The sequence below is a fragment of the Festucalex cinctus genome, chromosome 1 (genome assembly GCF_051991245.1).
Source record: "Festucalex cinctus isolate MCC-2025b chromosome 1, RoL_Fcin_1.0, whole genome shotgun sequence".
Taxonomy (NCBI): domain Eukaryota; kingdom Metazoa; phylum Chordata; class Actinopteri; order Syngnathiformes; family Syngnathidae; genus Festucalex; species Festucalex cinctus.
In genome coordinates, this window is record NC_135411.1 from 53,449,570 (window position 1) to 53,521,658 (window position 72,089).

At 42.2% G+C, this 72,089-nt stretch overlaps 1 protein-coding gene across 3 annotated transcripts; it reads left to right on the forward strand.

Annotated features, from left to right (window-relative positions):
• Positions 1-10,885: 10,885 nt before the first annotated feature.
• On the forward strand, positions 10,886-36,162 carry LOC144002047 (uncharacterized). 3 transcript variants are annotated; one of them, XR_013278675.1, is made up of 4 exons: positions 10,886-11,113; positions 12,500-12,639; positions 15,222-15,447; positions 35,429-36,162. XR_013278675.1 is itself a non-coding variant. In XM_077496920.1 (3 exons), exons 1-3 carry the CDS (start codon positions 11,058-11,060, stop codon positions 35,562-35,564), a joined length of 321 nt encoding a protein of 106 aa, XP_077353046.1. In that variant the 5' UTR covers positions 10,886-11,057; the 3' UTR covers positions 35,565-36,162. The 3 variants fall into 3 exon arrangements, 1 of the variants encoding a protein (XP_077353046.1); XR_013278672.1 differs by lacking the exon at positions 15,222-15,447; XM_077496920.1 differs by lacking the exon at positions 15,222-15,447 and having other exon boundaries at positions 10,886-11,102.
• The last annotated feature ends 35,927 nt before the right edge of the window (positions 36,163-72,089 follow it).

Consider the following 72,089-nt stretch of genomic DNA (forward strand, 5'->3'; position numbering starts at 1 on the left):
AGGGTGAACAAAATGTAGCGAGAAACTGTGAAAAACACGCCACAATGAAAGCTTCCTAAAGTTACTTTTAGATTCCATTGTCTTTTTGCACCTAACACCCCCAAACAAATAGGACCCCCCGCATCCCACACCTCCCTCATGTCAAGCTCTTGTTTGGTATTCTGACGGCGTGGTTGCACTCCTGCTATCTTGGCCCGACTCGCTGCCAGAGTGAGCGCTGGCGTTTCCGATCCTGAGCTTGATTCTCTGCCGGCAGCGTCGCTTCCTGATCACGCATATGCACACAAATGCACGCAGCATTTACAGTATATTTGCATACCTGTTCATGCATACACATTATACACACACACATTTGTCTTTATATCATCGTGGGGACTTCTCATTGACATTATGCCTTTCCCTAACCTCAAACATCAAAAATGATTGCCTACCCCCATTCCTTACCCTAACCTCAACCATAACCCAATTCAAACCTAAACTCTAAAACCAAGTCTTGACCCTCAAAAAGAGGTCTGAACTTGTGGGAACCACCAAAATGTCCCCACAATTTCAAGTCGGTCCCCACAATGGTAGCTAAATCTGGAAAAACACGAGTGTATAGGCCCCACGATGTAGCAAACACAAAGGCACACATAAACACGCATATGTACACTATAGACATTTGCAGAGGCATGCACACACAATCACATTCGTGCACACACGCACACGCATGCACACGCACGCACACGTATGCACACACACTCGTCAATGTGACAGATGAGTGCTGAGTAAATGACGCGTCCTCCGTCTTGCTGTCAAAGTCCCACCTGAGTCTCCCGTTAGCCTGGCGAAGGCTCCTCATTTTGGCAAGTCTTCTCTTGGCCCGTCGAGTTGCAGTCAACCTCACGTTGGCGCAGCTCGTGTCTCCATCTCTGCCTTTCAAACGCCTTTTTAAAGATGTTTTAAAGCAGGGCTTCTCAAACTTTTTGGCTCCAGGGATCCTTAACTCGGTATTTTTTTTTCCTAACAACCAAGTGACCTCGAAATTCTGAATGAAGAAGCAGCCCGTTTTTTGAGTAATTAAGACAGGATCACAGTTTCACATTTTTTAGAGGGAAAAAAGTTGCAGTGTTATGAGACTTGAGTGCTGTTTTTCCAAGAAAAAAAAAGTTACACATTTTGCCGAATCTTACTTTATGAGAGAGGTGTTCCAGGCATGTCCCACGGGCGGGAGGCCCCGGGGATGACCCAGGACACACTGGAGAGACTATGTCTCTCGGCTGGCCTGGGAACAGCTTGGGATCCCGCCAGTGGAGCTGGTTGAAGTGGCTGGGGAGAGGGAAGTCTGGGCTTCCCTCCAAAAGATGCTGCCCCTGCGACCCGACCTCGGATAAGTGGCAGAAGATGGATGGATTACTTTATGAGATTAATAATTGATAGTCATAATATTGTGATTTTCAAGTTCAAATTTTTAAAGAGGGAAAAAAAGTATATATTTTTTTTACGTATGTGATTGCTATTAGTATGGTCACATGACAAATTAACTAGTATCTCACTATATTCTCCCCAACCCCCTGAAAAAATACAATTGTTTTTCTCAAAATAGAAATGGGTCTTTATTCTTGTACTGTATTTATTCCTCCTTGGATTTTTTTTTTTTTTTTTTACTTTCATAAATATTATTACAACGGATTTCCCTGATCACATCAACATCAATAACATCCGAAAGAAGGGCTGATGGTTTGAAGCCATGGCTTATTGAGGTCTGTCCTCAGAATTCTTTGAGACGCATCAATCATCAAGCATAATTTGTACATTCATGTTGATAGTCGTTGAAGAAGTGCCTCAATGACTTTTATCATTTACTGTTATCATTCAATCCCTGAACGTGTCTGCACACGTTTCCATCAGGCATTTATTTCAAGATCTCACCAAGTGGCTCCATGTCCTTTCTCACCTCCAACACATCCTTAAAGGGACAGCAACATGAAAATCAACTTTTTGGATCTTTTAGCCATGTTAAAATGCTAATTCCTCCTCCATTCGCCCCTCTATGAGAATTTCTAGGTCATTCTGTCTCCAAGCATTCCCCCCCACCTGAGAAAATGAGCTGTTTGCAGTCTTTGACATCATAAGGTGCGGACCCACCCTCACACCGCCTCTGCGGACTCAACAGACACCCACTTTCTCTGAGACCTACCTCCATGGGATAGGGACAAAAGTAGCCTTCATCAGTAAGCATTCTGACCAAATTAATTCAAAGCAATCAATTATCCTTTACATATGCAATGCCAAAATGCAATGACAATTATGGCTGTCACTTATGTAAACTACAAGTAAAACCTTTGCACTATTGAACCTAACTGAATCAATAGTATACTGGTTAGTGTGCTTGCTCTTTAAGCAGAAAGTCCCTGGTTCGAGACTAGCTCAGTTTATTTCCCCCTCCTACTTCTTACATGAGCGAATGCAAGATATCACCTTCCTCGTCAGATGCGTCCTTATGTAATGTTAATGATACATCACAATCATATGAGAGATTTTAATTGTCCCAAAGGTAATGTAAGGAGATGTGTTATGAAAGGGATTTTTTTTTTTGTCATGGATCTACCCATAAAGTATAGGTGTCAGAGTCCAGTGCGAACTGGAGAGGTGGATCCCAAAATCATCGGCAACTGAAAGGATTTTGACAGGGATTTATTACAGTTCAAAGTAGGTGAACAACAAAAAGCGCTGAAAAAAAAAAGAAAAGCACTGCAAACGGCAAGTATGAATACACGAGATAACACTAATACTTACACCAAAGACTATGAAAACGGAAAGCGACGCGACAATACTGTACTTACAGGTATGACAAAACAAGACTATAGGCAGAGGTGGGTAGTAACGAGTTACATTTACTCCGTTACATGTACTTGAGTAACTTAAAAAAAAAAAAAAAAAGTACTTCTAAGAGTAGTTTTACCACACAATACTTTTTACTTTTACTTGAGTAGATGTATGAAAAAGGATCGCTACTCTTAATCCGCTATATTTGGCCACACTAAAGTCGTTACTTTTTTTTTTCCTCTTCTTTTTTCGTTCATTATCTTTACCAGAGACGCCAACAGCGGTTCTGCCACATGACTGCATTTCACCAATCAGACGTAGCAACAATAATCACATGACGACTCCTCCCCTTGACATTCTACCAATCAGACATAACGATGCAGTCACGTGACCACAGGCAGCGGAGACGCTATCGCCATTTGGAACATAGCAGCGGGAGAGGACGAAGCCGAACACCCATGGCCTCAAATAATTAGCATGTTTACATTACAAGCCGTGCGAAATAACAGCTTTATAATGCGGTGTCTTATGTGTTTGCCGAAATAAACGGACATTTTGGCATATAAAAATTCCACATCGAACCCGAGTTAACATGTCGCGGTAAGTTTGACCTAAATTCCCTTTTTGCTGTATTTAGGGAGGTATTTGTCTTAAGTGTTGAAAAGGACCTTTTCACATAGACTCTTTTGCAAACACTTTGTTTACTGTTGCCATAAATGAAACAGATCACCACATGTTATATGGAGGCCTGAATTGGCGGTAGCCACTAAGTGTCAAATTATTCACGGTAAAAATAGTTTTGGTAACAGATAAACACTTGACTCCATGTAATGCCAGAACCTGGTAAGAAAACATATCAACGTCTTATTCAATGTAGCAATGATAGCATATGTAGACAAAAAAGATTTAGGCTAAAAAGTCAAAGTTTCTAATTGTTATGCTGGATGGGTATTTACAGAAATGTAGTGACCACAATATTTTCAGGTGTACACTCAGATTTAATACATTAATCATCAGAAATCCTACTCTAATATAGTTAACTTAATTTACCTTTGCAAATTGAACTGAATGTGTGATTTCAATTGATTACTCGCCTGTAAACTCATAGCCTGATATTTTTTTGTGTCAACAGAGGGTTCACCCCAACAAAATGAATGTTTTTGTCTGTCTGCTTATATTGTTTTTAAAAAATAAATCAGACAATGTTCAAGCAGTTACTCAGTACTTGAGTATTCATTTCAGCGAATACTTTTTTCCTTTTACTTTTTTCATGACTACTTTTTACTTCTACTTGAGTAACGCTACTCTAACTTGAGTACAATGTTTGGCTACTCTACCCACCTCTGACTATAGGCTAGGAGATTGCAAATAGGAATACAGAGAACACATTGAACACCGACAGCAGCAGCACGTGTCCATGCCTTTTTAAAATTCCTTGATTAGGATGTGCCACAGTTGTGGAGGGAACACCCCTCTGTTACTAGAGACTGGGAAAAAATTGCAAGTTTCAATTCTGCTCTGAGAAATGCACTAAAGTGACTGAGAAAAACTGCAAAATGAATCAAAGAGTAGATATTTGGTTTATTTAGCCAGCACCAGCATTTTATTGAACAAGCCACTGGGGGCAGCGGCGCGTTATGACTTTTAAAACCTCCCCGGCTTCTTCTGAGATCCTTTGTTGGAAAATGGTTTATTTTTGCGATTCCCTGCAGTGTCAGTGAATGAACCACTAACAATGAACAAAGCGCGCACGCGAATGTGTAGGTGTGTGCGTGGCGTTTGCTTGTCACCCTGCCAGCGAGGGGATTACACGGAGGACCTCCCGGAGTAAGCACATTTGCACCGCACTCCGCCGTCAATCCTTCCTCTTTGGCCGCCTGTGAGCTCGCAGCCGAGCGGGAGATTTCGATGCTGCTCACACTGCAGATTTCCACGTCGGGATCCTACTGCGTGTGCATGTGCGTGTATATGTGTGTGTAAGTGTGTGAAACCAACAGGAATATTGAATCACTTTTTTATGGTTTAACACTGGTTAGGTTCTTATTTTATTTTTTACACGATGTGACTCACCTTTACATGAATATACTGTGCCATCATGTATTGTGGTTTTTAAGTACCGTACTTTCCGCACTATAAGGCGCACCGCATTATAAGGCGCACCTTCAATGAATGACATATTTTAAAACGTTTTCCATATATATGGCGCTATAGTAGAGGCTGGGGTTACGTTATGCATCCATTAGATGGTGCTGCGCTAAAGGGAATGTCAACAAAAAAGTCAGATAGGTCAGTCAAACTTTATTATTAATAGATTACAAACCAGCTTTCTGACAACTCCATTCACTCCCAAAATGAATAAACAGCCGTTTTATTATTTTCTCTGAGGTAAAGTTTTAGTATTAGCTAGCGATCCAAGATGGCGGGGTCATCGATAGCGTCTTAACAGCGAGACATGTTGCGGCTCAATATTGATCCATATATTAGGCGCACTGGATTATAAGGCGCATGGTCAGCTTTTCAAAAAATTGAAGGCTTTTAGGTGCGCCTTATGGTGCGGAAAATACGGTACACCGCAGTGTATTGTGTTGTAATGTCTAGTGCAGAGGCCACCAAACCTTTTGAAGCTTTGACCAACTTTGATTGATTTGATTTCTCAAAATAATTAGGAAATCTATAAATATCTGCTAATGTTCACATTTTCAAATGGCTACTTCTATTTTAACCTTGCTCTGCAAGATGAATTCTCATGGTATTTCTGAGTTCATCCGTGGCCATGATTGGTCAAATAATCCTGCACAAGATGCTGCATCGTCCAATCAGCTCGAAGTATTGTCAAGAATGTCCCGCCTTTCCCGAACGGGTCTGCCTGGTGAAGCACCAGATTTATAATGTGACAAACTCCCTTGGTTGAATCAAAATATCAGTCTGGCTATTGCCTGGTTATACTTCTATAACATTCCTATAGCAAATCACAGTGTTCCATCACTGGTGACTGATGATGTCATCAATGAATTGACATTATCTACTTTATTGTTGACTACAAATAGTGTGAAGTCGTTCAACAGCCACAATAAAACGATGTATAGTTTACTTTATTGTAATTGTAAAAGTGCATATTATGCAGGCTTTGCTTGCAGGAATGGTCTTGTGCTCCTTCAGTAGAAAATGAAGCACGAGACATTTTTGAATAGTGTGGTCCAATAGTTGCAGTGGACAATGAGTCACATGTATGCAGAATAGCGCTGTCACTGCAACTTGATGGAGCAAATCCAGAAAGCTCAGAGGTCTGCCCATGTGAGGAGAGTAGGTTTTTTCTCCAACCCCATCTCATTAAAAGACACACATGCACACACACAAAACTTGTGAAGACTGAAATTTCTGCAAAGGGAACCAATCCTTCAGATTTTACCCAGTTGCTATCAAATTTGAACCACGTATATGAGACAGACGGACAGGCTCTTTTCAGTTTTCTTTGAAAACCAAGCCCCAATTCACTTGACAACATGAGAATTGGTAATCATGTCTATCATGAGGAGGACCACCAAAAAGTCTCACGAAGTCATGCTCACAAAGATAAAGGAAAGTCCACAATTTTGTTTGGAAGCAGCCATTTTAGGGTACCGGTAATTTTGTCAATCTTCGGTGGTCCTTCAAAGTTGGAATCATCCACAGATTTTGTCCAGTTGCCACCAAATTTCAAAATATTGCACTTTTGGGACATGATATATTATCATCATAAGGGGCATAATAAGCAACTGACAACATCAACATTATAACACGCCCCATGACCCCCCAAAAAACCCTGTCTTACAGATCTGATTGCTACCTAATATTAGCAATGTATACTAGACAGATAAGCAATTTGGTTGGCCTGTCTAACGTGAGTAGTGCGACAAAGACGTTTTGAGAAGCCAAATCTGAAAAGACACAGGAAGTCTGCCATTTTAGAGTCATTTTGCTTATTTCAAAGGGTTCTTCAAAAGATGAACCATCCTAAAGAATTTGTCCGATTGCTACCAAATTTATGAAGTGTGATGACTCATAAAACACAGGACTTGATGAATAACACAGCTCTTCAGATTTCTTAGAAAATTAAACCCCAGAACAAGAAACCACTTTCAATTGGCAGCATGAAAATTGGCATGTCCATCATGAATCAACAACCCACAATATTCTCAAAAACCAACCTCAATAAGAATGTGGATGGCACATGGTGGCAAAGTTTGATGACTTGCAATAAAACAGGGGTCTCCAAGTTGGGTCCTCGAGAGCCCCTATCCAGCCTGTTTTCCATGTTTCTCTCCTCTAACACACCTGATTCGTGATCGGGATCGTTATCAGGCTTCTGCAAAGCTTGCTGATTAGCTGATCATTAGATTCAGCTGTGTTGAAGGACAGAGACATGGAAAACAGGTTGGATAGGGGCTCTCGAGGACTCAACTTGGAGACCCCTGCAATAAAACATGAAACTAATAATTTAACAAGGTCAGAACCAAATAGTTATAGACAGTAACTAGTACCATATAATAGATAACGTTTTTGACACTTGCATAGCATGTTGTTGTGTGCCACTATGTGGGATAATTGGCGCTCCATGAAAGCCTGATAATTGGGCCTGCTTTTATCCCGCCAATTCCTCACTTCTTCCACACTCAGAACGAGAGAGAAAGTGAGAGAGAGAGAGAGAGAGAGAGAGAGAGAGAGAGAGAGAGAGAGAGAGAGAGAGAGAGAGAGAGAGAGAGAGAGAGAGAGAGATTGTGTTTTATTTCCTTCCTGTGAAGTGTTAAAAGCTCCCTGCGGGCTCCACTTCCTGTTTCCACAGCCGTGACTCACAACAAACTTTTTGGGGAAAAGCGTCCTCGCGAGTCACATGATGCCAATTAGTGTTGTAGTCAATATTGATTGATATCAACGCACCAGCACAGTGCACTAGTGGTTCGAATGTCTGCCTCACAGTACTGTACTGAGGTTCTGGGATTTGAGTTTGAATGTGATTTGTTAATTTGGAACACAGCCACATCCCATTTATGAGGGTGTGCACACTTGTGCAACTACACTATATCACTTGCTCCGTGTATATGTGTGTCCCTGTGTGTCTGTGTGTGAATCACTGGATTTCAGTGGTGTATCTAATATGTCCCGCAAGTGTGATTGGATAGCGAAGGTGTACCTAATGTTACGTCCTGTGACTTTCCACCTGCCCTCAGCATGTTCCTCCTCATCATCATCATCATTACTGCCATATTTTAAGTGCCTGATTGGTATTCTGCTCACCTCTGTTTTCTTTCTAATGCTCCTCGTTGGACATTCCCCTGCTGTTTGCCGGCGGTAACACAGGGGGCGGCAGAGGTCAAGCGGCCTCTTTGTCTCATCGCAGAGGTGAGGAGCCGGCAGCCATGTTAATGCCTGGTTCACCATGCGGGCGGCCATTAATGTTTGAAAAGCTGTTTAAAACAATCCTAATGAAGCCGGCGGGAGGAACGTGACTTGAAATTATTCCGTTTTTTTTCTTTCAACTGCTTCCAACGGTGTGTGCATGCGAGTGTGCGTGTGTATGCATATGTGTGTTTGAGTGCATGTGTTTTGCGGAGGCGTGTCTCGTCGGGACGTGGATTTGAGGATGAGCTGGCGGAAATGGGCGGTGGGAGACATGGCAGCTACTCCTGGGGGTACACCCCCTCGCCTGTAAATATCAGTTGTGTTGATGAGAACACTTGGTTGGTTTTTATGCACAAGTAAAGATAGACATCAAAAAGTACAGCAGCATGGCTTTAGTTTAAATCGGACAAGTTTGGCTTTGCAGCCGCATGGCGGTAATTGGACTTCTGCTGAGACGTTGGTCTTTATATAAAACTCACAAGCTGGACATTACAGCCACATTGCAATAGTATGAATTTCAAAAACTATATTTCCCAGCCGCATGACAATGCTATGAATTTATGATGTTTGCTGAAGCTGCATGGCAGGTGTTGGTAATAAGTTGGGATTTGTATGGCTCTGACAAGCTGGACTTTTAAGACAAATGGGTCTAGTTCTGATTAGAAAAAAATCGACTGTCAAGCCACATTGGCTTAGTATGTATTTGAAAAACTGTACTATCCAGCCACATGGCTGGATTATGAATATTCCAGGTTGAACTATGCAGATGCAAATAGAGCTACAGAGTATAAATCTGACAAATGGACTTTTTCTGGACTTTTGCTGTTCCATGGCAATAGTATGACTTTTGGTGAAAAGTTGGTCTTTAAAAAAATTGAACTTTACAGCCAGCCACATGACACAATTGGCAAATTGGACGTTCCAGTCACATGAACCAGTCTGAATGAACATGACATGTTGGGCCAGTATAAATATAGATTTTCAGCCACATGGCACTGACTGATATGAACGGGACAATTTGGACTTTGCAGCCACTTTACACTAGTATAAATATGACCAGTTAGACTTACTAGCCGCATGGCCACATTCTAAATGAACCTTTTTAGACACATAGCTATCATATGAATGTGTCAAGATGGACGTTGCAAAAGTGTGACTCGAAGGACGTTTAGTCGCACGGTACTTATATAAATCCAACAGTCGCATGACTCTATCTGATAAGTTCAAATCAGGCTCTATGTAAAGCTATGTGGTCATCAGTAGTTTGTTAAATTCCTTAAAAATAAATGTATGCAAGGAGGCAAAATGCCAACATTACTGTGGTTAGGTTTTCACTATTAATACATATAATATAATTCACCACAGACGATGCTAACGTAGCCCACGTGGCACCAAGGTTACGCAACACGAGGGTGCAGTGGTGGCCACCACAAAATTGTGTATCCAGTTTGCTGACGCTCTGCTCAGAAAACTCTGATGGAGTCTTTTGGAGACCTAGTGTTTACTGTGGGAGACCTGGCGCCGATCTCGTCCAGATGGTCCCGTCCTGCATCTGAGAGCCCACCGCCCACCCACCCTTTCCCCCTCCCTCCCCGTCCTCCTCCATCCTCTGTCATCTCCTCGACTTCCTCTCTTCTGCCTCCCTTCATCTCCCATTCAAACCCAAATCGCTTTCATCTCCCACTGCCGCCCACTTCTGACTTCAACTGGCTGCTCGCTCAGCTGTCTGCCTGCCTCAGTGCCCTCCAAGTTCCCCCACTTTCTCTGTTACTGCCTCCACTTCAGTCGCACACTACATGAGGACTACGATTATGTCCCCAGATACAGACTCATGACTACATAGCACAGCTTATCAGATCAAAACGAGTGCCATGTGGCCAATAAGTCCAACCTGTGAGATCAAAACTAAAGCCATGTGGCTGCAAAGTCCGGCATGTCACGCACATACTGGTGTCATACATCCGTAATGTTCAGCTTGTCCCAATTACACAGGTGCCAATGGCTGCAGAGTAAAAACTTGTAAGATTCACACTAGTAACCATGGGATTGAAAATGTGTATTCATACTAATGGCATAATATGTCAATTAATCAGATCCATACTAGTGTCATGCTACTAAAAAGAGCTAAAGAGAAAGAATCAAACAAGTGTCATGTGGCTGAAAATTCTACTTGTCGATTCATACTCGGACCATGTCTAACTGGCATATTCTTAATAAGCCTTTAACATTCAATTAGTTTTCTACTATGGCCATGTGGCTGCAAAGCCAAACTTGTTGGATTCAAACCAGTGCTATGCAGCTGTGGATTCATATTTGGGCCATGTGGCTGAAAATTACAACTTGTGAGATTCACACTGGGGCTATGTGGCTGCTGGGTAAAATGATATTGTTGGGCAATATCGGAATTGGCACATAAAATTCACAATGTGGTATATTTTTTCATACACAGCATATTTGATGTTACTGCTGTGTTTTAAAAAAATAAATCAGCTATGTGGTACTTTTTTTTTCACTGAATAATAACATACAGTTACTCATCCGGAGTACTACTTTTTACTTTCATATGAGTCAGATTTTCAAAGTAAGAGTAATCTTACTTGAATAGGAATGAATATATTTGCCTACTCCACCCGCCTGCGGCACCATGCGGCTATAAAATCCAGCTCATCAGACTATTACTCGAGCCACGCGTGCGCAAATGGCTGCACTCGTGTGTTATTGTGCCGGTGCATGTAACGTGCATGTGGGAGCATCTGGAGCATGTGTGATGCTCTCCTGGGTGACAGCCATGCAGCATATGGTGAAGCTCGGTGAAGGATGGCCGCTGTCAGCTTCCAAAGTGCTTACCAGCGAGCGAATGGAGGAAACAGATGAACGCTGGCATCTCCCTGGGAGGCAGCGAGGGTGTGCAAAGGGTGCGTGTTTGGTGAGTGCGTGAAGAAAATCACTGGCGGTTCATTACGTTAAACTGTGCCGATGTTGGGGAGATAAACCAATCAGAAAGACAGTACGAGTCTTCAGCGTGACGGTCACAACAACCCGAAGCACTTTTTCACCACTAGGCCACTTTATGTGCAAATCAGGAAGAGGCAAACTCTCCTTTTAGGATGTTTGCAAGGAAGAGTGTAGAAGAATCAATGCCAATCTGCTCATGATTTGCTGTCCAGGGAGAAACATCAGCTTTATTTGGAAGATTCTCAAAACACAAGCAAGAGACTCCATTTCTACATTTAGAATAAGCATGCATCACCCATAAGAAAATGGGCCATTTGATTAGATTTGTACTCTTGCTATGTGGCTGCAAAGTTCAACTTTTTGGGTATGTACTAATACCATCTGGCTGCAAAGTCCATGTTGTTGGATTACTATAGCCTCATGTCCAACTTGGCAAATTTGGCGAGCCCAACTTGTGAGAACAATGCATGCTATTTCCATGCAGCTTAAAAGTCCAACTTCTTGGAATCCTACTAGTGCCATTCAGCTGTAGAGTCATACTCGAGCCATACGGTTGCATACATCTGGTTGGATTCCTACTTGCACCATGTCCAACTTTGCAGATTCCTACTGGGCCATTCGGCTCCAAATTCTATCTTGTCAGATTTACACTAGTGCCATGTGACTGCCCAGTCCACTTTGTTGACTTTATACTAGTACCATATGTAGCTTTAGATTCATACCAAACTATGCCGCTTCAAAGTTCAGCTTATTGAATCCAAACTAGTCTATGCAGCTGTTGATTTATACAAGTGCAATGTGTTTGCAAAGTCCAATTTGCCCAATTCCTACTATGGCCATGCAGATGCAAAGTCCATTTTGTTGAATTTATACTAGTTCAATGCAGCTTTAGATTCACAACATAGCTATGTGGTTTTCAAAGTCCAACTTGTTAGATTCTTCCTACTTCCATACAGCTTTTGATTCTTACTCTGCCATGTGGCTACAAAGTTCAAATTGATGGACTTGTACCGCTGGCCTTTAGAGTTGAACTTGTCATATTCAAATTAGCACCATGCAGTCCATCTTGTTAACTTCATACTAGTGCTATTAGCTTGAAACTCCTAGTTGATTCAGACTAGTGTCATGCAGTTATAGAAACCTAACTTGTCAGGTTACTTACTACTGACTGAAAATGTCAACTTAAAGGTTTATACTTGTGCCATGCGGCTGAAAAAATAACTTATATTACATATTTCTAATATTGCTACGCAGGTACAATATCCTAATTTTTCTTTCGCTCGTGTACTTTTCATCACTCATTTCCACTGATAACTGACAGATGAGCTTCTTCCTCCTCTCTGCTTCTGTTCCCCAGAGGCCTATGCGACCTCTTCCACGTCTCTCTGCCCGGCAGGCAAAGTGGGGGGACGCAAACTGGCTGAGATTTCCCAAGTTGCAACTGGATCCCTACGGGCCTTCCTGCGGAGATAGCAACACTGTCACCTCACAGAAGAGGTTAGCCGCATGCTGGAAGGCAAACACAAAAAAGATAATTCCACAGACACTTAACTACATTTACGATATGTAGGAAAACATTTCACCCAAATGAAAGTAAAAAACTGAAGTCGGCACCTCGGTTTTGGTGATTAATCCCTTCCGGAAAGTCTGAAAATTGAATCATACAATATCAAGGTAGTATTTACCAATGGAAATAATATAAATCTGGTTAAACTATTTTATAGAGGATGACTAACATTTTACATACAGAACAGTTTGAAAATATAAATGACTAATGAAGTGGATAAATTAACATTTCCTGTATCACTTTTACCTTTCTTTAAAACTCTTGATGGTGTATGGAAGCAGGAGGTTGGAAGAGGGAGGGAGCCATTTTCTGACTTTGTTACAAGTTCTTGAATGTATCGTGTTTCTTACTTTCTTTATTGAAGGGCTGGAACTCAGAACTTTTAGTATTTTGTGTAAAGGGTTTAATTTGAGACAATAACAACCCACCTGGTCTGCTCAGAAACACCCAGGCAAGTTTGGGCAACACTGGCATAACACATCCTGCCATGCTGCCAAAAGTTCACTTCAGTCTATCACAGCGAAATGGGCAAAGTATCAACATTATCGCTGCAAACGCATCGCCCAACACGCAATCGCACCCACTGCATTATCTATATTTGGAAACGTGCTACCATAAACACTATACTTGCGTTCGGTCTGACCGCACCATTCCAGGCTGTTACGTTGAGGTTGTGCTAACATGTGATCTATTGAACCCTTAAATAAACACGATTCTGGAAATGAGTGACCGAGTCACACAAGTCACAAGATACAAATACACATTAAAAACCTTCGTAACTTGTCAAGTGCAAACTAGTCTAATCAAACTTGACAGTGGATAAAACCAACGAAAGTCATTGTTATCAGTACTGAATAAATATAATAATAATAATAATAATAATAATAATAATAATAATAATAATATACGCTGTGTTTAACTCTTTACAAGGTGCAGCACAAAGAAGAGCGCTGTTTGTCAGTAATGAATTAATCTTTTCTTAATGATTATTTATTGTCCTCCAAGGAGTGCGTGTGCTGTGACTATTTTAATATTCATATCTTTTCTCAGCCTTTGGGACTCAGAGTTTGTTTATCTGTGACGGGAAGAAATGAGATTTGACTTTAATTACTCTCAGCTTTTAATCAGTCATCGTTAAATACATCATGGCAGGTTCATACTACTGCCGTACGGCTGTGAAAGCAAACTTGTCGGAGTCCTATGAGCGCTATGCAAAGTCCTATTTATCATAACTATCATATTAGTGCTATGTCCATCATTTTGTATTTATATTGGTTCTATATGGCAGCAAAGCCCATCTTGGCAGTACTGTAACATGCTTGTGCCATGCGACTACAAATTCCAGCTATTCATATTTATACTTAGCCAAGCATCTGCAATCGCCAACTTGCCATGTGGCTGCAAAGTCATCTATCTATTAGGTATCCGTGAGGCATGCCCAACTTGGTTTCCCACTGGTGCAAGGCAGCAGCGAAGTCCAGCTTGGCAGGTCCGTGCTTGTGCCATGCTATTGAAAATTGTAACTTGCGCTTACCTCCTAGTGTTATGGGGCTGCTAAATCCAACAGGTTACATACTATGTCATGTGACATGAAAGTTCAACTTGCCAGATTCACACTAGTGCCATGCAGCTGCAAAGTCCAACATGTCAGATTACAACTACAGCTATGCAGCTGCAATATCGTTAGTGTGTATATTAGTAGAGCCATGCGTCTGCTAAGTCCAACTCAATTCGCACTAGAGCCATGAGGCTACAAAAAACAATTTACTGGATTAATGCCAGTGTCATGCCGCATTTCATTCTTTCAACAGACTAGCATCTCAAAGCTTCACCCAAGAAAGCATGTGGGATCAAAAAGCATGGGGAAAAAAAACAAAAACTTGGGCTTTGGGGCCATCTGCTTTGAGCAAAGAATGTTTGATGATGAGCGAGAGTAACCAAATGCGAAAGCGTTAATAGGAAAGCAAGTGAATAATAGAAGTGAGTCTAGCAGGAGCACCTGCTCCGAGCACAGAAGATGCAGAGTAAGTAACTAAGATGGATGGAGGATGAATGTGAGCAGATGGTGAGTGGTGTGGTGGGGGTCAGGTGCATTATGGGATATCCCCCAGCAGCCTCCTCACCCTGTAGCAGCATGAGGCGAGAAGTCAAAACAAAAGTACCAACTGACGCCACAAACTGAGCTAAAAATGAATAGTGATCTTGCAACAATAGAGATCTGTTGGTATCGTACACAAGTCAAAATCTGTTAGCCATTAGCAGTGAGCTGTTACTATTAATTAGCAATTGCTGGGAAAATAAAAATCAAACTATCATTCTTACTATTGCCGTGTGGCTGCAAATTCCAACTTATCATATGGCTATGAATTCAACTCATCAGATTCAGATGTGGCAGTATTTAGCATTTGCTAATTCGGCTATGGGAATTTCTCCAAGTGCAAGCGAAATATTAGTGTATGTGTGTGTCTGCAGCATGGTAGATTTTTATTTTTATTTTTTTGTACGTTTTCAGCACATGGCAGTGGCACTAGTGTGGATCTGCCAAGGTGGATCTTCCAGCAATAAGGATATGACAGTAGGACTTTGCAGCCGTATGGCCTGGTATCAACGTGACAAGCTGGACTTTGAAGTCCCATGGCGTGAACTGGTATTTGACAGATTGGACTTTGCAACCACATGGCCCAAGTGTGAATGAAGCAAGTTGGATTTTGTAGTTGCATGGCTTTATTATCAAAGTGGTAAGTTTTTTTTGCAGTCACATGGCATAATATGAATATAATACAATAGATTTGGTAGCCACATAGCAATAGTAAAAAACCGGACATGTTGGACTTTGTAGCCACATGGCACAAGTGGGAATCTGACAAATTTGTCTTTGCAGCCACATGGCTCTAGTCAGGCAACTTAATGTGCTTCACACAAGCAAAGACACAACAACCTATAAGCATCAACAAACGCAACAATTAACCAATGGTTAACAACATTCAGAAGCAAAACAAAAGTAACATACAAAAATTAATGAAAGAACATACATTGACAATGTTAAAACACTAACAGAAAACTTTCAAAACATTTCAGAGTAGTGTGAAGAAATAAGAGTCAGGGCATAGGCGGACTAGGCGGTTGCCTAGAGTGCTACTTGCTGGAGGGGGTGCTGCTGCAAGGCCTCATTTAAAAAAAAAAAATTCAAGTATTAAATAAAATAAAAATAAATAATAGTAATGATTTGCACAAGCACCCTGTCCTCGTGCTCTGTCTTGAAGAGGAAAAAAAAAAAAAGGCACGCCGAAAAAACCCAAAAAAAACAAAAAAAAAAACAAAAAAACCAACAGCAACAACCCCGCCACCCTCCAGTTGACACTGAAAAGTGATCATGCAGTGTCGGAAGAGTGAGGGCGGTGTGACAGGTTATCAGTGCTGTAGTGGTGGACAGGTAGCAGTGGACCGTGGCTGTAAGAAAAAGTAAAATGTGCCATATATTGCAATATGAAAAGCCAAAACCTTCTGGTGGTCAGAAAACAAGGGAAAGCAGACATATACAGATATGTTTGTTTTCTGTCATTAAAAAAACAAAAACAAAAACAAAAACTGTTACTTTTTGCTTATAGTATCGAACAGATGAAATTGAAATGAAGCAAAAATAAATAATGAACCAGTTCAGGGTGTACCCTGCCGACTGCACGAAGCGGGCTGAGAGAGGCTCCCTTGTGAGGAGTAATGGATTAAGAAAATGGATGGATGGACAAAGTAAATAATGCTGCTGTATTGTGGGCTACACTAAATGAGGCTGCACTACACTTGGACTCTCCGTCATGAGCAGGTAGCAGCTAACAGGAACGTAAACAATGATCATGAGACGCCAGGTGCGTTCAAATGCAGTCGGACACTTCAAACTCAGGAAGAAATGCAACAATTTATTAAACGTTAAAATTCGCAAATATCTAAACAATGTGGGCTTTTCTATCAATTTATAAAATCTTACATAGCAAGAAGCATGATGGGGTGAAAGATCACTTTGCTATTCTATTAAGTCACTCAGATTAGATGAGATAAATCTTTCTTGTCCCCGGAGAGCGTGTGCAACAGTGCCTCAACAGCTGTTGGTACAAACAATCTCAGGTATCAGTTGGACTTCGTCTTCTTCGAAAAGGCCAACCTCGTTCCCGATGGAAATAGCGAAACGCAGTAAAAAGTTGGTCTGTCAGGATGGCCTTGACCCTTCGACTACAACTAATCTGGTAGACCTGGCTGAGAATAATAAAATCAACCCCACTTATCTTTCAACACTGCTATAGGAGCATCATGTGTGACGTCATTGTTTATGTTTCGCGCGTTTCTTCACGAGAAGAATCGGAAACTGTGTGGCAAGAAACAGCACATGTAGTTCAATGGTTTTGCAAATTTGGAGGAGGATTTAGAGAAGTGGTTGATTCATTCTTGTTGTGCCATCAATTGTACGGCCCATCGGGTGCCAGATAAAATAAATTTAAAAAAAAGTTTTATCGCATTCCCACAGAAAGGGGCCGTGAAAAAAGATAGAAATAGCTGTGAGCAATCTGGTGGGTATAATGTGACGCTCAAAGACAGTTACTGTAAAAACGGCTCAGAGAACGACAATGTTCATATGCAAAGCATTCTATAAATACATAATGACTAACTCTCCGTAGTTAAAAAAGGACAAAAACACCATTCACACAATGGTTAACAAAAAACAAACAAACATGAAAACAAAATCACACAGACCGAGCTCACTGCTGCACATCGCCGCAGGTGCAGCGCCGGAAAAAAGGGTTGGAATTCCCGAATCAAATAACTAGGCTTCCATCCTCCATTCCAGTAGTTGGTATGTCAATCAATCAAAATAAAGAATAAACTTGCCTTTCTTATCTATAATTCTTGTACCATTTACCATAAAAAAACTGGAAGGTCTTGACATTAGTTGCCTTTAAACACATTAAACAAAATACAAAAAAAATATATATATTCAGTTATAGTAGTGTATAGCAGTTTTATTTTATTTTATTCATCATCTGAGCCTTAATGAATCTCCACATACCTGCTATAATGAGCTCACGTACACCTGGTTGAGAAACACTGATTTGATTGGTTATGATGTTAGGCCGGCTGTGAAGCTTTGCGTTTCCAAAGGCGAAGAGCGATGACTTGGGAGGCCTCACTGTAAGAGCTGGGCCCTTTGTCTTGAACAAACTAATGTTCACATGAAATAAAAGCCTTTTTTCTTTCAATTTCTTCTTTTAAAGTTACATAGAATAATTGAGCTGATTTGCCAGCCGCTGCTTGTTGCAGGCAGTTCTTGTTACAGTAAAATACTTTGTAATGTATCTTGAGTCACTGTCAATCTTTTAGCCATATGAAGCTATGTTATGCAAATTGAGATGACTATACACCATAAAAGGTCTGACCAAATCCTGTGCAGTGCAACCGACTGAAAAAGTTAGCAACACCAGTGCTACCAGTGCAAAAGTTAGAGTAGAGAGTAAAGCAAAGCCCTGACCCAGAGGACTTTGTGTCAAAATGACCAAAACTATCCAGAGTACAGGGAAGAAATAAAGAGGAAGGAAGAAAAAAAAGTGAAGGAGAAATGGAGGTCAAGTTGTTGGTCCTTTTGGTTTGTCCAATAAAATGAGGTATCGCAAGAGCAAGTCACTCGCGTGATTTTCTTGACAGTACTGAAACAGTCATGAAAAGAAGAAAATGTTCCATTTTATATTTTAAATTGTATGATGTTATCTTATACGTTATAGACAATGTTAAAAATTCAATTGCTCTTTGAAGCTATATAAATTGCCGATAGCTAGAGCCGGATAAGAGTAGAGAAATATGAGGGCTTTACATTCTAGCCTGTGTAAATGTAACAAGCTTAACTTTGCAGCTGAATGGCACGAGTTGAAATTTGACAGGTTGGTTTTGCAGCAGCATGGCTCTAATAGTAATGTGCATAGTTTTAGCAATTAGTTATTGCTTCTGTGGCACCAGGGAATCCCTCAATTCCGGATATAAGCGGATGCTTATTATTATTTGAGTGTGTTTTGTAAGTAGGATTTTTCCGTAATTAATTTACTTGGACTTGTTTTTCTTTTCCGCTTCCACAAGTAAGCCCACGCGTGGCTAAACACAACGCCATCCATAAACAAACGCACAAACAGATGGAAAAAAGATTGATGCAATACAATAAATCATGCAAAAAAAAAAAAAGAAAAGCCAATCTGCGAGTGCCTGGAGGGACGAGCGGGAGAGCTTTACCGCCGATCCATCTTTCTCTCCCGCCCGGTAACCGGCAGGCTCTGGTCCACACTCATCCCGCTGAATTTAATTAGCACAACAAAAGCGTGATTGCCGTGATAGAGAGACCATAATTCTTCATTATGCTTGTGATTTACTTCAGGTTGGATGTGCTTGTCATCATCAGCATCATCGTGATTATCATCAAACTTCAGCTAATTGGCATTTGTTGAAGGAAAAACATACATCATTAGCACTTTTCTTTCAGTAACATGAGCGCATGAGAAGGCAAGGGTGAGGCTTTGAGGATGTGGGAGCAAAACGAGATGAGTATGTGATGGTGAAGATGCAATTACATCAGGAAGGTTGAGAGAGATGAGAAAATGAGGATGCTATGATGTGATATGAAGATGTAATCACACAAAGATGTGTACAGGGGTGCATTTTAGACATAAGGCAATAGGACAATGCAATGGTTTAAGGGATGACATGAGAATGCGACAATATGAGGTATAATGTATGTGAATTTGAGGCAACAAGGGGAGGAGTAGGTAAGGATTCAATAATATGAGAATGCAGGCTCAACAAACTGTGAGATTAACCCTGAATGAGTTGACATATCCTCAGATAGGAAACTGGGGCCTATTCACTAAAGGTTTGCGTCGCCTTTGCATCGCGCTAACCGGCAAAAATTGAGCAATCTGGGAGCGCCCAATTCACTAAACACGCGCAGATGGGGAAATCCGTCACTAAGTGCGCGGCCAAACAGATCATGGTGCGCCGGTGTTATTTGCACGTATGTAAATTAGGTAATTTGCATACATTTGGCGCAAAATATGCCCACCCCAATGCAAATGAGACTCATTGATATGCAGTGTCTAATGCACTAACGCCAGCGCAAATAGCAACACCGCGTTTGCGTGACGCAAATAACGTTTATGGAAATCATGTATTAACCTGATGCAACCTCGATCCCGGGATCATGACAGCAGTGCATGGCACGGTGCACCGTCGCTCTCTGGCTGTTCACGCAGAGAGGAGAGGAGAGGAGAGGAGAGGAGAGGAGAGGAGAGGAGAGGAGAGAGAGAGAGAGAGAGAGAGAGAGAGAGAGAGAGAGAGAGAGAGAAAAGAAAGAAAAGAAAGGGGACATTCCTCAATGTTGGTTTAGGACACATAACGTAACCCGGGCTGATCGGCAATGGCGGGGAGGCATTTTCCGATCATTCTTACGTGCCAGATGCATACTGTACGCCCACGCCAACCTCTGAGAATATATTTTTAAAAAATGATCGCACCAACAATTTGTACTTTATGAACGAATGACGTCGTTGTCGTCCTCTCTGCTTAATGGCGCTACAACCGCTTACTCTCGGTCCAACCTCGCTTTCTGATAATGTCATCTTTCTCGCAACTGTTACTATAACAACCATGTTGTTGGCGCAAATCCATTGCCATGTGTGGTAAATCAGGTGCAAATTTGCTCCAAGCTGTCAGTTTTGTGGGCGTGTTTGCGCCGGTATATGATTCGAGCAATATCCTTAGTGAATAGGTGGGTAACTGGGCGCAGACTGCAGGTGCAATTGTGGTGCAATATTTCACGCTATGACTGGACGCAGCGCATTCTTAGTGAATATGCCCCTGAGTAGTGTTGGAAGTACTCTACACTAGTCTCAGTGTTAATCATTTAATTCTGCCAAACTACAATTAACTATGGTGTTTCAACACTTATGAGTGCATGGAATTAGAAGAGCATAACCTGAGAATGCAAGAATTTAGGATGCAAAAAAATCCATCCATCCAACCATCCATTTTCTTGACCACTTATTCCTCACAAGGGTCGCGGGGGGTGCTGGAATCTATCCCAGCTGGCTTTAGGCAGTAGGCGGGGTACACCCTGAACTGGTTGCCAGCCAATCGCAGGGCACACAGAGACGAACAACCATCCACACTCACAAGCACACCTGGGGACAATTCAGAGCGCCCAATGAACCTGCCATGCATGTCTTTGGAATGTGGGAGGAGACCAGAGTACCCGGAGAAGACCCACGCAGGCACGGGGAGAACATGCAAACTCCACCAAGGAAGGCCGGAACCTGGACTCGAACCGGAGTCCTCAGAACTGGGAGGCGGACATGCTAACCACTCAATCATCGTGCCGCCCGGATGCAAAAAAATGAGGATAGAAGATGAGATCAATTTCTGATGATATGCTGATGTCAGTATATGATATGAGCATGTGTAATGAGATGCAAGGATGGAATGAGATGAGAATGTGATGCAATGATATGAAGTTATCAGTGTGTGGTGATATATATGGAATCAGTAGGGAATAATTTGAGGTTATCGGGTATGATAACATACAAGGATATGATGATGCAATGCAGTATGTGACCATATGATGATAGAATGAGATGATATAAGAATTGAATGCAACTGCAAGTATGACATTAATGAGGGTCTGAACGTAAGAAGGAGACGAGGACATGAAGATTTAAGATCGCAGCGACTGTGGAATGTGAGAGGTGGACAAAGAGCGAACATGGAAAAAAAAAATGGAGACTAATGAGTGGGCCTCCTCATGTATTTAATTCCTGCATACATGTGTTTGCGTGGTTGTGTGTGCGTGAGGAGATCAGTGTATTGTATGTTCATCCGTCAACCTTGCATCGAGTCCTGCAGTGTGACTAATAGAGCCAGATGTAGATACTACACACATACACACATAAGCAGGCACGCATGCACACACACCCAGAACGAGGTTGATTGAGAATGCTGCTGGCTCGACAAAAGTCAAAATATGACATGAGAATGCGTCTGGTATTCTTCCCATCTGTATTTATTATCCATTCATCTTCCCTCTTTTGCCATTTTTATCATCCTCCCTTTTGTCTGCGCGTCGCCTTCAGGCAAACACTCCCAGCTCCTCCGTCAGGAGCAAACAAGAGTCCTTGACATTCAATTTCCTGCTTGCTTCGCACTTCTCCATTGTGCTTCCCTTCTGTCTTTTTGGGTGCCGAATGGATGGATGCACATTTGAGGGTCTTTGATGTTTCAAGTCTTTCTTTTTTTCTTGTTAGGGCTTTTTTGGCCATCATTTTAGAGGTGTCAAGGTCGAAGCTTAGACACACTTTAAGTGTGTAGTGGTTGCATTGTGCTCTCATCTCATGCCATTCATCCATCCATCCTCATTTCATTCATTCATATCATCTTGAAGACCTTTACATGTGTATCAATCACAAGCTGACGCCTTTCACATGACAAATAAGCACAATTGATCCAAATAAGCCTCACATTAGTCAAAACATCAATGTGTTGTTCTGTGGTAAAGAACAATACAACTACACCCCACTTAGTTAGCCAAGAAAGGTGTGTGCGCATGCATACGTGCGTGTGCGTTCTGTGTGTTTGTGTGTGTCCTGTGGTGAGATAAATGAGTCTAGTTGATATTGTCTGGAGCAGGTGGTGAAGACAGTGGGGAAGATGACGCACACACACGCGCTTTAGCTTTATCAAGTGTCTGTTGTCATAGTGTGTTGGTGTTTTCTGCAGACTCATAACGCACAATGCATGTTTTATATATCATGCCGAGAATGATAAGTGACAAAAACGGATGGAGAGTCTAGAAAATCACGGAAGCACCCCGCTGATGTCCTGTTCCCACTCGCCATGTGGCACGTCGCTAACGTGCTAACACGCTAACGGGAGTGACGCACATGGACAACAACAAACCAGCAAGATTTTGACCTGGTGAAAGCTTTGATTCACTTTGTCGCTACATACAGTAGAAATGATTTTTGCTCAAATAAGAAAACCTTTAAAAAAAAAAAGAAAAAAAAGAAAAGATGTTTCTTGTCTCAGTTTTAGCACTTTACCATCATCAACATTTTGGGATCGTACTACCAGCACTATCAATTTTCAATTGCATCGGTCGCCAAAAATAAATAAATAAATAAATAAATAAATAAATAAAAATCTAATACTTATCACACAAAAGATGCCAGGTTCCCATTATGTGACACATTATTACCGCCACCGAGGCTTTTTTTGCGTTGCTATTTTTTCCCAATTCTCTCCCTTTTAAGACCACCCCCCGCTTTACTCTCCCCACTGCCCCGTCATTTTGTTGCTGCAGTATGAGCTCACCATGTTGGAGCTGCGGCGCAGAGATTTGCTGTTATCATAACATGAGACTTGAGTGAGAGACTAGTTGGTTGAACTTGAATTGGCTATCAATTAGCCATTCATTTGCAGTAATGGGTAAATGCTAACTCATTTGTGACCTTTGGACAAGCAGTTGGGGATCCAACATATTAACGTTCATATAAATAATAATTCAAACTGGGCCATCTTCATCGATGGAATAATATGAATTACAGTAAATAGACAGTATGCAACTGGCATAGTAATAATGATACTAAGCAACAAAGATGAACATGGCAATTATAATGAGTCAAGCTGGACTACTACTACTACTATAATAATCATAATAATAATAATAATGATAATAATAATAATAATAAATGATGATGGCGGCATGTTGGTCAACTTCTTAGCATATATCTACCACACAATTCAACGTTTGTGGGTTCAAATCCATGCTCTGACCTTCCTGTGTGGGCAATAAAGAAAAGAGGATTGCTGTTAAAAAACAGCTTGAGTCACTGTCTTTAGAAACTAAAGACCAAGTTCGAAATCTTGGGGTATTAATAGACTCAGATCTGACCTTCAGCAATCATATTAAATTCATCACTAAAACAGCCTTTTACCAGCTGAAAAACATATCCAGACTGAAGGACTACATGCTTCAAGCAGACCAAGAGAAGCTTATCCATGCTTTTATCTCCAGCAGACTAGATTACTGTAACGGTCTCCTGACTGGACTCTCTCAAAAGAACATGAGACAATTGCAGCTCATTCAGAACGCTGCAGCTCGAGTTCTGACCAAAACAAAAAGATCAGAACATATTACTCCAGTACTTAAGGATTTACAGTGGCTCCCTGTCAGCTGTAGAATCGATTTTAAAGTTCTGCTACTCGTCTATAAATCACTAAATGGTTTGGGTCCTGAATATATCCAAGAAATGCTGATTGAGTACAAACCCAGCAGGGCTCTGAGATCTACAGACTTCGGCCAACTAGTGGAACCCAGAGTTCGAAGCAAACATGGTGAAGCTTCATTTAGCTATTATGCTGCACACAGATGGAATAGGCTGCCAACAGAAGTGAAGTCAGCCCCGAGTGTAAATGCTTTTAAATCCAGGTTAAAAACTTTGCTTTTTTCTTATACCTTTGATTAGGGACTTTTAAACAGCTTTAATTAAGTGTTTTTTTTAATTATTATTTTTATTTTTATTTTTATTTTTATCATTATCATTTTAAACTTCCTTATGTTAAATTTTTTAAAGTTTGTTGAATAATGTTTTAAGATTGTTAGTTTGTAACCTATTTTCACTTATTGTTCTTCCTCTGAATGTTAACTACTGTTTCTTGATGCTTATGTGTTGTCTTTCCTCGTGTAAAGCACATTGAGTTGCCTTGTGTATGAAATGTGCTATACAAATAAACTTGCCTTGCCTTGCCTTGCCTTGCCTTGTATCTTCTCCCCATGCTTGTGTGAGTTTTGCTCTGGTTTCCTCCCATGTTGCAAAAACATGCACGTTAGGTTAATTGGTTAATTTAGGACTCAAAATTGTCCGTAGTGTGAATGGTTGCCCATATGTGCCCTGCGATTGGCTGGCCACCGGTTCAGGGTGTGCCCCGCCTCCCTCTCACCCAGAGTCATCTGGGATCTGTTCAAGCAAACCTGTGACCCGAGTGAAAATAAGTGCTATAGAGAATGGATGGATGGATAATCACAACAATAAGAATTAAAGCTACACATAATTACAATGGCACTGAGCCCTGTGGCTGTGCCCTGTCATTCCTATCAGTGTGAATTAGCTCCCCTCGAGTGTTTTTCCTCACATGGTTTCTCTGTGCCCCACCATATCTTTTTACATAGTTCTCAGGTTGTGTTATATAAATAAAGTTTGATTTGATTTGAACAATAATAATAAGATGAATTTAAAGACATACATAATATTAATTATATGCTGGACATACTAATGGAATGGTCATAAAAATGAGAATGCTACACCTAAGAATTAAAGCTGGACATTATGATATTAACAATAATACAAGTAAAGAAAGATGGACATAATAATAATGATACGTGGCACGGGCACACGAGTGCACACGCACACAGTGTTTTGAATGTGAATAGCTTTTTCTGTATGTGTGCGTGTGCATGCGTGTGGTGTGTACGTGCTATAATTGCATGTGTTCAATAAAGCGGCTGAATTCATTGTCCTGTTAGTGGCTGAAATAACAAGCCTCAAATACTCTCGTCTCTCCTCCCTCCTTACCTCTTTTACCCAGAACCTTCCCCACGGGCAGATAAACAATCTCAGGAAGCAACGGCGAGGGACTCAAAAGACAGTAAATAGAAAGTTCACATAGCTTTGACCATGCTAAATAATCACCATGTTAGACACTTTATTTATTTATTTATTTATTTTTTTTTTAACTCAGCAATGTTACATCATCTTTGCCAAGTCAGGTGTTGCCTTGAGGGACAGTTTGAAATCGTAACTTTCTTTTAAGTCTTATCTCCCATCCATCCATCCATCCATCCATCCATCCATCCATCCATCCATCCATCGTCAATTGTTGTTTTCAGGGACAGTATGCATTTAAGTTTGTTAAGTATGTGTTTGTATGTCCATGTGTGATGCCGAGGGCCTCTTTCCTGCACGCACGCACGCACACACACACACACACCTTCATCTGATGGGAGATTTAGCCGTCACGTCAGCGGAATATTGATACCCGCGCGGCTCAAACGGGGAAATTATAACGCGGCGGGCCCGGGAAATGCATCTTAATTGCTGTTTAAGTGGGCGTCTTCATCAGAAAGACAGACAGCGAGCCCGGCCAGCCGTGTCCCAATATGACGCCGAGGAGGCAGATAGACGGCTGATCGGTCGTCGGCAGCGATCGGTATAAATAATGAGCTCATAAAGCCAGTGTCTAATCGAGGCCTGCTCTGTAGCTACAATGCTCTTTATTGTTGCCTTTTATGAGGCACTATTGCGATGCCATTTCGTAGTGGTGTGACGCCATCTCCTTTATTAATGATTTCAGGCGGACCCTGAAGGCTACAACCGGCATCAAATTTCAGCTTTGGTGTTGTGTAACGCGACCAAACAAAAGGACGTAGTGTGTTCTAGTGGCCCAGGGACCTACTTTTTATGCAACTACAGAGAATAGCAGGCGCTTATTCGAAGGTTTAATTGCGAGGAGGCCTGTGAGTGTCTACATTTGCATGCAGTCAATAACCATGGCAGGCTTACATCCGCAAAATTTTGAAAACCCAATTAGGACCCCTGGGTTGCTGCTTTGTTAACCCAAATATTTGGTCATTTAAACGCGTATCCGAATATCTTCATTGACAGTGACATTCATTTGTGTTCTTCACAGTCTATACTCACAAAGAATCTTGGTCTTTTGAGTACAGGAACTACTTGTATGTTGTGTTTATAACTGTACATTGTTTTCTAATCATTGACAATTTTAGAGTCAAAAACGAACCTATAGGTCCGTGTTTTTGTAAAATTCAAACAATTGCAACTTTAATAATTATCGTAAATAACTGTTTTTTTTAACATCTGAGACAATTTTTCATCTTTAATGACATCAAAGACAGTGTAGTCTTCAGTGAACGTTGTAGGTATTTTTGTGAATATCAAAGACAATGTACGCCTGGTTGGGAAACACTGATTTGATTGGTTATAATTCTTGGAAGGCTAGGGGAAGAGGTTTTGGAGGCCTCACTATTAGAGCTACAAGTAACGTTCACATAAAAGAAAAGCCTTTTTTAATGTCTTCTTTTAAAGTGATATAAAATAATTCACTTATTTTGTCAGACGCTGCTTGTTGGAGACAGTTCTTGTAACAGTAAAATATTTTGCAAATATATCTTGAGTCACTGTTAATCTTTACTTCATATGAACCTACGGTATCCAAATTGAGATAAGCATCCACCCATTTTCTTATCCCCTTACTCCCCACAAGGGTCGCGGGGGGTGCTGAAGCCTATCCCAGCCAGCTTCGGGCAGTAGGCAGGGTACACCCTGAAGTGAATGCCTGGTAATTGACAAGGCGAGGTAAGGTAGGACTCAGACGCAGGCGTAAGGTAGGCCACCAAGGCAACAGGTTTATTTCCGGCCAACAGGTGTCTCCTCTCAAACTGAGAGGAGAACGGGGACTCAAAAAAGTGGAGAACAAAAAGCGCTCCACTCGGGAGGAAAAAACAGGCAAAAGGTACTGGGGACAACAAAAGGCGCTCCACTGGGGAGGAAAAAGCACAAAAACAAGGCAAAACCACAAGGCACCGTGAACGAGGTCATGAGGACTGTGGGACGCTTCCATGCACTGACTGTGACACTTCGGCACTGAGGGGAGAATGCAGATGGCTTTTATTGTGAGTCTTGATTGGTGGCAGGTGTTGGTAATCATGGGCGGGGACCGGTAATGATGGAGCGGCAGGAAGGGCAAGTGGCCTGGGGTGAGAGGAGAGTTAGGATTTCAAAGCAAGACAGGAAACATGGACACAAAAATAAAAGCATGGGCCGTCACGCCGGTGGCGGCGTGACAGTAATTGCAGGTTTTAGATAACTATATACCGGCAAATATGGTCATGCTGTACCTCACCAAAAAAGGGTGCAACCAAATCCTGTGTGGTGCAGACACCAGTTTTCTCCAGCAACCGACCCCCCACAAATTAATGTCTGACGGCCCCCGCCATCCCGGCATGATGTGGGAAAAAAAATTTATTCCTCAGATTTTTCTGTCAGTAGATTTCATGGTTTCGTTGTCTTTGCTGTTTTTTTGCAAGCACTTTTTGTTAATCTATTGTTTCCGCAAATTTTTTTACCCCATGCCATTTGGTAAGCATTTTCTGTTTCCACTTGTCAATTGTGAGCAGTTTTGTTTTGTTTTTGTAAATAATTTTGAAAACCGTTTTATCTGTGTCTGTGTTTTTGCGATCCGCATACCTCATATATACCTGACAGAATAGTCTGACCAGATGGATCCCGCAGACTCAGATCAAATTTGCCACACCCTGCTCACTCAAGGGCAGCTGGTGGGTCGCCACGAGCAGTCCTTGAAATAACTCAGAGTGGTGGCAGCCATGCTGGCTGATCGATTTGACACTTTGACCGCTAGCATTTACCCGACGGGTGCTTCGGGGAACGCCCCCCCACCACCCGCTGCAGTAGCTTCCAGCGCAGTTTATTTACTAGTGATGTGTCGGTCATGAACGAATCGAGTGAACGATGGGAACCGAGTCTTTATCGAGAGCCGTTCATCCCCCTAGTGTTTTAAGTGCGCCGGAACGCACCGGTACGGAGCTCCGGCACTTCTAAAATTCTCCCTTGAGCTTTCTGGTACTTGTCAAAGTGCAAAGAACGTACTGACACAGTCTGTCAGCGTTCCGGTACGCTTGACAATACATATTTTGATCCCAAAATGCTTTTCCGCCGAGGGCTGTTCGTCCACTGACTTACATATAATATAGAAGTCCGTGCGCTGATCACCAAGCGCATGATTACTCCAGTTGTGATATATATATATATATATATATATATATATATATATATATATATATATATATATATATATATATATATATATATATATATATATATCAGTGCTGCAGGAGAGAAGCGTGCTTGCGTCATTCAACGTGATGCTAGCCTAGTGGCTAGCCCAATGCTTTTTTTTCTTTTTTTCTCTTGCTCGATACTCACCGATCCCAAAGCGTGTGTACAACCATAATTCTTGAGTTAAGAAAATGTTTAGAAAATCGCTACTGTGCTGTCCTGGCTCAAAGTTTAAAAAAAAAATAAAAATATCGTCAGACTCTGAGGTGGATTCGCAGGCTGACAACACGGACGTAATAAATAAATAAATACATAAATAAATAAATACATACATAAATAAATAAATAAATAAATAACATGGATTGCTCATGCCAAACAAGAAGTGAAGCCGGCGGTAAGGTGGACAAGGCGTCCGTATGTCATGTGACCAGCAGTTGACCAATCACATCGTAGTAGTTCTTCAACGAGTTGGCCAAACGCTCTCTCAATACGGCTCTGATTCAACAGCGCCCCCTGCTGTAAAGTATACTGGCTTTGCGCGTGTGGATCATGGGTTTTCGGCATGTAAAACTGCTCGGCAGAATATCGCTGCCAAAAGTCACGTGAGTATCCGTAAATGTAGAATTGCTTTTTACCTACGCAAAACATTTTGTTGTAATTGAAGATATGCATCTTTGTGTACGTAGATCAGGTTTTGTTTACGTAGATCACGTTTTTTGTACGTAGAACAGGTTTTGTGTACGTAGATCACGTTTTTTGTGTTTACGGGGTTTTGGCATGATTCTAACTCCATACTCTACTGTCTGTCTGTCACTAAACAGTCAAAATATCGCTGGAGCGTTGTACACATGCACGTGCTGGTCAATGTATGTAAAGTGTTGTACACTACACATTTATATTTTCTTATGTTCTAAGAGAATAACACACACTAAATGTTATTTATTAGACTATTCCATATGTCATTCTTTGAAAATGTGGCTGGAGTAGACCCATCCGGGTCTGGACTTAATAATCAGTCGTTCCATTTAAGCTTATGGGAGGAGAAAGGAATTAAACACCTTCATCATCTTTTCTCAGATAATAAGTTTATATCGTATACAAACTTGGTCCAGAAATATGAAATAAAAAATGGAAATTTCTTACATTATCTGCAAGTTAAAAGTATGGTTAAGAAACAAATCCCAACACTTCAGGATACGCTCCAACTGCCTGTCTTAGCTAAAGATATTATAAAGCTTTCTCCAACAACAATAAAGAAAATATAAAAAATATATAAGTTATTTTTATACACAAATAAAACGTATTTACCGACTTTAAAATGGGAAAAAGACTTGTCTATAGTTCCGGAACCAGACTTTTGGACCCAAATCTGTGAGAATGTATTTAAAATGACCAAACAGACAAATTTGCAACTTATCCAATATAAGATACTTCATAGAACATATATTACACAATATATGATGAAAAAAATGGGACTCTCTGACTCCGACATTTGTCTCCAGTGCTCACAAAACACTGCCGATACTTATCTTCATGCTTTATGGTCATGTACTCCAGTGCTGCATTTCTGGACTAAAATCTTGGAAAAGCTCGCTGATATATTAAACTGTAGGCTTCCTTTATCTCCAAGATTGTGTTTACTAGGTGACTTAACAATAACTGAGCTACCATGTAAACAATCCCAATCTATATTTATAGCCCTTACTATTGCTAAAAAAATAATCCTTGTCAATTGGAAAAATAAACAATCTCTGAATATCGACCACTGGTTAAACTTACTAATAAATTATATCTCAATGGAAAAAATCTCTGCCTTAAATAAAAATCAAGTATCAAGATTTAAACAAATATGGTCTATGTACATAGAATATTTTAATCTTAATTTGGCAACTTAATCCTGCCAAGATTCTGCCTGTTAACGAGAGCCACCACATCGTTACAACTTCTGTTTTCGCTGCTTCTGTATTTGGTATTTTGTATCTGATTGTTTTTATTTTTATATAGTCAGTGCTAGTGGGCTCGAGCACACCACACTATACGACACTATACTCACTAACTCCTTAAGATTTATTTCTAGTGGGCACTAAGCATCAACACTTGGTGTTACTGCATGCTAATTAGTCAATTTTCTTGACGCCGTCCCCCGTGGTCAGGCGGGGGTGGCTCTGCCCCCCCCCCCCGTTGTCTGCTCGGTAGCGGTTGCTTCTTGGCCGCTCCCTGGGCCCCCTGTGGGGTGCGGTGTTGGGGTGCTTTCCCTGGTGCCCGGGGCGGTGCCGTCCCGGCGCGGTCCGCTGCTCCGTGCCCGGCGGCGCGGTTCGGGGCGGGTGGGCCTCTGGTGTGCCCCGTGGCTCCCTCTCCCCTCCCCCTTCCTCCCCCCCGTCGCCTCTCCCTCCTCGCCTCCTCCCGCCCATCCTCCTCTGCCTCCCGGTCCCTTTTCCCTTGTCCCCCCCCCGTCCTGCCCTGCAGCCGCCCTTTCGCCTTCTTGTCGTCTTCCCCCCGCTCCCCCCCTCCTTCCCTGTCTGCCCCCCGCCTCCTCCCCCTCCCTCTCCCTGGGCCTGGGGCTCCCTCCCCGGCCCGGGCGTCGGGCTCCGGGAGCCGGGCGGGGGTTTGAGGCCTGCCCCGCCCCGGTAGAACTCCTGGCGCCCCGGGCGGGCTCCGGTGGCCGGTGGGCTGTCCAGTAGCCCTGCTGCGCTGGCGGCCCGCCTATTGTGGTGCCAGATGGGTGGGGTTGGGGCGGGTGGGGTGGGGGGGGGGGGGGTGCTGGGGGGCGTGCGTGCCACCTACACCCGCCGGGTTGGGTGAGGCCCCGCTGGTCGCTCCTCTTACTCACTTCACTAGTTTTGCACTATACACTTTGTAAATATACACATAGGGCACACAACACATTTCTTGGTGGGGTGGGGAAGGGTGGAAACACCGTCTTCACCCTTCAACTCCCCTCCAATTTTAATGCACTTCATGTCCAAGGTAAGTTGGGGCGGGGAGCCATCAGAGGGGATGGACTGCAGTGCCTGGCAGCGCTGTGGTCCCCCCCATCTGTGTCCCTGCCCCACCACTTTGTCCCTCCATTTCCATTTTTAATGCACCACACGTATACATATTCATTTTTTTGGGGGGATGCGGGTGTGTCGGAGTAGGGGAAATTTTTTCCCTCTGCTCCGACTCACCTGCTCCCAATTTTAATGCACCACACGCACACACTTGTATATACACTGGGTGGGGGCCACATTCACGGTGTAAGGGTAGAGCTCGCCAGTCGGCGAGCTGGCGGACTCAGTAACAGGGTTAGGTGTCACTAGTACGCTGGCGTGACGACCGGGGCCTCTCCCCACCGGGCTCGGTGTTCTGGTGTTCCGCCTTTTCCCCTGGTGCTTCCTCCTCCGCTTCCCCCCTCCCGCCGCTGGGCTACTCTCGCACGGCTGGAGGTGGGGTGGGCACGTTTTTTTGGGGGGTGTGGGGGGGGGGGGGGGGCTCGCGGGGGGCCGGGTTCGCGGGGGGGTTGGCGGTCGTCGGAGGGGAGGGGCGGCTTGTTTGGGGGGGCCGGAGGTATGGGTGGGTGGGGTGTTGGGTGTTGGGGGTCGGGGTGTGTTCGGGGGTTTGGGGGCCGGGGGTGGTGGGGCCTGGGTCGTGGCGGGTGGCGGGTTTGGGTGGGGTGCGGGGGGGTCGTGGGGGGATGGGGGCTGGGGACCGGTGGGGCGCTGTGGGGGCCCGCTGGGCCTCGTTCTGCGGCCTTGGGCTCGGGGGTGTGGGCCGGGGCTGGGGCGGGGGTGTTCCGGGCGTCTGGGTCGGCTCGCCGACCGGTGTCCGCTCGGGTGGCTTGGGGGTGGCCTTGGTGCTGCCGCGGCCTGGGGATTTCGGGGAGGGGGGCGGTGCTCGCTTTGCTGGACTGCGGTTCACGGCTTCTTTCTTTGGTGGTGGTCCTTATGCATGCCAGATCCGTCGCACCATCATCTACTGAAACTCAACAGAAGTAGCCTCTCCCTCCCACAGCCCCTTGAATCAGTGGATGCTGGGTCTGTGGATCTCACTTTGCTTTATCTATCCTTCCCTCCTTCCTCTCTTTAGTTTTTCCTCTGGTCACTTGAGATCTCAATTTATTGGAAGTTTGAGGTTTCTGGGGTTGGCATAAGACTGGTTTTGTAACCACGCAGGAGGGGTTTTGTTGGTGCTGGATTTCACTTTGATGGATTGGATGTACTGGCTTCTATGGATCTCACTCTGCCTTATCGATCCTTCCCTCCTTCCTCTCTTTAGTTTTTCCTCTGGTCTCTTGAGATCTCGCTAAATTTGCTGGAATTTAGAGGCTTCCGGGGTTGGCGTAAGACTTTGATTTTGTAATCATGGGGAAGGCAGGAAGTGTTTGGTCGGTGCTGGATTTCACTTTGATTTATCTTTCTTTTCTCCTTATTTTTTTCTGACCTTTTCTCTGGTCTCCTGACCATTTAAACTTCACGACTCTGGCAAGATTCTGAAGTACCTGGTTAAGGCGAAGGGTAATGGGATATTTATAAGGCTTTAGGTGAATTAATGAGTATAAATGTATACGTATTTGCACGCACACGCACGCACGCACGCAAACGCACGCACGCAAACGCACACACGCAAACGCACGCACACACACAAAAAAAAAAAAAAAAAAAAAAAAGAGCAATGATGATAAGACGTTGAATCGGTAAGACTACCGAATGAACAATTCTGAGCTCTACGAAAATAAAAAAAAAAAATAAAAAAAAATGAAAATGGCAATGTCCCCCCCCACCCCCCCAAAAAACAAACAAAAAAAAAACCCATAAACGTGCTAGCCGTGAACGGCTCCCGAATGAACGGCTCCCCTGAAAGAGACAAAAGTCCCATCACTATTATTTACCACTGTTTGTTAATTTTTATCCAACATCCCCTTACATATTCCAATGACAATTTAAAAATATAATTCATGATGAGTCTGCTGAAAGATAAAAGTGCTACTTGGGGGTGAGTAATTCTAATCTGGAATTGCGCACATCTATTTCCTTGCTGAACTAAAGAGTTTTTGATCATCTGGTCAAGGGAAAGAAAGCCAGAAGTCAATTGTTGGAACATACACAGAGAAACCTGTCCGTTGCTCAATTGAGTTTCGTGTCCTGCTGAGAGCGGCCCTGGCGACAGAGCATTGTGTATTGTTTTTCATTGTGGACTCAATCCGCTCATAAAGGACGAAGCGGTGTGGGACAAAACGACAGATTTGGAGGGACTGATCATCCTAGCCATCAAGCTAGACAACCACATTCTCAGCCTCCAAAGAAGATCCTCCATGTCCGGCCCTCCAGGGACTGGCAATGCCAGCCATGGAGCCGTTGGCAAACCCTGCCATCAGTGATGAGCCCATGCAGATCGGTGGTGGACGATTGAGACGTGGACCAGGTCCTGTTTATCTTGTGGTCAACCTAGAGACTGAATTGTCCAGCTACACCTCCCTGCCGATCCGAGCAATCACCGGCTCAGCTGGGTCAGTGTCAGGAGGTGGCAAATACGGCTATCCGTTCCAGCACAAGCAATCAATGTGGGTACTATGAGGACAATTCAGAACTATTTGAACTAGTAATGTTACCTAACCATCAGAGACATATGTCATTTTACGGTTGACACTTTGCAATTGTTAGTTGTTTTGGGTTTTTTTTGTAAATAAATTTTGCAAACCATTTATCTGTCTGTGCATACGTCTTTTGGGAAACATCAAAGACTAGAAATGTCACTGAACTTAAAACTAAATTATTTGAAACATCCGACTTTGACAAATCTACCCTTTGTGTTTGATCAGGCACAAAAACGCGAGTCTTCATTGAATGTAACTTCATTTTGTAAGCAAAGACAACTTAGTCTTCAAACAACATCTGTTTAGACGTTTTTGTTAAGATCACAGCCAATTTTGTCCTCAGAACATATATGAACATCAAAGTCATCGTAGTCTTTGATGATGACGATTTGTAAAAATAAAAAACAAAGACCATTTAGAGGCTAACATATTATCCTCTTTGTTGTCATCAGGCTTGTGCTACTCAGTGAGGCTTTAAAGGCTTGCTGGTCCGAGTGTTTATTATCGCCTCTCGTCATCTTCCATCTGCTGTGAAAAAAAAAATGTTTGGCTGCTGGCAGACTTCACAACCTCATAGTTGATACAGGAAAATTGAACTAAACTCCCAAGTTATCAGCCGAAATAATCTCTATATTTGTTTTGCATTGTTTGGCGGCCATAGCGACCAACCCAAAGCCGCTGCGTTATCTGCAAAAAGGCGCAACAACTCCTCAGACTCGCCGCCATTATGTCGGCGTGTTTATGTGCGCTAAGCCGCCCGTGCATGGGGGCCGACCTGCCACCGGTCACCGTGGAGACGATAAAGCGCCGTCATAATTGCTTTAGCGCTTTTGTTGTGCCCGCCAGGCGCTCGCCAGGGAGAGTTGCGGGTTAGTGCAGATAAAGCCGACTCGGCGGGATTCGCTCGTGTGCCACTCATCTGGAAAGAATCAAATAAATGTAATAGAATGTCGTTCTGGCCAGACGACGTGTTGAGACTGTTCGCCAACCCACCCCGTGACATGTCCCTGAACTAGATGATGGCTGTGCATAAACATCAAGTTACACTTTTCATAATGTAAAATATGGCGTCACTTTTTGTCAACTTTGAACAGGTGTAACCTTCACGGACAGTCTAAAATCATAGCTTTATTCTATCTGTCTATCTGTCTGTATGTCTGTTTGTCCCACTGACCTGACTTTGTCAACTTTGACGTTTAGGTCTGTGTTGTCTAGACAAATGACGAGGAGCCAGATGTCCATAACGCTGGTAAGGCCCCCCAACCTGGACAAGATGGCTGACAACCCACTGGCAGAAGCTGATGAGCACTCGGGTGTGATGTTTAATGGGATCTAGTACAAAATCTTTCAAAGTCTTTTTACCATAATCATGGCCGGGTATTATTATAAAGAGCATCCTTGTGGTATTATAGTTGAAGTTTGCAACTGAGAGCTGTTCCTGCAAAACATTACACAGTTCTCATGATGTAATGTACTATAATCCAAAATCTGGATAAAGATCTGCGGCCATTGGTGTACTAGTTGGAATTCCTGAAAGGTCTTAAGTGACCTTGACAAAGACAGGCTGTGGTTATACTGTAACTATGCGGATGTCTGCATATTTATTTGAATTCCCTGAAAATATGAAGCTAAAGCTAAGCAGATATGGCAAAAATAATTTGAATTCCATAAACATACAAACCAACCCAGACTATCTCTGGATTGTGGATAAAACAATGCAGAACTTTAATTTTGTTGTGCCTTCTGTTTTTGAAACATTTTTTATTTTTATCTGTATACACCACAAGTCTGGCAACCCTGGCTACCAATGGCTCCAGGTGAATTGCTGATGCCAAAGTGAGTAGGACGGAACAATTTCAAGAAGGACAATGGCAATATGCAAGGTTTGCAACACAAGGATAAAAGACACCTTTATCTGCCACGATGAGACTCACAGATCAGCTACTAGTCTGGTTAGCCACATAGTTTAGCTTATTGAAGGCTCGTCGAACTAAACTTCATCAGTTTTACATTTAACTCATTCACTGCCAATGACAACTAGACGTCAAAAATCCAAGCAAACGACAAAAAAATAAATAAATAAATAAATTTAGTTTTAGTTATAGTCTTCTGACTAAATTTAATTAAAGCCTTAGTCATAACTTAGTCACCTAATTGTATTTGAGTTTTAATCCAACTTTAGTTGACAAAAATAAGGAGCAATTGACTTCTGGAGGTCGAGACCCAGTTTGTGGTCTCAGTAAGACCAAGACCAATCACTATGCACGATGGTAGCACTTAGCAATGAAATTGTTGTCATCGTTGTTATTATAACAATGAGGATTAATAACTATGAATGAAAACAATGAATAACTAAAACTAAATTCAAATTTCTTGTCAAAATTTGCACTGGCTGTTTGCTTGGATTTTTGACGTCTATAGTCGTCATTGGCAGTGAATGAGTTAAAGGTGCATTGTGAAGTTAAAAATGTTAATGTTAAAGATTTTTCTACATGCTTTTTACTCCAACTGTGCCTATCAGCTTGAATCTTCCCTTAAGTATGGATCACTCCACAGTTTCTTGGCGGAGGTGAGAGGTGGAGGGTGATGTCCTGCTCGTCCCCGCAGACATTTGTTAGCGTACAACGTCGAGCACAACTCAAACTCCATCTTAAGACTCCAAGAAAACTGAAAAAAAAAAATAACAAGAGTGTCTTCGAGCGCACGTACTCACAAGAGCTTGCACAGAGATTGCAGTTACTCTTTTAGGCCAGAGGTTGCAGTCACGAGTAAAAAATAAAAAAATCACAAACTCCACAAAGCACCTTTAATTGACAAGACAAAGCGATGGACAATATGGAGAATGGAAACTATACCATTGAAATCATGATTGTGAATGTGTTGGCATAGACATACTGTATATACTGTACATGGACTCTGCTCATAAACTAAAGCTAAGTGGGCTGAACGTCTTTATGCTACAACCTACAAATTGTACAAAATTAATACCTCTCATTCACCCATTAAAACACACATTATTATTATTATTATTATTATTATTATTATTATATAAACGGATAGGCAACAAAAACTGCGCAAGTAATTTTCCATCCATCCATCCATTTTCTTGACCGCTTATTCCTCACAAGGGTCGCGGGGGCTGCTGGCGCCTATCTCAGCTGGGCAAGTAATTTTCAAATCTGATAATTCCATTTGTTAAATCCTGTATAGTGTATACAGTATGCATTTAAAATATCCTATATAGAGTATGGGATATTTAAAAATATATATCATCATAGTAACCGTACATGCATTGGTAGCTGTAGACACTCATCCGAACATAAACACATAAAAATATATATGTTCCTCTAAACAACATAAGTTTTATTTCATCATCTAAAATGCTATTCATATGTAAATATACTATTTTGTGTTATCAGTAAAACAGCATTTAATTATTATTCCACTATAAATTGTGAACTGAGCAAGACTTTATGCTGACTTGATCACTTGACTCGACTCAAAATTTAGTGGCAACTTGAAATGACTTACAGTACCATGTATTTTTTTTCTTTTCAAGAGTAACCTGGGACTTGCTTGAAACTTAATGGTTAAGACTTGAGACTTACTTGCGACTTGTGACTTACTAGTACCTCTGTCGCTCACGCAATGTTGACTTCATCCAGTGATGAGTTATGAAATGCACTTATACTATTCGTCTTCACAAGGACTCACTTGGGCAAGCTTCTCCCACACATGCACGTTGTGCCATAAAAGGAAGTCATTAATTTTCAGTGGGAGCCATTTTTGCCTCCTGAGGAAACTTAATTAAATCCCCAGATCAGAGCGTTTCTTCGCCGTGTTCTATTGGGCCATTTAGCAGTACAGTACATCTCACGTTAATCACCATTCCAGCTAACGCTCAACTTATTACGGTCAGCAGTGGTGTCGTACGTCTTAACTGGAAGAAAAAGGCAGATTTTCATCCGTTACAGAGAAGCGAGAATCAATGCGCATGCTGTTGAAAACATAAAAAGACAATGTTGTGTTTTTAAAGAATCAACTACGACTTTTGAAAGCATAAAATATAGTTTACTCCTCAACATATCCAACATATGTTTTATAAACATTAAAAACAATTTAGTGTCTTTGATTAAGCAAATGATAATTTTTTTAGCCCTTTATTAACCAAACATACAGCAAGAATGCAATATTTAAAAAGCCTGAATTAATTTTTTGGTGAACATCAAAGACAATTTTGAGTCTTTAATGAATATAACGTTAATTTTTATGTAGACATCAAGGACCAGTTGGGCATCTTCAGCAACCAAGTGTTATTGCCAAACATATGCAACAATGTAGTCTTTGATTAACAATAAGATTTTTTTTTTTGTTAAAGGCGTATTCAAGGATTTTTTTGTGTCTGTGTCTTCCGAGTGGATCATCTTAATGATTGTTGCTCAATCCTGTCAACCAATCTGCCGTAACGACGTTGTGTGTGCTCGTTTCTAGCTGCACATGCGCACTTCGAGTGTTTGTAGCGCGAATCCGCTGCGCTTCAGACTCCGCCATTCATCGTTGTGGCTCCACCGAGTTCACCGCGTATTTTAAAAATAGCTGAGAGCTGCAAGAGGACATCCATCTTGGCTTCTACTCTTAATCCTTGAATACATCTTTAAAATGTCCAACAAAGATGAAATGTGCATATTTATTAGGGGTGTTAAAAAAAATCGATTCGGCGATATATCGCGATACTACATCACGCGATTCTCGAATCGATTCAATAAAAAAAAAAAACGATTTTTTTTTTTAAGAGCTCAGAATTGTTCATTCGGTAGTCTTACCGATTCAACGTCTTATCATCATTGCCTCTTTTTTTTTTTTTTTTTTTTTTTTTGTGTGTGAATCGATTTTTAAACTTCCATTTTTAATGGAAAAATATTCAACAAAACGTCTGACTTCGGGTTAGGATTCACACCTTGAGCATGGAAGAATGTTATATGAACGGAACATTAAGCCTTAATATTTTATTTTAATGCTGTTCAAACATTAAACAGATTACAACCTCTATAAGACTGAAATTTCAGATAAATAAATAATACATTTTCATATAGATCTTACACTCTACAAGCTTACTGATTAGTATTTTCTAAATTTGAATGAAAAAAAAATCGCAACAATCGACTTCTAAATTCGTATCGGGATTAATCGGTATCGAATCGAATCGTGACCTGTGATACTAGGTACTAGGCAATTCACACCCCTAATATTTATGGTAATATCAAAGAGTTTTCAACACACTTAATGTATGTTTTGTTTTGTTTTTTGTTTTTTGTTTTTTGTTTTTTTAAAGAGCTCAGAATTGTTCATTCGGTAGTCTTACCAATTCAACGTCTTATCATCATTGCTCTTTTTTTTTTTTTTTTTGTGTGTGTATGTGTACGTGCGTGCGCGTGCGTGTGCATGCAAATACGTATAAATTTATACTCATGAATTCACCTAAAACCTTATAAATATCCCATTACCCTTTGCCTTAACCAGGTACTTCAGAGTCTTGCCAGAGTCGTGAGGTTCAAATGGTCAGGAGACCAGAGAAAAGGTCAGAAAAAATAAAGAGAAAAGAAAGATAAATCAAAGTGAAATCCAGCACCGACCAAACACTTCCTGCCTTCCCCATGGTTACAAAATCAAAGTCTTACGCCAACCCCGGAAGCCTCTAAATTCCAACAAATTAGCGAGATATCAAGAGACCAGAGGAAAAACTACAGAGCTACCCCCGCCCGACCACGGGCACTTAATGTATGTTTTTGTCAACTTCAAAGACAATGTAAAGTTTATCAAAGACGCTGTTTATTTTTCAATGAGCCGATACACTCCTACACATTTTTAACCTAGCAAATAAATTTTTGTAACATAAAACAACAACAAAATGTTGTTTGATTATAAAGACAACAGGAGTGTTAAATTTTTGTTAACAAAGACAAGTTTGAATCTTTGATGAAACAAATTGTGAGCAAGTGAATCGATTACAATTTTGAGTTTCCAATGAATCAATATTTTTAATGAACAGAGAATAGCATTTTAGTCTCCCAATGGTTTCGCCTTTTTGTAAACATCAAATAAAATGTGGTGTCATTGAACCTAACGTACGCGTCTTTGTTGCTGTGAGGCAGCTTCATTCACTACAGTGTTACAAAAAGGCTGAATTGATCATGAAAATCACACGCTCCTGCTCTCTGCTTGAGAGCCCGAAGGTGCTCACCCATGCAGATTCCAGCGCCTGATCCTGCTCATTAATTGTCGTTATGGCCGTTATGACAGTTTAATTTGCGGCGGCGAAATTGGCCTCAGGGGAACCGGCGGCCCCAGCGAAAGCGTCATTGAGACGATCAACTGCAACGAGATCAACAAAGACAAAATCATTGTTGGAGGACGAATACAGTAAGTGGGGGACAGGGACCGAGCGCTGTCGCAAATAGCGGGTAATTGACGCCCCCTCAAAATGGTTATAATTGCAACCATAATTATACAATAAACTATCAACCCAAACTACTTCGGTATCATTTCAAACTCATCTGACATTGCCATTAAACATAAATGGCGTGCAGAGTATTTTATTTTTTTATTTTATTTTTTTTCTTAATGCACTAGAAGTGTGCATGTACAGTTAGGCCCAGAAATATTTGGACAGTGACACAATTTTCATGATTTGGGCTCTGCATACCACCACATTGGATTTAAAAGGAAACAACTACAATGGAATTGAAGTGCAGACTTGAAGCTTTAATTCAAGATGTTGAACAAAAATATATGATTAAGCATGTAGGAATTGTAGCTGTTTTATGCAAATGCTCCTTATTCCAGGGGCTCAAAAATAATTGGATACATATACAGAAAGTAAAATGGTACTTTTCAATCTTTTGTTGAGAATGGTTTGCAGGCAATGAGTGCCTGAAGTCTGGAAGCCATGGACATCACCAAACGCTGGCTTTCCTCTTTTGTGATGCTTTAGTGCAGCTGTCTTCACTTGTTGTATCTTTGAACGTCTTTCTGCCTTAAGTTTTGCCGTGAGAAAGTCAAATGCATGCTCGATTCGAGTGATGAACTCCACCATTAAAGAATATTCCACTTCTTTGCTTTCAAAAACTCCTGGGTTGCTTTTGCAGTATGTTTTGGATTATTGTCCATCTCTACTATGAAGCACCGTCCAATCCACTTTGCTGCGTTTGGCTGAATCCGAGCAGAAATGATATCCCGATACACTTCAGAATTCATCGGGCTGCTTCTGTCTTTTGCCATATCATCGAAAAACACAAGTGAGCAAGTGCCATTGAAAGCCATGCATGCACATGCCATCACACTAACACCACCATGTTTACAGAAGATGTGGTGTGCTTTGGATCATGAGCTGTTCCAATTCTTCTCATCATTCTCGTACAGGTTGATCTTAGTCTCATCTGTCCAAAGAATGCTGTTAACATATCATTATTCAATGAGGGAAGTGCCCATGTTTTTATTTTTTTGCAGCCTTCTGAGTCAATTGTCCAATTACTTTTGGTCCCCTGAAAAAGAGACAACTACATTTTAAAGAGCTGTAATTCCTAAACCCTTGCTCCAATTTGGATGTCAATACTCTCAAATTAAAGCAGAAAGTCTGCACTTTAATTGTATATTGATTATATGATTGTATCTAGGATGGACAGCTAAAATAACAAAACTTGTGTCACCGTCCAAATATTTTTGAGCCTAACTGTATGTGCACATGTGAAAGAGACTCACTGCAACTCCCATTACCAACCCTGATTAAACAATTATTACGGTGATGCCTCGAGATAAGAGTTTAAAGAAACACAATTAAACTCAAATCAAACAAGCAATACAAACAAAAACAAAACAGAACAGAACACATCAATTAAAATGGCAAACGATATGAGAAACCTTATAGTCTGGATTTAAAGGTTTAATGAGTCTGTGTTCATTGCAGCTACTTTTGGCTCCTGAGACACAGTAGAATACAGTGAAGCAGCCAAATGAAGAGTTCCAGTCAACTTATAGTAAGTGACTCAGTCATCTGTAGTATTATTGTGTGAAGGCTGGAGGCACTTGTGTTATTCTACACCTTCAACTTTATATTTTATTCCTCATGCTTTTTCGACGCGCTACTTCTTCCACATTTTTCAACCGATTCTCACCGTTCAAACGTATTCCAAAAATTCACGCGACGACCGCTTCCATTTTTCTCAGTCCAAAAATTTGCGGATTACCCACAATTCCCGATTTCGTACCCGATTTTTCCCCATGTATTCTTATTGGGAAATTCTACATTTCACATTTACTTCCACATTTTTCATCCGATTGATTGATTCATTCCAACTTCAATATATTCCACCAATTCACGCCATGAGCTCTTCCAGCTTTTCAGCTCCAAAATTCACAATTTCTGATTTTGTACCCGATTTTTCCCATGTATTTTAAAACCCTTCATTGACAATTTTTTTTTCCAAGGATTAAAAAAAAATTGTGTGTGTGTGTTTTTACTTTCAAATAGATGCTAAATTAAGTTAAAAGTGTTCATTTGAATATAGCACATAAAATAGGCATACATTTAGGTATGATGCCGATTCACAACAACAGTCAACTAAGGTAAAACAAATAGCAAAAAAGGCACATGTTCCCATCTCAGGTCTGGACATGCTTTTATTGATCCATCTGTTTTCAACACTTGTGAAATACAAAAAATCAATTATTGTTTTTGTTTAAGCACAGATGTACATCACATTTGGCACATGTGAAAACGGACTGCCCCTTACAGTTTGGGAGTTTGCAACGTTGCCATGCATGTTCCACAACTGGCCAGTCTCACAGTTTTACAGTCCTCCAAGGTATCTGTGTTCTATTTCTTTTAGCTGTAGTAGCTCTTGCAGGTGCAGCACTGGTGGTTGGAGGTGGCCCATCAGCATCTTCCTCACTGCTGCTCCTGTCCTCTGTATACTCGCTGCTGCTGCTCTCATCACCTGGTGTAGAAAACAAATCACTTTAGAAAAGACCAAACATTTTTATCTTTTCAGCGTGTACATATAGTTACATCCATAGATGTCAAACAAGCTCAAACTAGACACAAACTCACTTTCAGCTGGTTTATTAGGAGTGTACTCTTCATCGCTGCCATCACTATCACTGAGAGCACTCTCATCACTCTCCACAGGAGGAACTTTGGCTCGAGGTGCTTGCTTAGCGTAAAAAGCCTCTGTGTTCATTTTTAGTTCTGCAGAAAAATAAGGAACAGAAACTATGGTTATAATTTCAAATTAAAATGTGTGGAAAACCGTCAAGATACACTTGCTTCTGTTGGATAGTTGCTGTGTTCATTTTTCATTATATAGAAAAGTAAACAACAGAAATTACATTGTTTATGCAAAACATTATTTTTGTAATGTCTACATATGATAACGAGTGTGGCATTGTCTAAATAAAACGTGTCTGTGTAGAAGGACCAAGATACACATCTGCACAATTTGCATACAAAGGATGTGCTCATATTTTGTTCAACAGAAAAATAACAGAAATGACCTTCTTTATGCAACACGTTATTTTTATAATGCCTAAGGATGGTAAAGAGTGTGACATGCTATTAAGTTAGCATGCTAATGCTAATGTCAAGTTAGCATGCTAATGCTAAGTTAGCATGCTAATGCTAATGTTACCTGATTTCAGCAGAGCCAACCTTACTTCATTCTTGACTCGATTCCTCAATCTTTACCCCATTGCTTATTTAATTCGTCACTCCTTACACCATTACTACTCGATTTTATGCTACTTACTTCATTGCTTACTTAATTTTTCTCACTTTACTCCATTGCTTACTCTATTACTTGCTCCTTCCTCCATTGCTTACTTGATTTCTTCCTTGTTTTCTTGTTTCTTTGTTTGTTGCTAATTTATTTCTACCTTTGTGCTATTTTTCTTCCTTCAACTGCTTCTAGATTTCTGGATGAATTCAAGCCATTCCAACTTTAGCATGTTCAGCTCATTCCAGGTCATTTTATATCATTCAACATCATTCAATATCGTTCAACATCATTCAACAGCATTCCATAGGTTTTCATTCAGCTTTCCAGCCTTCACACGCCATTTCCCCAGAAATGGCATTTTCTAGTTGTTATTGTTATTGGTTGCTTTTCACAGAGGATAAAAAGTATATTCACACACACCCACACACACAAAAAAACATGTATAAGTGAATTTGTGACTCGTGAACCTCAGATAGGCGGGTATTCGATGTATGTATAGAGACTCCTTGAAGGCCAAACATGGATTCATATGATTTTTCTACAAAAATTCAAGACAGATGTAGACATCTTCATATGAATCCATGTTTGGCCTTCGAGGAGTCTCTTTCTGAGAGTGCTGCTTTTCCTCATTATTCCTGCTGAACGGAGGTCAAAAGGCACACACATACACAAGCACGGTTGTTTGCTTACACTGGATAACACGACAAATGTCACTAAAGGCCAGCCTGGTGGTGCGCAGCCCAGCACCCGAGGGCGTCGGGAGGGTGACCAGCACCACGGGGGGGGGCAGCTAGCGGATGCCGAAAAGACCATCGCCACAAGGGTGATGCATCAGCAGTTACTCAAATAATGCAGAATGAATGTGCTTCAGAGTGGTTACAGGCGGATCTATCCAAATATTGATTTCGTATTGGTATTGATATGCAGTTTCATCAAATACTATAATAAGCAAATATTTCTGTGGACTCACTTCTTTAGGCTTTTTGTTTAATCTTAGAAAGCTTTCTTTTAAATGCACTGAAGCAGAGTCATGCTTTCAATCCGTTCATTTTCTATGCAGATTATCTTTATTTGGGTCAGTGGGTGGCAGCCAGCTGACATTTACAGTACGTGGAGTGAGCATTTTATGTTCGGTTTCCGATATGACCGGAGAGTGGATCCCAAAATCACAGAACACAGAGGGAAGATGCGAGTGGTTTATTCAACAAAACACGTGAATACAAACACAAAGTGCTGGTCAAAAACCTCGACAAAAAGGTTAACAAAAATAACCGAAGGCTGCAAACCGCAAAGACAAGAAACCGACTCAAACACTAGAGCTATATAAAACGCGCCACTCAAAGGTGGGAACAAAAAGAGCAAGACTTACATATACCAGTGACGAGCGGTGACCTTGGCGCGAGCTGAATTATTATTATTTTTATTAATTTTAATATTAAATATTATTTAATTATTGTTTTATACCACTTTGTAGCTATAAAATTAAAGCAGAAATATTCACGACTGACCCAGGTTGATATGCAAACACTGTAATGTAACCAGCTCCGTGGTGAATGAAATGACAAAAATCACATGCCCACAAATTTGCAAATACATTGGAATTTAGAGTATTCGGAACTGGCTCATGCCCATGAAGTGGGCTCAATCCGGGAGAGGAAAAAAATGACATCGCAGACGAGCCGCAAAAAGCTTCATCCATTCATTTTCTGAACCGCTTGTCCTCACTAGGGTCGCAGGGGTGCTGGAGCCTATCCCAGCTGGCTTCGGGCAGTAGGCGGGGTACACCCTGGACTGGTTGCCAGCCAATTGCAGGGCACACAGAGACAAACAACCATCCAAACACACAAGCACACCTAGGGACAATTCGGAGCGCCTAATTAACCTGCCATGCATGTCTTTGGGATGTGGGAGGAGACCGGAGTACCCGGAGAAGACCCATGCGGGCACGGGAAGAACATGTAAACTCCCAAAAAGTTTCAACCAACAATATAATTTGCTAACTTTGGACAGCCAGCTAACCATTTATGTTTCTCGGATGTCCTTGCTTTAAGGTGAGGGACAAAATTCTTCCCCGTTTATTATCTTATCCTCTGTGAAAACCAACCAATGGGCTATATGCCACGGAAGAGGCGGGACTGCTTTTGCACATCAGTTTGTTTCAGGTTTGGTTTGCGACGTGTGGGCTGCATCAAAAATACTTGTGCTTCCGACTTTGTGCCCTTCAGTTGCGCGTTCGCAACCCGGACCGTAAACAAACTGATATGCAAAATCACGTCCCGCCTCTTCCGTGGCATATACCCCATAATACTACACTGGAGCCTCCTTGGGCATGAAATCTGGTATTTGCCGGCCCTCTACCTACGGGACGCAAGGCCGTGGAGAGACGGGCCATATACTGTTGGAAACGTATACCCAGAACGAGAACTTTAGAATAGAACTAGTAGTGAGGACAATAACAAGGAATAACACGTGGCTGTGAGCAAGCGGATTAACAATCCGACAGTGGAAGCTTGGAATCCCAGTCCTCTTGTAGTCTTAATGGTTGATGCACCACAGGTGCATCGCAAGGGGACACGCCCCCCTCGTTAACCAGGCACCGCGAGACATAGGAAAAACACACTAACCCCGGGTTTTCACCGGTTGCGGTGCGGTTGCGGTGCGGTTGCGGTGCGGTCCGGCGACGCAAGCAATTAGATTCCATTCATTCGAATGGTGCAGTTTACACGGCGTGCCGCAAGCCTTCCGCAAGGATAGACCTATTTTCTATTTTTGCCGGACACCGCAGCGGTAGGCCTCCGGCAAATGGCAAGCTAGCACAAAACACATCGAGCGGGACAGGAAGACCGAGGCAGTTTCAAAATAAATTTCCGGTTACCTTTCAGAATAAAACACTCGCCAGCTCCTATTTCGCAAGTTTTTCAGCAAAACGTGACGTGGGCGTCGCCGGGCCATGTGCTCATTCACGGTTTAGACACCAGCGAACATGGACGAGGAGAGGTTTATATTGGAGGTGGAAAACCACAAAATAATATATGACACGGCACATCCTTTTTATAAGGACTGTAATGTATTGTGAGTTTGATGTTCGCGATTGCTTGTTGTGCCCGTCTCGCTTGCCGTACTGAGCGGCAGCCGGACGGGGAAGACAGAAATAAAGAGTGGACCCGCACTGACCCGACTCTCGTTATTAATATACTTTACAAGGACAACCAAAAAAAGGATGCTGCATGGAATCTCATATCTTTCTGCTTCTCTGTTGAGCAGACTTTCTGTATGTTTGTCGTTGTGAAATGCCACATGATCGCGCGCGCGCGGTCCCGCGAGACACGTTGGGAAGTGGGCGGCGACGGAGCTGCCGGACCGCAGCTGTGCGGAGCCGGTGTGGATTGACAAAAATATTGACCCGTCCGGAGCACGCAGTCAAGACGCACCGCACCGCAACCGCACAGCAACCGCACCGCAACCGCACCGCAACCGCATCCGGTGAAAACCCGGGGTAAGAGGCTCTCAGTGAGAGCCTAGTAATATGACATTTTTCCAATTGTTAAAAACTTAGGGGAGAAAAGTGCAATTAAAAGAAATATTTAACTGTAGTTTTTGCAAGGCAATTTTAAAAACTATTTTTATTTTAATTTGTTAATGAGGGATAGTTCATACACTTTGTATATTTAAGAAAAAAAATTCAGTCACGATAAGGTTTTTTTTGTTTTGTTTTTTGTTTTTTTTACTGTTCTGTTGTTAGCATTTTATATTTTGCAATAAAAATGCCCAGAATATTTCTTTTGGTTTAACTGATTAATAATCTAATGGCAAAAAAATTACAATAAAATAATAATACAGAAAACTCATTTAGGATAAAAGCAAATAGTGGTATTGATGATACTGGCCTTTGTGTTTACTTAGTCTGGATCAGTACCAAATCTTGTAGTACAGAATTACAATCAGTTGTGCAAAAGTAGTAAACCTTTGCTCATCTACAGGAAATAATTGAAATAGAAATAATAATTTTTAATTTGAATGTTCATACATATGCAAAAAGAAGTTGATTACTGGTGGAATGCTCAGTACTTTTGCTGATGATGTCACACGACATAAGGCCGTGTGATGAAGTGACGAATCGCACGCCAGCCGACTAGTTGCTGTGTGTTTTGTTTAGTGTTATCGTGCACGTCAAGTCAATAGCGACTTGGCCAGCTGGTAACAATGAGCAAGCCTTCGTGTGATGTACTGCCTTTCCAAAGATGCTATGTGTTTGTCTCCTTGTGCGTTAGGTTAAAAATGTATAGTGGGTTAATGTATCACTCGAGCAGGATACATTACTATTAGTATTGTTAGGTGTCATGAGTCACTGTTCTCCCACCACAATGTATGGTACATGTTTTATTTTTCAATCACTGTATTGTAAGGCTCCAATGATACAGTATCAAATCCAAAAATTGCAATAAGAAACAAACAGCCCCAATCCAGATACAATGTGAACTCAAAGTGCTACCATATTTAATATAGTTACTTATTTTTTAATAATAATTAATCATTATTATAAGTTAGTCTAAAAATGTACAAACAATATTATGATTATGATTATATTGTATCGTGAGCTATGCTGCGATTTCCCACCACTGTGATGCTTTATCTTCCAATTATCAATTATCATCTAACTGCCATTTTGTAATATTTTTGGTATTGTTAAAAAGCATCGGATTGTGTTTGACTCTGTTTACCATCTTTATTGGATATTGTGATGTGGTGGATGTACATTTCCCCCCAAATAGCGATTATCACACCATGTCTGTACCATGATACAATCTCTGTATTGGTTACTCTGTGATTCTTATCCCTATTAAATGAACTCACATGATATAGAATGGATTATGCAGCACTATCAATGTATCATTTTTTGGACCAATGCTTTGTTAACTGTCTGTCTGTCTGTCTTTGTCTGTCTGACCTTCCTCACACTAGACAGAATGTGAATTTGGTAGTCAACGTGTCTGTCTTTTGTGTGTGCGTGCGTGTCCATGTGTGTGCACGCTCGCTGGCCTTGCTTTGCATGCTGTACAAGCCTGTCGCTGCCTCCCTGCTCCTCGCCTCACCTCCCCATCATTCACTTGAGGCACTGGGCTGGCGGCGTGACGAGCCCCCTGTCTCCTTGTAAAGGAAGAGGAGGAGGAAGAAGAGTTTGATTTTTTGGGGTAGGGAGGGAGGATGATCTCAAATTTGACATTTTTTTAAATAAAAAATAATAAAATAATAATAATAATAATAATAATAATAATAATAATAATAATAATTGTCATCTACCTGCGATTGGCTGGCGACCAGTTCATGGTGTACCCCGCCTACTGCCCGAATGTCCTGTCTTTTACAACTTATTATCTGCCTTCAGTGTTCGGTTTTACGAGTAAAGATGACATCAGCTGCCCTGTGTATTTTGTTGCTTCAAGCCCATGAACAGAATTCAGTCGTAATTAGGAGTGTCCGGGTGCTAAGGTACATCTTAGTATAGTATTGAGCGCACATGCATCACGATGGCAATGGTCAAATGACATTGTGCAGCTCGAAATATCACTGTCGGTAGCATTTTTCAGTACCTCTCGACTTTTGCAGAGGGCTAATTTAGAGTTTGAGTGTTACGCATTGCGAGAAAATATTTTTCCTCAAGTCTGTCGTTTATTAACTGAGGTTCCACTTTGCTAATAATGCACCCTAGGTTTTATTTGTTCACGTCGTAAAGTATTGTCTAAATATATGAGTGCATTAATATTTTTAAAACTAAATTTTAAAAGGATGAACTGATGAGATTTTCAAAAGGTCGAAGGGTCTGTCATGCATTTCTTAAAAACATTATTCACTTTTTTTTTTTTGGCAATGAGGATGAAGCAATGACATTTCACTGTTGTTAAAGGTCAAAGACTCCTGCTTCGCTACTAATAGAGTGTCTATTTGTGTTCCAGGTCCAGGTATTTGGGGTCCAGGTTGAGTGTGGGCAAACTACAGTATATACTGTAGTTTGCCCACACTCAATTCAAGACCAAATCAACAGTTCTTGAGCTGATACCTTCCTTTACTGGTGTAATTAAACAGAATACCTTATTGCCCCGATTGGTAGTAGTGCAAGCAATAAGAAAGAATATCCAATTGAAAGCACATTCTTTTATAGCAATAAACACAACAAAATTATGTCCCAGTAGCAGAACACAAACGCTACAGCAACACATGTAGATAGACAATGTAATAATGTCTGTGTTACAGTATATGTTTCCCTGGTGGCCAAAGCACCCATGAGAAAAAGCACATCAATAGTACAGATTTAGGGCAATAAAACGTGAAAGATAATTTATATCTTTTTAGTGACCAGATTGATTATTGAACAAATTAAACACTGAAGTCAAGGCACCACTATATGAGCAAATTTACTATCTTGTGCACAGAAGGAATTAGACTTAAGTCAATGGAGTAGCAATATTACAAAAAGTACTCTCAATAGTCTTGCCCACATACTAAATGTTACAATTTCAAGTCTATTTGTCATCCTCAGAGTGAGAGACTATTACAGATACGCGGCCCACACATCCGTCACGCTAACCCCAGTCATCCTCTCGTATTTGACAGGTGAAGGGTGCTCGGGCCTCGGGGGCGGACGGATAGCGGCGTGAAGAGCGATCGGGCGTCACAGAAGCGACGACAGATAGCGAGCCAAAGCGGGGAGATCAGTCTCGATCGGACTCCATTTGTCACAACCGAGTGAGTTATACATTTTTTTTTTTAAATAAAAAAGTCTTGACTGATTTAGAGGTGATACTGTACCTGCTTGCAGACGCCATTTTGTGGCACTTCATCCCTTTGCTCGAGGATTGTCATAGCGATTAGGGGAGCGAGGCACAAACAAACAAACAGTAATCCACAGTGAACAGTGTGCTAATAACATCGGATGCTGATATTAGTGGAGGAAAACACTCACATACACACGCACACAGTCAGTCTGCTAATTGCTTTGTGTGCTGAAAAGGCGCCCGAGTGATATTGCCATGCTGCGGGTGTTTGGCCGCCTCGTAACTGCCGTGCAGTGTGGCGGAGACAAGCTCGTATATTAAGATAACCTCCAAACGGAATGGAATTGTATTTCCCCGGCGGTTCAAACCGCATCCGCGCTTGTAAACGTGGTGCGGATGAAATTTGGCTTTAATGAAGCGCGACTTATTGCACGCAGTGCGACCACAGGACTGTGAGCATCAGGGCCGAGTGCATGCGCTCTTCTCTTATATGTAATCTGGCTAAAAATGTTAGCTACATCATGAAAAAAAATTGTTACAAGAATAAAAGTGGAATACTATACAGAATTTGTTCCAAGTAATACAAATGTTATGTTAATTGTGCAAGAAATAAAGTAAAAAAATATTACTCGAAAATGAAACAAGAATATAAAACGTGAGTGGGGGAAAAATGAGATATATATATATATATATATATATATATATATATATATATATATATATATATATATATATATATATAGGGTCAGACACATTTGTTGGTTTAATAAAAGACAAATAAAGTAAAGAAACAAAAAAGTGTTTTTCTTTTTGAAAAGTACATATCATGCCATTCTGTTTCATTAGGTTTTGAAAATTGAATCAGTCAAATGGGGGAATCGTTATTGTCTACACCAGAGGTGTCAAACATAAGGCCCGTGGGCCGGATCAGGCCCGCAAAAGGTGCTTAATCCGGCCCGCGAGATGATCTTGTAAAGTAAAAAATAATTTGTAATGTCGGACCAATTAATCAGCTGGCTACAATCAAAACATACATTTATAAATTCACAAGCAGTCCTTAGATGAGCAGTGCAACTTGTACGGGGAATCGTCCTGGATATCATTATTTTACACACAAATCAAAGTTACAGTGTATTTATTATTATTATTATTATTATTATTATTATTATTATTATTATTATTATTAAATCATAGACCGACATAAACGTGTTAAATACGGCACAAATTCAAATACTGTATTGGTAATACAAATAGATATGACAAGGATTAACGTCCTTATAACATCATTAACTCATTTGCTCCAAATAAAGTATAAATATGTTCTATTTTAAATATTAACAGTGTCCCAAAGACGTATTTATTCTTTTTTTTTAATAATAGAGGATACAGAAGGCTTCGATAAGCCTCTGAACTGAAGAGAACTGTTGAAGCAATGGTAGTTATTACAAAAACGGCCAGCAGCTGGCAGCAGAGTATAAGAGATCAACAAGGGCCATGTTGCAACAAGCTGTTTTTCCCCACAGTTTTAAACAGATTTGTGAATCATGATGAAACTTAGCTATATTCTATATATAATTTTACAGGACAAAGTTTTAATTTTATTTAAAAATACATAATGTGAAGAAACTTAAGTTACTATTTTTACATAATTTAAGTCATATTACAATAGGTTTTTTTTTATAGTATGGGAAAAATAATAAGTAGTAATTCTGGTGACACAGCAAATAAAAAATAAAATTTTAAGGGAAAAAAAAATACACAAAACATTTTAAACAATTATTTTCGAAAGGAAAAAGATATACAAGAAAATAAATACGTACACCAAAAAAAAATAAGAAAAAAAATAATTTTAAAAGAAATCATTATTTTGAAAGAGAGGTCAATAATTTTACAGGAATAACATCATTTTAGAAAAAAAATCAGTCTTTCAAAAAAAAAAAAAAAATCAAAATGGACAAGAAAAAGGGAGACAAAATAAGTCATTTTTGTCATTTACGTTTTACCAGAAATTAAGTCATAATTTGTCAAAATAAAGTTTTAATCTCATTTAAAAAAAACACACACACACACAAACACATTTATTGAATTTGTTGTATATTTTAATTTCAGAATTTCTCCTCCTCCTAAAATATATATATATATATATATATATATATATATATATATATATATATATATATATATATATATATATATATTAAATACATTAGTTTACAGGAATAAAGTATACTAAAAAAACTAAAAAAAAAGTGTGAATATTAGCAGATTTTTTGTTCTTTTTTTTAAGATCTTGCTGGTTTATCTATTGTTATTTTCCCATCTTGGAGTTTACGGTCTGTGAACTCTTGATTTATTTGGGCCAAAATAATTTGGTCTCCTCAAGGTTGAGCATGTTTACGTAGAAACTCGCCGTCTTGGTCTGTTTATTAAAACGCAGCCTGGCCGGCCTTCCTGTAATGAGTCTCTGTGATGGACTCGCAATTGGAACTCTGCTCATTAACAGACGCGAGGAGGAGGGGGTTGAAGGCGATAGATGCCAGGTGATGTGAGAAGGTCACTTCTTTAAAAATAAAAAAATACCCACTAGGACTTCAGCAATTATGCTCGCCCTTTCATTTGTAACTGATAGACTGACAGTTTTTTTTCTGTGATTATTGCTTGAACTTTTCCAGCAAGGAATAAATGTCATGTGTCAATGAGAGTCACCATAAGGCACTTGATCTGCTGTTAAATATTTATCAATGTATATTTTTGCCACAGGACATGAGCTGACTTTCATGCTAGTTTCCAATTCATTTCAGTGGGAAAACTTATACTCAATTGACCAACGTTTCGGGTTACAAATGGGGTCACAGAACGAATTAAGTTTTTGTAACCTGAGGTTCCACTGTATAAGTTTATGTAAAGATACAAATAAACCTTCTACTCCCCTTTGTCAATGTTGAACCCCTATTGGAGAAGTTTTTATCACTTGGACCTCAGCAGAATTTATCTGCATCGACAATACCCCGAGCTGTTCTAAACATTGCAGTGAATGAAAGCCTCGTTAAGCACTTTGCACGTCTTCGCCCGATTAAAATTCACCCTCTGGACTTTGGAGTAACGGCTAGCTGAAGCCGTGCTCTCCCAGCAAAAGGGCGCGGCTATGCCTTATTTATTTAGTCTTTGACCTGGTTGGCCTCATTGAATATTGACTTCATGTTAGGCTAATCTATCAAAATCTCTTGCTGTGTCGATGTAAAACATTTGTGGATGATTCGCCATGAACAGCCATAAGTTTGCCAGACTGTTGTTTAGATGTTAGCTTTGGTGGTGTTTGCAAGAGTTCTTCTTGTTTTTTGTTTTGTTTTTCTTTTGTTTTTTGTTTTTTTGACACTTGGCAATAGTTTGAAAACAACACTACTGACGCCTACAACAGCAATTGGACTGTGAACAGTTGGGCCATTTAGAGAAGTTGAGTGCATTGCCCTGACACCTTTTTGACCATCGCGATATATAAAAAACAATTCTATAATGGCAGGACACGAAAAAGTCTCAAGTAATCAATTTGTCTGAAGGTTTCATTTTGGACTGGACTGCTTTTTTTCTGTAGGGCCCTTTAACTACACCATATGGTGCCCGAAGTGCTTTACAATTTAAGCCTCACATTCACCCATTCACACATACACCATTGGTCGTCATTTTGGGTAAATTCACTGTTTTGCCCCTTGGAAATTGACACTCCTATGCCAGCGCAACATGAAATTTAGTTGAAAAGTATAAGGTGGCCTCCATCAGCGACTTGGAAGTTGTTCGGCCGTTTCACTTTCAAGCATGCATTTTAGGTGAATTCCCTTGGCGGACTGCCTGGAAATTAAAAAAAAAAAAAAAAAGTTTTCCAAATCAAACACAGAATTGAATGGACATGTTTATCATAACGAGGTACGAGAATGTCTGGATCCATGGGTGTATTTCACAAAGCATGTTTACTGAAAAACCTGGGTAAAGAAACCCTGAAAAGTGAGAAACTATGTCTTCCGTTTCAGAAAGGGAGGTAGCTGAAACCAGAGGATAAGAGAGAACTCTAGCCTGTTTCATGAAAAGAGGTCATTTAAGCTCTCGGTCAGTTACCGTATCAACCTAACCTGGTCGGTAGCAGGTTTTTCACAACGAACCTCGAGTTTTTCAATGTACCCGCATGACAATTCATTTCCTCATTCATAAAATCCTCTGCGTTGACTTTTTGCGTAAATCCGCCTGTAGTCTATAGCATAAAGTCCACTTTTGTCACAAACATGGCATGTCATTTTGACAATGAAACTATTGATGAAGGTGCCGCCTAATTGCGCAGGCAATTAAATATTTGTCGCGAGAATGTTATCAGACCGCAAATATATGTTGGCACGTCCGCACAGTTGCCTTTTTGAGCGGTACCGTTTCCCATCACAGTCCATCATCTACATGCACAACTTATTCCGACGTAATCATATGCGCTCACATCGGAGCCGGATTGCGCTCCATTTTTTTTTCTTATACCCGTTTGAATAATGTTTTTACATTTCATCTAAGTGTTTTCTATTTCATATTAAATCAAGTGCGCTTCTCCCTCACAGGATTGCACCTAAATGAAATATGAATTAATGAGCTAATCATTCAACAGGTTTCCCCTGTAATATTATTGTGATTACAAAGGGCTACATTTAAATTTACGCATTGACCCGAGCAACAATGTTCTCCCACGCCGCCTTCCTCTTTGGGGAGTCGCTTTTTTTTTTTTTTTTTTTTAAATAAACACATGTTCAAATTTGACATATGATCGCATTAATGTTTTCGGTTGCAAGGGGGGAGGGGAAAGCAACTCGGAAACAGAGGGCGGCGCGGCGTTCGGCTTCCCCGTTGCCATGGTGACTCGACGAATCGGGGCTCCATTGAGGCGGTCTTTTAAGACTGGTAGGAAGTCCAGTTGATATAGCTCACTGGAATCAGCTGGACTGGAACCGAAAACGCAGAGTTTCCTATCTGAGGCTATGTCAACTCGTTGTTCAGGGTTCATCTCACACTTTGTTAAACCTGCTTTGTGAAATACACCCCATGTCTATAATTGAACAGGATATTGACCCTTTAATTTTCAAACATTCATTTTGGGCAAATTCCTTTATTAATGGCTTGAAAATTAGAAAGAAAATGGCCGGAACACCAATTTCACATATCAACATGAAGTTTTGTGGGACATGTCGACTGTTAGGGGACATAGGGTTTATTCTACTTTTGAGGATTTGTCATGAAAAGGTAATTAAATCTACTCCTCTTCACAGGATTGTGTCAACATTGTACAAGATTTTCCACGGAGAAAACGCTCGCCTGAGTCGCTGTCGTGTTGGCAACACTGAGCAATTAAGGCCAAACAGTGCTGTAGCTTGCCCTCTATTAGTAAACTGGAGTGTTTTGTTGACTCGTCGGCCTCGACCTTGGCGTGCTTTTGCTCTCTCGCACCAAGGTTTCCGCACAGTTGCGCTGCTCGGAGTCGTCACACGTCGTCACCGGAGCGTCTCGGCTTTTCCCCCCGGGGAGGTGTCTGACATTGCATTCCTCTCGCCTCTGATAAATCCAATTTCCCCCGGCTCGCTTTCTGTTCTTAACACCTTCGTTTGCGTCGCATCCATCCGTACAAGCACCTCACCCCCCCACCCCGCGCACCCTCGCACCTCCGAGACAATCTCTCCTTCGCCGTCCTTTCACCGTCTGTCGTCGGCGGCCTTTTCTCTGCGGCTGAGCTCCCTCAAGCCTCCTTCATCTTCATTCTGCCGTCTTATTTCTTGCTCTTTCGATGGCAGCGCGGGTCCGGCAAGGTGTAATTGAGTTGCACTGCCGCTTTAATCCGTAGTCTGCTTGTAAATGTAAAGTGAAGCCTGGAGGCTCTTCATTCTCTCCCGCTTACACACAAATTTGAATATTCCTTATACTCGGTCACATATTTTCAGCTGAATGTGCGATTGGCGCAACATTGCGTGTGTGCCATCCCACAGCTCTGTCCACACCGGACGAGTGGCTTCAGTGCTCTCCAGGTGGCATGTCGGCCAGATAATGAGCCTTGAGCTAATTGATTGGGGCTTCAATTAGGCTTTAGCTGTCCCTGATTAATCACACTCCACTACTTGCGCACTTATCATCTTTGGCGACTGCCCTCCTGCTGTTTGATTCACATGCCTTGGCTGGAAATCTTGATGCTTCTGCTCCTTCTAATATATTTGAAAGCATCCGTCCATTCTTTAGACTTTATCTTGTTCAGTTTTGCAGGGAGATGAAGTCTATCTGAGTTGATTTCAGCTGGTCCAGGCAATTAACTCATTCACTCCCAGACATTTTCACAGCCCCCTTCACTCCCGGCTGTTTAACTGGATTTTGGCCAATTTTGCAAGGCCCACAGAATATTGTGTTCTGGTGCTATAAAAACATGGAACCTACCAAAAGAAAGAGTCTCTTCTTTCATCATAAAAAAAAAGTATATTTCTGTTTCCATTTTGCAGCAATTAGCATTACAATATAGCTAAATTTCATCATTATTCACAAATCTGCTTAGAATTGTGGGGAAACAGCTGGTTTTCATTATGGCCCTGGTTGATCACTTATACTCTGCTTCTACCAGCTGGACGTTTTTGTAATTACTACAATTTTTTCACCCGTTCATTGCAGTTGGGAGGCTGCATCCAAGCCTTCTGTATGTTCTTGCGGTAAAAAACAACAACAACAAAAAACGTACAAAAACGTCTTTGGGACACTTAATGCATTTAAAATAGAACATATTTATACGTTTTTGGGAGCAAATAGGTTAAAAGGCACAGCATTTCACACTCACCATCACCTACTCACTTAATGACCTTTTTACATTTTGTGGGAATATCTTGGAAAAATTGTAAGACTAGTCACAGTTTTGTATTAGGAGGAAAATAGCATTAGGAGCTAATGTATCAGCCCTCAGTATAGCATACTTAACCCACATTCACTATTTGTTTACCATTTAAGCAGCAAATCAACTCAAATGAATTACAAATTGTACCTCTTTTTTAAACATGTCAGCTCTGCAGCGTCAACGTACTATATAAAACCGGTCCATGGTGCAAAAAAAAGATTGGGGGCTGCTGTCATACAAGGTCTGTTGATGATCCCAACAGGGGAAACTGATGGTCAAACATGCGGGCAAGTGTGGAGAAGCTTCAATGTGTGTGTGATGCCGGCTCACATTTGAGGCGAGGTGGGCCACCAAATCCCTCATTTCGCCACCGTGGGCAGGATCGCAAGCGGGATGTATGAGGTGGCTCGCCCTTCAACAAGCTTTGCCCGACCTGTTCTCATCTCTAGAAACACGCACGCACACACTAAAAGGCCACAGCGAGGACAGCAGCCAGTTCCTTCGCTTAAGCCAGCGACTCCATGAAATCGCCGTTAGCCGCCAGACGCATCCTTCTTTTCCCAATGCCTTCCTCAAAAGTCATCCGGAATTCTCATCACACCTGAGCCCAGCCAGATTGCACATCTCTTTATTGAGCATCTTTCACAGACAATCACACACGAACACCTAGTGAGGAGAAACAAACAAACAAAAAATCTATCAAAAGCCCAAAGTGACACCATGCCGCTTGCTCTTTTTCTTTTTCCTTTTTTTTTTTTTTTTTACTTCTCGTGCTCTCCAGCATCCCCCATCTTCTTTTGTTTGTTCTCCAATTTTGCACCTCATGAGAATTGTCCTCAACTTTCTCTGATTTATTATTATTATTATTTTTCCCCCTCTCTGTTGTTGCTGCTTCCCCCCAGGGGGTGGGAGGTGGGGGCCGTGAAGGGCCAGTTATGTCTCCATAGGGGGGTAAATAAAAATATCTCTGAAGCACTAATTAGTCGACCGTTTCTGTGAACTTTCATGGCTCCTTTTCACCTTTCAGCAGGTAAAAATGAAAGCCAAACAAAGTGATTCATCAATAGTAAAAGTAATGCAATAACAATAAAGTAATTTGTCTACTAAGCGGTCATTGCAGCATCTTATTTGTTAAATCCTACTACATTTGGCACAAAAAATAAAATAGTGTCTAAACAAATAGGTAAGGCAAGGGACAAGGTTACAAGCACAATGTGTTGACGTTAGCGTTGCTTTAGTTAGCATTAGCTTTTAAAGTCGACTGACTTCTTAAATGGTTTTGACAGTCGGCAAATTGAAATCCACTCTCCGCACGTCAACAGGATTTGTGTTGAACTGCAACAACTGCTTTAGTTGAGCAGGGTAGTACTTTTGTGCCAAGCAACACACTCAATTTTTGTCTCCCACTCGGTTTAAGATACGATTAATCAATTCCACACATTCTACAATCGAAATCCTTCGCCATTATTGTGTGTATTAATTAATTCACTGTCCCTGTCATCTCTCCCTGTTCTTTCTCTGCTGTGTGTTGCAGCAAAGTCCTTTGCTACTTCTTTGTCTCAGGTGTATCAATTGTACTTCACATCTTCTACCTAGCAACAAGTGACATTTTGAGGAAAAAATGCAACAAAACCTCCCGGGATAATATTCTTCTGCTACTTTTATGCTTTTTGGCACATGTTGGGTGTTATAATTCTAAAATGATTGTTTCTGTCCCTTTTAAAGCATTTATTTATTACAAACACGACCACAAAGTGTCATAAAGCGCGAAAGTAGGTTGAACAGTGGCGGTCGTCGTGGAGTTGTGCCTCGCTGCTCCAGTGGGAATCCATTAAAGGCTGACGATGTGAGGCGCATGATAAACAAGCAGCACTGGAAGTGGTGACTGTGGCGTGAGGCTGCCGCTGATTATAATGAAGGACTTGGTGAAAGACACTTGTTAAACACTTGTGGTGATGGTGTATGTTCAAAAGAAGAATTCACACTGTGATTTGGAGCACTGGTCATCAGCCGCCAGTTGCCTCGTCCTTCTGCTTTGGACATATGAGTAAATAGGACAAAAATAACCACATAGGCTCGCAGTTTTAAAGATTTTAGCGATACACTATGCACGTCTAAATCTGTGGTTTTTTTTTTAAATTCCAATTCCATTTGTTGTAATTTGTTCCATAACAGAATTACCTTTATTGGCCAAGTATGCCAATACCGTATTTTTCAGTCACTCTAGAGAATAACTCACACCAGTCAAAAAATATATCATGGAGAAGATAAAAATATATATGTTGCTTTGGATTAGTATTACGTATTTTGTTTTTTAGGGTGGTGGTGGGATAGAATTTATTATGCAAAAAAACCCCAATGTGACCAAGAACAGTAAAATCTCCAGTTCCCTAATCGTGGGTGCTAGGAGTGGGCGATGTAGCTTAAAATTTATAACATGATACAGTATTTCAAAGAAATTTGTGATGACAATATTATTGACAATATGGGTAATGATTACTGAACAATATATTTGTGATTGGTGTTTTGGAATACCATCACTTTTATTGCGCACAACAATAAGCCACCTTCTTCCACAATTGAAATGTAAACAAAGTGAAAATATAGTGCTCTGCATAAGTGACAGAGCTTGCATTGGGGGGGGGGGCTATGTGGTTTTCCCTGTGAGGTCTAATTGTAACATAAATGCTTAAAGCTTATTTTGCCATGACCAGCAACTCTCGTTTTTTTTTTGTTTTTTTTTGTTTTTTACATGAAAGACTGAATGGTCAATCAGAGGAGTGAGAAATTCTTGGCCTGTTCTTGAATAGAGATTTAGAGATCAGTTGTGAATAATACAAATGTGCACGTTTAGGACAATGTGCAGTAACAACGTGCACGCCTCGCGAGCACGGAGCTTAGCAGCTGGTTACCACCACAAAGTTTCGTCAACCAGGTGGTGAGCACAATTCAGAAACTACAGAAGACTGAAAAAGAGGGTGTCTTTTAACCACAATGTTGAATTCAGTCATGTTGGAGCATTAAAATGTATTTGCTTGCAGGAATGTGACCAGATGAGATTCTTTATTGCAAGTACAGTCGCATATGCGATCATTGTGGTTGCAGTCTCGAACCGTGGTTGTTATGTGTAGCTACATTTAATGTATGAAACCCTCACTGTGGATTCTCTGTTAAACGGTGGCCTTTTGGTTATGTTCGCTGTATTACACTATTAGCTGGTAGCTAACCAAGCGTGTACGTTGCTGTTGCTCATGAAAGCTGCTTCTTCTGCAAGCCACAAAAAGCCTCTGTTGCCATTATGCAATTCAGCCGCACCACGATATAAGGTGAAGAGAAAGAAACTGCAAAGGACACCTGACTTGCAGCAAGGGAAATTGAAAATGAGGACAAACAAGAAAAATTAAAACAATATAAATGACAGAGGCTTTAATCGAATGAAAGATGTTTTTATTTCACACCATGATGTACATTATTGTATTGCGCATCTTTAGGTTTTCCATTTCGCAGTTGCCTTCTTTAGATAGGGGCTCAAAGTACAGTCACGAAAAGTGAGTGAAAATGTTTCTTCAGCTGTCATTCTTGAACCTTGCGTTATTTTGATGAAAGCATGTCACATACAGTTATTAAGACACCTGGGAGCTGTATTGAATTCTGAAACAATTAATATGTCTGATTGCGCCACGATTAGCGTGTCTGCTTGACAGTTCGGGTGCTCTTTGACAAGGCGGGGTCAAGTAGGACTCAGACGCAGGCGTAAGGTAGGCCACCAAGGCAGCAGGTTTATTTCCGGCCAACAGTGGTCTCCTCTCAAACTGAGAGGAGAACAGGGAGGGGAAAAAGTGGAGAACAAAAAGCGCTCCACTAGGGAGGAAAAAACAGGCAAAAGGTACTGGGGACAACAGAAAGCGCTCCGCTAGGGAGGAAAAAGGGCACAAGGCAAAAGGGGTAACTAAAGGCGCTCCAAAAGGGAGGAAAAGGCACAAAAACAAGGCAACAACGCTAGGCAACATGAACGAGGACATAAGGACTGTGGACGCTTCCATGCACTGACGGTGACACTTCGGCACTGAGGGGAGAATGCAGGTGGCTTTTATTGCAGTAGGTGATTGGTGGCAGGTGGTGATAATCAAGGGCGGGGACCGGTAATTATGGCGTGGCAGGAAGGGCAAGTGACCTGGGGTGAGAGGAGAGTTAGGATTTCAAAGTAAAACGGGAAACAGAGACACAAAAATAAAAGCATGAACCGCCACGCCTGGTGGCGGCGTGACAGTACCCCCCCCTCAACGGCCGGCTCTTGACGGCCCAGGAATGTCAGGGTGATCCTCATAAAATTCATCAATTAACGAGGGATCCACGATGAACCGGGAGGGGACCCATTGCCTTTCCTCCGGGCCGTATCCCTCCCAGTCCACCAGGTATTGTCTTCCGCGGCCCCGATTACGAACATCCAAAAGTTTTCTAACCTTGTAAACGGGGCCGCCTTCAATCATCTCCGGGGGGGGTGGGTCGGGTTCGGAGGGCACCAGTGTGCTTTCATGAACAGGCTTGACTTGGCTGACGTGGAATGTAGGATGAACTCTGAGGGATAGTGGCAGACGGAGTCGAACGGCGGCAGGTCCTATGGACTTGGTTACTGGAAAAGGCCCCACAAATCGCGGGGCCAACTTTGGACATGGTACCTTGAGCCTGAGGTGTTTGGCTGATAGCCAAACTCGCTGGCCTGGACGGTATTCAGGAGCCGGTCTCCTCTTCCGGTCGGCGGCCCTCTTTACCCGGTCTCCCTGGCGTTGAAGCGCCGTCCGGGCCGCCGACCAGACCTTGTGGCACCGACGGATCATGGCTTTGACCGAGGGGACCGTTACCTCCTCTTCCAGTTCGGCGAAGAATGGGGGATCGTAGCCATGGACACACTTGAACGGGGTGAGACCTGTGGCAGATGTGGGCAAAGAGTTGTGCGCGAGCTCGACCCATACTAGATACTTGCTCCAGGTTGTCGGGTTCTGGGAGACGAGGCATCGGAGACCGGTTTCGAGCTGCTGGTTCAGCCGTTCTGCCTGCCCATTGGCCTCAGGATGGTACCCAGAAGTCAGGTTGGCTTTGGCACCTAGGGCTTTGCAAAATTGAGTCCAAAATCGGGAGACGAACTGTGGTCCACGGTCGGAAACGATGTGTAAGGGGAAACCATAAAACCTGAATATGTGGTGGATCATGATGTCGGCTGTGGTCTTGGCGGATGGGAGCTTGGTTAATGGGATGAAACGAACCATCTTAGAGAATCTGTCGACGACTGTGAGGATTGTGGTTTTACCATGGGATGGTGGTAGTCCGGTCACAAAATCCACTGAAATTTCCGCCCATGGTCTGGATGGAATTGGTAGTGGCTGGAGTAGACCCATCCGGGACTGGTTTGACGTCTTGTTGCGGGCACAGGTAGGACAAGCAGCTACGTAGTCCTTGATTGTGGTCTCCATTGCCGGCCACCAGAATCTCCGGGCGACAGCATACACGGTCCTGCGAACTCCAGGGTGGCAAAATAATCGTGAAGTATGGGCCCAGTGTATTACCTGGGCCCTCAGTTCCTCAGGCACAAAGAGTCGGCGTGGTGGGCATGACGTGGGGGGAGTGACGTTCCGTAGTGCCTCTTTGACGTCGTCCTCAATTTGCCACCTCATGGCCCCGACTATGCAGTCCCGGGGCAGAATGGTCTCAGGCTCGGCTTCCAGTGGTTCGGACTCGTGAATTCTTGATAAAGCGTCAGCCTTGATGTTCTTACTGCCGGGTCTGTAGGTCAGAGAGAAAACGAAGCGGTTAAAAAACAAAGACCATCTGGCCTGTCGAGGGTTGAGTCTTTTGGCCTGGCGTAAGTATTCCAGATTTCGGTGGTCGGTCCAAATCACGAAGGGGAGTTCGGCGCCTTCCAGCCAGTGTCTCCATTCTTCGAGAGCCACCTTCACAGCTAGGAGCTCCCGATCACCGACCGAGTAGTTGCGTTCCGCTTTTGATAATTTTCGTGAGAGGAAAGCGCAGGGATGTGTCTTGCCGTCCTCTTGACAACGCTGGGACAGGACTGCCCCAATACCAATACTCGAGGCGTCCACCTCCACCACGAACTGGCGCTTGGGGTCAGGGACTCTGAGGATAGGGGCATTAGTGAAGCGAGCTTTTAAGTCCTTGAATGCCCCTTCAGCTTCCGTGTTCCACCTAAATCGAACTTGCGGGGAGGTCAAGGCGTGCAGGGGGGCAGCAATGGTGCTGAAGTTTCTGATAAATCGCCGGTAGAAGTTGGCGAATCCGAGGAATTGTTGTACCTTCTTTCGTGAGTCCGGCGTGGGCCAATCCCGCACGGCGCTGACCTTGTCCGCTTCCATCTCCACTTTTCCGGGTGACACGACGAATCCCAAGAAGGAGATGGAGTTGACGTGGAACAGGCTCTTTTCTGCCTTCACGTAAAGCTGGTGATCCAGCAGGCGTTGCAAGACTCGGTCCACGTGGCTTCGATGGCTTGCTTGGTCAGGAGAGTAGATTAGGATATCATCCAGGTAGACATACACAAAGTGGTCGATGAAATCTTTGAGTACTTCGTTAATCATGGCCTGGAAGACTGCGGGAGCGTTCGTGAGGCCGAAAGGCATGACCAGGTACTCGTAATGTCCCCGGGGAGTGTTAAAACCAGTCTTCCATTCATCTCCCTCGCGGATCCGGATGAGGTGATAGGCGTTGCGGAGATCGAGCTTCGTGAAGATTCTAGCTTGTTGCAGCTGGTCAAACACAGAGGACATCAATGGCAAGGGGTACCGGTTCTTAACAGTGATGTCATTCAGGGGACTGTAATCAATGCATGGGCGTAGGGATCCATCCTTTTTACTCACGAAGAAAAAACCTGCGCCTGCAGGTGAGGAAGACGGTCGGATGAGGCCGGCCTTCAAGGAGTCGTCAATATAATTGTTCATGGCTTGGCGTTCGGGTCCTGAGACCGAGTACAGTCTCCCCTTGGGGATGGTTGATCCGGGGATCAGGTCAATCGGGCAGTCATACGGTCGATGGGGAGGAAGAGTCATGGCCTTGGTTTTGCTGAAAACCTCCCGCAGGTGGTGGTAGCAGGAGGGAACGGTGTGCAGGTTCGGGTATTCCTCTTGAGCGGACGAGGCGAGGGACACCTGGTGAACCTGGGCTGTGGTGTTCCGGGGTGCGGGTTGTTCCAATCTGTGAGTCATGCAGTCCTTTCCCCACTCCAGAATGACTCCAGAGTTCCAGTCGATTCTGGGATTATGTAGACGCAGCCAAGGGTGACCCAGAACCAAAGTGGGGGAAGCAGAATGGAACACATGGAAGCGAAGGGTCTCGAGGTGCTGTCCGATGTGCACTTCCAGAGGTTCAGTGATGTGGGTGATTCTGAAAAGTTCCTTGCCGTTCAGCGCTCGAGCCTGGATGGTTGACAGAAGTGGCTCGGTGGAGACTCGTAGTTGCCTCACGAGCTCCCAGTCCATGAGGCTCTCGTCGGAACCGGAATCGATGAGGGCTGACAGATTTGTGGTGACATTGTGGTGGTTTATCTGCATTTGCGTGAGCCTGTGGTTCTTGGCGGGTCGGGGTGACGGAGGACTCACCGGTGACCCGCTCTTCGTGGTGCAGGATCCCACTAGGTGGCCAAGACCACCACAATAGAAGCATCGGCCCTCTCGGCGGCGGCGCTGTCGCTCCTCGGGCGTTAGCCGGGCCCTTCCCAGTTGCATGGGTTCCTCTCTGGCGAAGTCCACCTCTCCTGGTTCAGGTCGGGAAGGAAGGATGGGTTGCGGCCTTCCGGGCCCCGGTGGTCGTGACCAGGGGGTGGGTTCCTCCCTCCTTCGGAGTCCGCCGATCTTAGCCAGTTCCCGGCGACGATGATCGGTGCGGATGGTGAGGGAAATCAAGGCGTCCAAGTCCGCGGGGAGATCTACGGTAACCAGAAGCTCTTGAATGGCGGGTGAGAGTCCTTTCAGAAAATGGTCGTGAAGTGCGATGGCGTTCCAGCCACTGCTCGTTGCCAACGTTCGAAAGCGAACTGCATAGTCGCTGACAGATTCGTTGCCTTGCTGAAGTCGGCTCAGTGCTCGTGCCTTCTCTCGGTCATTGTTTTCTGGATCAAAGACTTGGCGCAAAGCGATTCGAAAGTCCTGTACGCTTTGGCAGACCGAGGAACCCCTGGCCCATTCCGCGGTCGCCCAGGTTTTGGCCCGTCCCGTCAGGTGAGACAACATGAAGGCCACTCGGGATCGGGCTGTGGGAAATGCCTGTGGTAACTGTTCAAAATGAATGTCACATTCTGTGAGGAAAGTCTGACAGCGTCCGGGTTCACCGGAGTATCGTTCTGGGGAGGCCAGTCTCAATCCTACCCCGGTGAATGGCGTGGTCGGTACAGAGAACTCAGGGTGAGGAATCTGTCCAGTGGGAGCTGGCGCTCGACGCCGTGAAAGGCCTACCAGCTCGTGGACCTGGCTGGTCAATTCCTCCATCCGGGACAGCATGGTCTGTTGGGTCCGGTCCTGGTTGTTGAGCCGGGCCTCCTGGCTCTGCAGTGCGGCCTCGACCATGCCTGCTGGGTCCATGCTGGCCGAAGTGTACTGACAAGGCGGGGTCAAGTAGGACTCAGACGCAGGCGTAAGGTAGGCCACCAAGGCAGCAGGTTTATTTCCGGCCAACAGTGGTCTCCTCTCAAACTGAGAGGAGAACAGGGAGGGGAAAAAGTGGAGAACAAAAAGCGCTCCACTAGGGAGGAAAAAACAGGCAAAAGGTACTGGGGACAACAGAAAGCGCTCCGCTAGGGAGGAAAAAGGGCACAAGGCAAAAGGGGTAACTAAAGGCGCTCCAAAAGGGAGGAAAAGGCACAAAAACAAGGCAACAACGCTAGGCAACATGAACGAGGACATAAGGACTGTGGACGCTTCCATGCACTGACGGTGACACTTCGGCACTGAGGGGAGAATGCAGGTGGCTTTTATTGCAGTAGGTGATTGGTGGCAGGTGGTGATAATCAAGGGCGGGGACCGGTAATTATGGCGTGGCAGGAAGGGCAAGTGACCTGGGGTGAGAGGAGAGTTAGGATTTCAAAGTAAAACGGGAAACAGAGACACAAAAATAAAAGCATGAACCGCCACGCCTGGTGGCGGCGTGACACTCTTGGTTGGAATCTCGGCTCTGACCTTCCCTTCACTGGGAACACCAGCTTTCTCCCACACTAAAAACTAGGGGTGTGCCAAAAAAATCGATTCATAAAAGAATCCAAATTCTCATGTATTAATCGAATCGAATCGATATTACTATCCAAAAATCTATTTTATTTCAATTAGAAATGAAGAAGAAGGGGAAAAGGCGGTTGTAGCCCACATGCTGTTTTTGTGGAAAAAGTCACTTACAATCCAAAATGAATAAATGTTTAAACAAAAAAACAAAAAACAAAAAAAAGACACTTTAATGTCTCTGTTTGTCATTTTGTCTTGCAAAACAAACTGGAGTAGATCATGTCAATGTTGTGCATATCTGTAAATTGAAGCAGAAATCATTTGTCAATCAAATAATTTTAAATCGAAAATCGTTTGAATCGAGAATCGAAAATCGATTCTGAATCAAATCGTAGACCCAAAAATCGTAATCGAATCGAATCGGTGAGACAGTCAAAGATTCCCAGCCCTACTAAAAACCATTTATATCAGATAAATTGAAGGCTCTTATAAGTGTAAACGTGAGTGTAAACGGTTGTTTGTCTCTATCTGTCGTGCAGTCGGCTGCCGACAAAGTCAGTCGTGATCGGCTTCAGCTCGCAACCAACCCACAAGAGAACAATAGAAAATGGATATTTACAATAATTTAAAGCTGAATGTCTACACTTAGATTTAAAATACTGTGTGGTGTATACATGGAAAAGGTAAAAAAAAAAAAGAAAAAAAAAAGTCATTGTTATTACCCAAGTACTTGTGCATCTTGTCTTGGGAATTAATAATTTCCTGCACTAGTGTAAGAGAGCCCCCTATGTGGCACTTGCACTATTTTGTGCACCGGCTGGCCTTCAAGCCCAAACAATACTGGTCCACTCTGTGCGGGTCTTAGGGGTTGCTAATAAATGAAAGATGAGACTGGGCCAGTGCTATTTACACGCGGAGCGGGCGATTAAGTGCTGAATGCTGGTTTTCGGCTCGCGAGAGGAGGATATTAAACTCGAAGCGTTTTGTAAGAAGGTGGCCTTTTCTGGCCTCTCCCGCTTCCCCTTGCTGTAAATAAGAAAGTGGGATGATGAGAAAGCGAAGGAAGGTAAGGCGAAAGTACGTCCGTGAACTATACTGCGAGTGAATGGAAAGCGGGGAGAAATGAAGGATGAAGGACGGCATATTGAGAGGGCCCCGCCGCTCTGTATTCGCTATGCATGTTGGGCCGGTCAAGTGACGCTCAGCTGCCTCGCATGCACGCGCCACAAATTAATTCCACTTTGCTTTAAAGCCAGAGCCTCTCAAAATGAAAAAGAAAAAAAAAATCATCACGAATGCAATTGCGTCGGGCCAATTCTTTCATATGTCGGATGTATTATCCGTTAAGGGTTTATGCTCTGAAAGCTGGAAGACTTTTAATCATCAGCCAAGTCCAAATGGAAGCGAGAGATAATAAAACAACAATATAAGAGCCCAGAATGGCTGCCGTAATATGCTCACCTACACAGTTCCCATTGATGCTAAATGGATGAAGAAGCCGTGTGCTTAAATCTCAAGAACCCTCGTGTGAAAATTAAAATCTGTCTGACTTTATGCAGCTGTGCAGGGACATAAAAGGTCTTAAAGTTGATTTTCCAGAACCAAGATTTGAACTTGGACCTCAGTCAAGGACTGTGACGCAGCTGTGCGAACAATTCGCCTGCTGTGCTGCCCAAAAGTTTAGTATTACCGACAATGTTCATGCTATGACCATCCTATTGTGGGAAGCGTTGGGCACCTACACAAATTTCCTTCCTTCTTGTGTTTCTTTGTGTTTACATATTCAAACAGAAATACTGTATATTCCTAAGCCCTTCCTGAAACATTTATGTAGGATTCATGACAGTGTCATGTTTTGGTTTATTCATCTTTTATCAGTTTGATTTATGTGAAAATAAAAATGACATTTTATTTCATTTTTGTTGTTTTAATGAAAAGCCCATTTTTGTTTCAAATATTAACACGTGGCCTGACTTCAATAGATGAATCTTGACTAGGGTTGCCAACAGTTCCTTGAAATACGGAATTGTTCTGTATTTAGAAAAGTAAGTAGTAGTACGTGTCCTGAATTGTCAAGGGATGCACTTTGAGAATCAAAGAGTCCGTAAAATGTCAATGGAATTAATGAATAACAGTGCCTTTTATGTGACAACTTAACGGTAACGTTCCAAGGACCTCCTGTTCTGTGACCAATGAGTTGACAGCACATTCAATCACGTGTATGACGATACAGAATCCGCTGATCATATTGGTCGACATAATGTTGCTTGTGGAAGTACAAAACGACCCGCAGCAGAAGTACTACACCGAAAAAAAAGGCAGAAAAATACAGAGGACTGGGAAGCAAAACACATGGGTTAAGCAAGTGCGAGAAAATATCTATCAAGCACACTGTACTCTCTGCTGGCGCGCTTTTACCATAGCCCCAATGTTGGACTGATTGGCCTCAAACAACATGCGGAATACTGTACAAGGTACAACAAATCTAGGGGAGCTCTAGAAAAATGTGTTGTCCACTAGGCAACGCCAGCGATATATATGATATGTAAAGAATGATTCTTTAATCCTCTGATCAAGGTTAATATGGAAATTTGCAATAAATATCTGTGTTGAATGGAAAACATAGTTGATAGGAACGAATCCAGTCTTTTGAACGGCTCTTCAATGTTTACGATGGGAACCAACCGAGTCTTTATAGAGAGCCATACAAACCCCTAACTAAGTCTCGCTAACCGCTCCTGTTAGCTGCTCTGGCTAATTCGGCTCGCTTGGTCTTTTGGCCGGCTCACGTAAAATATAAAATTGATGGTAGGCTTGAGAAATTTGGTCTCTGAAGCACCCTAGTGTGCATTTTCCTGCCTGCTTCTAATGCTATTCTTTGACCACTACATTGGACCCTGTGCCTCAGAATCACGAGGCAGACATGCTAACAACTCGTTCACCATGCTAGCTGAAACTGTAACATTGTGAACAGTTGAGGCGGGAACTCGGTGGAATTATTTAACAAGTCGCTCACCTCCCCTGTTGGCGAAAGCACCTTGTCGCAAACACTGCCGTCATAGTTGCAGTGACAGAGCCGAGCCACAAGCGCTTCCAAACACACACAACACACGACACATACACTTGGGCAGCATCTCCAGCCTCTTGGCTTCGGCGCGTCCTTCCTCCCTCCATCTGTCCGTCACTGCAGACGCACGCGCCATTCCAAGCAGCGGTCGCCTGGCAACATGGCTCAGCCTCCAAAGCATATTTCCCAGTTCGCCGGAGATATACACTTCCAGCCCACTGTAATTTCATTACAGCCGAGAGCGGGCGCCTGCGTGGGTTTTGAGGTTTGGGTTTCCGCGTGTTCAGTCTCCCGCCCCCTGCTTTTATTGTAGCCGCCTCCCCCCCAAGTAGTGTTTACCGGGGGAATATTAAAGAGATCACTGCCAGTGAATGGGACATTATAACGTAATTAGCAGGGGTTCAGGGCTGGCACGTCGCACCAAAAACAGATGGCCCTGCTAATTTTATTTGCTGTGCATAGATGACCGACATCGCTTGTAGCAGCTATAGAATGTTGTGACTTTGGTCTTGTGCTTGGGCCAAGGAGCTCATAATGATTGACGTGGCTATCATACAACTGAAATGGTCCATACTGCTATGTACTTTCTGTACCCATGATGGTGGAAAAATACATTTCAACTCTCAAGTATCTTTTTTTTTTTAAGTAACACTTTATTGTTCTTATTGTCATACATGAAAAAAAATAATAATAAAATAGCAGCATTCATATTAAAAACAATACACCACTCAGTCTTTGATGTTCGCTACTTCTTCTCTTGGGTATGTTCCTTCTTTTGGAAGAAGTGGCGCATTGTTAATCCTTTGATGTGTACACTGAGGTCTCGTTATATCCCGGCATCATTATGAAATGGTCTGACTCCAGGATTTGTGTGTGATTTTTTTTTTTTTTTTTTAATGGGGGTAGTTTTCTCCATAATTACTGGCCAGAGTCCAAACTGGCTAGCTCCAACTTCTTGCACCTCGGGCAGAAGGAAAACGGACAGCTGCTAGTCGTCAAACATTACACAAATAAATAACTGAGCATCTTGGCAAATGTTTACATTAGTCGTTTGCCAACACTGTAGGACTTTTCTTCATCTCCTTGTGCATTGGAATTTGCCATCTTACATTCGTCTGACACTTTCGTGCTGAAATTTGTACATTTACAGACAACCTGCCCTACTGTGGACTGATGAATCATAAGAAATCTTGTCGCGATTCTTTGCAGCTCAATTCAAGTTACATATGGTTAAGATGAAACACTTCCAATCCCCATTTCAGTTTGGCTAAATCCTGACTGTCATTAGCATAGGGATTCACAAACTTTCCTCACCTTGCACAGTGGATGCTAGTTTAACTCTTTTACTGCCACACGTTTTCAAGCATTTTAACTCTTCTTTCAAGGCAAACAGAATATTGTGTGCTTTTACTACATATACAATGTCAGTACCAAATGAAAGATTGTATTCCATTCTTTCATTCAAAAAAAGGTATGTTTATACCTTATTACGTTCTTTATTTACGTTTTTTTGTGAAAAGATACGTTTTTCTGCACAACAGTGACTTTGACACAATTTTTTGGGTTTTTGTTTTGTGACGCTCTTTTTTTTAGGTTTAATGCGACAAAGGCTTTCGTTCGATTTCATCCGATTCCGTCAGATTCTGTCATGTTTCATTGTAATTCTATATACTGGCAGCCTATTGAAATGAGATACAATGCTGCCATCTGCTGGCCATCGTTAGTGGCTGTTTTTGATTCCACAACCCATTGACCCATAGACGTTGCACTTCCCAGTGATTTAAAATAATAATAATAATAATAATAATAACTTAGTTGACGTTATTTAACATTTATGGCGGCATACTCGTGATTTTACTCATCGTTATGAAACATTATTTTGGCGGTCAAAGAGTTAGGCACAATGTGTTTTTTTGTTGTTGTTTTTTTGTCAGTTGTATCACACTTTATGTCCATTTCATGCATAAATTCCAATGGGTTGAAATTCTTTTTCTAGCAACTCTTAAGTGGTAACACTGCAGAATAAGCCAGTATAACGTTGCTCTTATCTTCATTTTCTAACTCTTCCTCATTAGCTGTACATTTTTTGAACAAGGGTGCCAAGAGAGCAGCGCTATTTTATCTCCTCAAACATCCGCCTGATT

Coding starts and splice junctions, on each gene's coding strand:
- LOC144002047 (XM_077496920.1), top strand. CDS start 11,058: ATGAACGCTGGCATCTCCCTGGGAGGCAGCGAGGGTGTGCAAAGG. Junction 11,103..12,499: donor GCAGCGAGGGTGTGCAAAGG/GTGCGTGTTTGG, acceptor TCTGTTCCCCAG/AGGCCTATGCGACCTCTTCC. Junction 12,640..35,428: donor ACTGTCACCTCACAGAAGAG/GTTAGCCGCATG, acceptor TTTGACGTTTAG/GTCTGTGTTGTCTAGACAAA.